Source organism: Diadema setosum, chromosome 15 (assembly GCF_964275005.1).
Source record: "Diadema setosum chromosome 15, eeDiaSeto1, whole genome shotgun sequence".
In the NCBI taxonomy this organism is placed as follows: domain Eukaryota; kingdom Metazoa; phylum Echinodermata; class Echinoidea; order Diadematoida; family Diadematidae; genus Diadema; species Diadema setosum.
Genome location: NC_092699.1, coordinates 9,205,144 through 9,277,232, shown reverse-complemented (window position 1 = coordinate 9,277,232; position 72,089 = coordinate 9,205,144). Strand labels below are relative to the sequence as shown.

Genomic DNA, 72,089 nt, shown 5'->3' with positions numbered 1-72,089 from the left:
GCGAAGATATCTCACAAACAAATAAATGTGATCAATTTCTAAAATATCCTGATAAAGTTACAGGTTGTCAGGCCTAGAAAAAAAAAAAAAAAACATCACGATAAAACCTCTTAGAATTGCTATAAATCTGATAAAAACAAATTCCATACCAACTCGAAAAAAAGTGATTATATTAAATTTCTAAGAACGTGTAGGATTTCAAAAACTTTCGCAATTACTGTCTATCGGCGTGGTGTTATGATGTGAGCAATGGTTAGGATTTGATCTCTTGCCATTGAATGCTAGATCGGCTGCATTATAGGCTTCATCTCAACTTCAGCCAAACTTGATCTAGCGGCCCCGAGTATACTCGGGTAGGTGTGTATGGGAAATGCGTGTTGTAATAAAATCAGTCCGTCCTCAACGGGTTAATGCGGTTTCTGTGGTTGGATATAATTATGAAACGCAATGTTTGGCCTTTTAATTGTTATTCTGAAGCTAAGAAATGGTGACTGCAAAGTTATTAAGCCAGTGCTTTATGATTGTATCTATCAGGTCTAGAGAGGAGGGTATAATATGATACATACATGTCTATATTAACATAATTAAATAAGACAAACATGTGTCAATTGACTCAAGAAAAGAAAATGAGTGCAATATTTTTCGGTGGATGAGTTTGAGAATGAAAATAGAAACACAAGACATGAAATAAGGATCTAAATGTTGACATTAGAAATAGAGACATTGATAATTATAGTCGCTACATCAACTTGTACTTCAATACCTTCATGAATATCACTATCTGTATTTTCATTCCCCACCCTTCTCCCCCTCCCCTCCCCCCCCCCCCAAAAAAAGAAGAAGAATGTGAAGCGCCCTCTTTGTCAGACTCGTCGCGAGTTATCGTGACTCCTAGTCAGAGTAGTTACAACGAATGGACGAGAATAACCTTGTCTTGTCAGGAGGGCTATACGGGCAGCGGGGCTGAATACAGCTACTGTTTCGGCTCATCAGGATGGGATCCGGATCCGGTGGACTTTCAATGTTATGGTAATGATTAATTATGCATGTATTTATTTATGATAATACTAATAATGATGATGATGATGATAATAATAACTGAATAATAATAATAGTAATAATAATAATAACAATAACAATAATAATGATAATGATAATTTGTATTAGTATTAACACTACTAGTATTATTATTAATTTCTGTAATGCCGCGTTGGTTTTGACTATATTTAATTTTATGTGATGAGCCGATTGGGCTTTACGCGACGATGTGTTGATAATAATGATAATGGCCTTGAGAGCAGTTTATTTGACACCCTTTTTTTTTTTTACCTAAACAGTAAATATACACAAGATTGTCAACATTATGGTATGCTTTTTTTTTCTTTAATGGCATGCACGTTGGTTTTGACTAGATTTGATTTTTATGTGATTAGGCGATTTAATAACTCACACTACTCGGTTAATGAATAATAATGGCCTTGTAAGCAGTGTATTTCAAACATTTTGAGCACCCCCCCCCCCCCACAAAAAGGAGAGGAACATTATACGGAGAGAGAGAGAGAGACAGACAGACAGAAAGAATGAGAGAAATTTTGATAACATTATCATAATTTCATTTCATTTTTATTCATTCATTTATATTTCAATTTCCATACGAAACATATAAATATTTTACAGAAATGAAATACATAACTCATCATAATACAAAATAACTGATAAGTTACACAATATTGTAAGTATACGGAAATGTATTTTTTTTTTCGTTAGATAAACTGCAGTTTTATTCTTTGTCTTTTCACCGACAAACTGAAAGTGACGACGCCCAAGTGATGCTCAGTGCAACGTGTATCATTATCAGTTTCACATTATAAGAAAATCGAACGCATTCTAAAGAAAATTATAACGTGACTTCATGCATACTGGCTTTCGAATGAACATCTACACCATTCAGCAAGCTGTGCCGCCCCAAGTCTACCAACGGCTACAATACAATATCCCTATGAGGGCGTGCCAGCGGAATCTTCGAAAACATACATCCATAATGACGTGATTACGTACGCATGCGCCGTTGCGTCGGAAGGAGTCCTAGTCGGGCCCGACGCTGCAACGTGTATTGATGGTACATGGGACCCAGACGAACTCCCGTACTGCTCAGGTATCAATAGCACAAGACATTGAAGTACATAATGTATAATAATACTTGAAAAACAGCAAAGCACATAAATACATTGTATATCTCCAAAAAGGGGACACCAACGGTGTCTTTTTGCCTAAAATATTCAGCATCTTTTATCAGACTTAAACATTCTTATTAGCATGGTCTGTACCTTTGATATGGATGAATATGCATTACGCAATCATGATTGCTGGGAAAGACAAAACGAAGAAAAAAAATAATATGCCGTGAACACCAACGCAGAATAGATATAAAACACGGGAAGATTATTTTTAATGTTTATCATCAGGTGAAGGTGTTTGGTTCACAGTAATGTTACCTGGACTTACTAAGCAAAAAAAAAAAAAAGTAAATGAAATGAAATAAAAAAAGAAATAAAAGAAAAATAAAAGAAAAATGTAAGTATGATATTAGTACAAATCTTTCACAGTTCTAGCTACATCAATATCGGTAAACTACTATGTGTATCTTGTGTATTTCAATACCAAAAGAAAGGTTTGGCATAATAAATGTTATCTCTTTCTCTTTCTTTCAACGAACGTAATCCTCACTTCGTTTTAGGATATGTGACAGAGACACCAAGCAATGAATCATCAACAACGGCCTATACTACTTCAGCTAAAACCACATTGAAATCGACTCAAGAGCCTCTCACCGGGTCTGGAACAACGCAAGGGTCAACAATAATTGGCTCAACACCAGAAGAGTTTGAAACGCCAACATCCGTAAGTACTCAATCTGTAACAACACAGCGTGCTACCACAGAAGTTCAAGTCGCATCCACAGCAATAACAAGTTCGCAGGTTATTTCGTTCACCACCTACGCTACAGTGGAACCAACATTAGGGGAAGATTTACCCGCCACTTCGCCAATGACATGGGTTACCGATTCGTCATTTGAACCATCGACAACTGCGACCTCAGATAGCAATGCTTTGACAGGAGTTCAAACGAGTATTGAATTCACAAACCCCACTACGGACACTGACGTAACCGATTCATTTTCCCACAAATCAACCAATCTCCCTGTATCATTAGAAACGACGGTTTTGCCAACAGGCATTGACGAATCCAATACTCAACCTTTTACAACTTCCCTTCTCCCTGGAGAATCTACTTCAACAAGTGTCATGACTAATTCTGGACAGTTTACTTCACTTCCAACCACACAAGACTCTACATCACTAATGCTTGAAGAATTAGTTACATCCATGGCAGGGACAAGTTTCCTGGCGTCAGTGACTGGCGGAACAGAAGGTGCATTGGTTAGTGATCAGTCGACCTTAGCAACGGAGTCGCCACTTACAGATTCCCATCTTACGTCAGTGTCATCAGGCGTAGAGCTGTCTACGCCCGAAGTGACTACGTATGTGACAGAGCTACCCATGATTGACGCAACTGATGTAACCACTGAAATTATCGAAACAACCTCCGGAACAGTGGCGGCTACCACAGAAGTCATTCAATCGGGGACTGGTCATACTTCTGAGTTAGCGTCAACTACCGAGGACGTTCCAAGCGTGCCATCAACATCGGAGATGCACACAACTTCTGGAGTCTCTCCACGTGGTAGTACGCCTAATACGACACCAGTTCTTGGCACAGACACAAGTGATGAAATCATAGCGACAACATTGTCTACGACGATATCATCAAGAGCTAATAGCAGTCCAGTGTTCTTCATCAGCACCATCGTCACCAGTGAGACCGGATATCCGCAGACATCTGGAACCGATGGACTGTTTATCACAGACAGGACCAGAAGCCATTCTACTCGTGGTGAGCAAATGGATACTGAAATACCCTCAACCACGGTCATGGAAAATAGTTCAGTAGTAAAGAGCACAGAAGAACCAAGCCCGGCCTCGTCAGGGTTGACTACTCTGTCCTCGACATCATGGCAATCTACTACTTCAATAAGGGAAGGGAAAGTTACCACTCAATACACCGAACCATCAGCCACGGAAACTGACCAAACAATGCCTTCGCCAACTAGTCGTAACACGACGACCACTCGTAGCAGCACGACTGAATATCCGAAGCGGACGACAAACTTACCATCGCCTTCACCCACTAGGCACGATGGAACCACTCAAAGCGGTACCAGTGCCGCGGTAACGACAATTATGAGCGAGACAAAGAGGCACACGCAAACCTCGCCACCAGACGAATCCACAAATCACGACACCACTAGATCAGCGCCATCAACGACCGAGTCCTCGTCGTCAAGTAGGACGACCATGGCGACAACGCCGTCTAAAACAACTTCACCTGTATCCATCACGATCAGCACGGCGTCGAAGCCTTCGACGAAGATGACGACAACTAAACCGACGGTTCCCGGAAAGACAGATGCTGCAAAAACGACGAAATCGAAGTCTACATCTCCTGCCGTATCTCAGACGGGCACAACCTCGTCAAGTAAGTAATATGAGCAAACTATTTGCAGTTTGTTAAATCTGTGGTGAATGAGACATTAGCATCCAAATTTCATGGAAAATTGCCCGACCGGTGCATTACATAAAGCCAGGCAGCAGCAGCAGCCGGTGTACGCAGGCACAGAGTATGCCTCAATTGATCATGTGGCAGATTGTATTTCACGCTCTTTTGATTACATTCTTCAATTATATTCCACTGCTCTTTGCATCTTGCGAAGGCAACTTACTCCTCCATGTCTCTTACCCACTTATTTTCAAATTCAACCATGATATGTTTCAGTATACGTTACACATTTCTTTTCTTTTCTTTTGCTTATTATTTCTGAAAAAATGAGAACAAAACAGTAAAGCAAACAGCCATAGAATACAACAACAAATGTGGGATCTGTTTCTTTATACACTCTCTGTACCACGAATTCATTTGTAGGTGTGTTGTTGCATTTTATGACTACCGAATACTTTCCGCACTCAAAGTAGATGCAGGATATTATGATAGAAAATAGTGATAAATTAACAGTTCGTTTCATTCTACTGTACTGTTGTTCTTTGAATCATATACTGAATCATTGTCGTGATTGTTTTTTAATCTTTCACCACAATTTTACAGGTTCATCGTCATTTTTGGCGGTATACGAAATCACGGAGCTGAACGGAAGTGAGGCAAAATTTACCAGCGACCTGACAGATCCCAAGAGTATACAATATCAAGAACTGGAAGACGAGCTGTGCACTGTTGTGAGTAAGATTTTCAGTAGTTTCTTTATCTCATGAACTTAACGCAAGGTTGTGCGTGCGGTGTCACGTCAAAAGAGGACGCTCTACCGCATGATGGCGCATTTTGGCAGATTCGATACTCCGTTGCATTTTCGCAATTTGATTAAATTTGTTCCTCATTCAAACAACACAATCAATAATATTAATAAAGATAAAGCCTCGTGAAATGATGATATCATCTGTAGCTTTGATCTGTCAAACAATTATTGCTGTCGACGCTTATTGCTGCACATATTTTCAAAGTCTCAAAAGAGATGCAAAAATGACCTAGTTCGCGTCCTTTCTTGTCAGTGATACTATTCTAGTAATTCTTCTTCATTTCAGTGAACAGAGATTACCTTTTCATTTCAGCTTATAAAAGGTCCGTTACCGCTTTTACACTCTTATCATAGGTTATCTCTCGACAATGCAAAATATCATAGCAACTAATTAGAGTTCCAAATGTATAATTGTTGAATTAGAACAAAATAGAAGATACATACACACACACACACGACACACACTTTGCTGAAACGGTCGTTTAAATGTTTGTCCATACAGGCAAACGGAGCTGCTTTCCTCCCCTAGCTTATTCAAGATACTCTGACATATCTTGACTTTTGATTACAAAGATTTGCCTATTTTTTCCCTTTTTTGCCATGTACAACTATAGTATCTAGTCCTGGATTCCACTCCAGTGCACACTATTAAGTGTTTTCATATGACATAGGTCGGCCACTTAACGACAATTCAGTTATTAAATTTAGGGGCTTACAAATTCTCACTGGTATTTTTTTTTTTCACAACGAAAAAAAAAAAAAAAACCCACACACACGCGCATGGTTAGGTCTACTATCATGAGCTCGACGCCTCTGAATAATTTATTTGATGGGCTTATTCTTTATTTTACACCTTCCTTTTGATAATCATGTTGAAATCGCATTGCAATTTACGTGCAAATCGTTTTGCTGAAAAGGTTGCTTTGTCAAAGCGTATGATATTATCAAAAGGTCTGATTGCAATGAGCAGCAACTGAAGTAGCTATTCGGTGTTCGACTCTTAGAATAATTTGAAATAAACGAGATCCATCATGAGTGTAAATAGATAGCGAAATACTTTGTCTTGTCACGGTAGGTGGACGGTTTGTACGGGGACCTGGCCGGCTACGCCAGCTGCTCAGTCTACAACTTTTCAGCAGGCAGCATCGTAGCAAGAATAACACTGTCGTTTGGCAGCGGGTCACAGGCCGACGAGTCGACGGTCCTGAACTACACGATTGCGCAACTGGAGACTAATAACGGGACCTTGTCAACCAACGGAACAGTGTTCACTATCGACACAGGAAGCGTTACTGTCGCAGGTAAATGTCAACTACGAATACTCTCATGGCCGGCGGAACCGTGGGGGCAGTGGAGGCAAAGGAATACATAAGGTGTCTTCACTTTGCCCCCCCCCCACCAACTTTTTTTAAACTCGGAAGTACGTAAGTGGCACTAAAAAAGAAATAGATAGAGATCTTGAAGTGTGAGCACGGTAAGATTATGTTTTTCCACTGAAGACCTCCCCGCCTTTTTTTTTTTTTTTTTTTTTGCTTGCCAGCTGAAGAAACGCGAAATGGAGAGATAAGCTGAGGACCTTTTTCTTTCTTTTTTTTTTTTGCTTGTTAGCTGAAGAAACCCGGAAGCGGAAGGGGAGAGACTTTTTTTTTTTGCTTGTTAGCTCATGAAACCCGGAAGTGGCACCCCCCCCCCCCCCACACTTTTGAAAACGCTCCGCCGGCCCTGACTTTTCATTGTCTCAGGAAAAAATGACAAATTTTCTCAACGCTCCCTCCACTCATAATTAGGAAGAGAAATGAATCATATCACAAGGAGAAGTAAAACGGTAACGATGGGATATTTTTGTTCTTTAAAGGGGAAGGCTAGTAACTGAACAGTGGGAATCAGTGGGAATGCTGGAAAATGATTGTTCCAGTCCCTGTGGGATTCATTTAAGAGTACATTATATATCTATTGTTGTGTGAAAATTATTTGCTTCAGACTGGTCTCATATTCAAGTAATGTGCAGTTTAATGTTTCCAGGTTAGCGTGCCTGGTCAGTGACGGGGCATTAATCTGCACATTACTTGAATATGCGACCGTTCTGATGTAAATAATTTTCACACAACAGTAGGTATATAATGTACTCTTAAATTAATCCCACAAGGATTTGAACAATCATCCCTCAGCATTCCTACTGATTCCCACTGATCGGTTACTAGCCATCCCCTTGAAGTCAATTCATTTCACTTTATTGATATTATCATATCATGATTATTATCCTAAAAACGGGAATATGATAATAAGAGGAATATGATAATGAGAGTGTCGGGGAGTTCACAGAAATTGTGAACTCCCTCCCACAATCTTTGTGAACTTTCACAAAGACCGTGAAATTCTTGTATTGATTTGTATGTTAAACTCTCCTTTTTGCATACTCTGTATCACTTTGCTTTGATTTGTTATTGTATTTGGAAAAAGAAAGTGCAGAAATAAACCAAACCAAGAAAACCAAAGGATTGAGACATAAGGGGATTACATATTATGTAATCCCCTTAGTGTAGAGTTGATTACGAAAAAAAATATACAAATACAGATAATATTTGAAGTGTTGATTCATGCGAAACGTTGTAAGCGTTGTGATTATCAAAACGGTCCTGATATTGGGACAAACGTTGGCAAGGACGGTAATCATTGAGATAATGTGAATGGACTAGACATTAAGTTTATCTGTATCCATCTTAAACATCTACACTATTTTTATTGTTATCTCTCTTTCTCTCTCTTTATTATAACTAGTCTTATTCTCTTTTATTTTTGTCATTTACACAACAGCAATCACTGACACAGCAACTACAATTTCAGTTATCACAACAGCGACGGATTCCAAAGTAACAACTGGAAAACCAACTGAGAAGGGTGATCGTCAATTCAAAGTCTTGTCAAATTATTTTGTTCTTGATATTCCTTCTTGATAAACGGCATTGTAGGCCTACTTTCTTTCTTCTCTTATCTCTTATAATCAAATTTTACTTTTCCACTTCATAACCAATTTTCAAAATCCATGCTATAAATTTGCATAGAGTCTTACCTCAATTAGACATGCTCGCGCAGACACAATGTCTGTAATAAGAATATATGTTTGTATCCTTTTCTTTTGTAAGGATATATGATTACATTTAAATATATTATCCATGCACTTGTATATTAAAAATAATGCGTCTATTGAGGTAATAGAGACTGAAATTATATGCCCTGCATAAATGTCAAAGCATTTTGGTTACTGCTATGATTATTATTGAGATAGTTAGTACTATCATTGTTGTCTTTATCGTGCAACAATCAATCAAGGAACAAACGCATTATGAACGCATCTGAATGCGTAATCATGAGTTCTAGAGTTTAACCAAGTTTTTTTCTTCTTTTAATTTGTCTGCGCAGACGACAAGTGGAAGATCGTTGCATACAGCATGATTGGCGCGGTGGCTGTCCTCTTGATTGTGGTTATCGTCCTGGTTGCATGTGGTGATTGCATCACCTCTTCCTGCCGCCATGGCAACGACAAGATGCTTGTCACCATCAACGGCAATCCGGTCAGAATCAGTGACGGAGTTGTGGCCGAGGAAGTAAGAAAACCGTGCTCTCTCAATCTTTCTTCTTCTTTTTTTTTCTCTCTCCTATCCTTCTTTTTTTTAAATCTATCTCTTTCACACACATACTCCCCCTCTCTCTGTCTTTCCATCTATCATTCTGTCTATCTATCTATCAATCTGTCTGTCTATCTATCTATCTATCTATCTTTCCTTTTACCAACGAATTATTGCTTATAAGCAGCAAACAATTTGGCCAGTCAAATCTACGCTGGGAATTTATTGGCTCTTGCTGCCTTCTTTTCCTCATTTCTTCTAGGGCATTTCACCCTGGCAGACTTACAACTCGCACGATTTCACTTTCTACCCCGGCTACTGGGCGAGCTCGGACGACGGCCAGAACAATCCTGGGGAAATGGAGATGAATCCTGCGGCGAGCCGTGCCCCGGTCGGGAGCACCGATCACGACGGCGAATTCATCGACGATTACACGGACGACGAAGAGGAGGCGAACGATTCAGTCTTCGACGAGGCGAGGTTTCCCCCTCCACCACCAACTATGATGTCATCATTTCCCGGCGAGTCGCCACTTCGAGTCAATAATCATGGCACTGCTGATGATGACGTCAACAATGTGACATATAATGTCATGGCCCATTGATGACGTCATAACACTCATGATCATTAAAGCTCACTCTGTCTCAAATTCTTGGTCAGCCGGCTGTTATATAAGAAACTTTTGGCCTTAACGTCAGCGTAGCAGAGAATGCTACAGTGCAGGTGCTGTCAACTTCAATGTGTGGTTTGTAAATTTCAACTGTTTATATCGATAGAATCTGGAGTGTTTTTTCCCTCATGACGTGCACACGTGGCTATTCTTACCCGCATTCCTTTTCATGTCCAGCACACATTCACACACACACACACACACACATCCAAACGCTTACACACAATTTAGATAGTGTGACTTTTATTAACACTCTTCGTTAGCGAGGTACCATTCCAATAATCATGGAAACTTAGCAAAATAAAACGAAATGTTGTCAAGATTATTATACTGTTGAAGGCACCTACTTATCCATCTTTCATACTAGACTGAAATATACTTCAATACCCCGATGAGAGCAACAGACTCTTTTAAGGGTGTGTACAGTTCTGGTCGAGGTGAGGATTTAGCTTTTAACGTTTAGCGAGATATTCAGAAACCACTCTATGAGATGTCAAAGAGAATGCAATTCTAAGAGGTATCAAAAGTTTATTTGATGAAAATCAGTTTTGAAATGGCTGAGCTATCCAAAAACAAGATGAAACAAAGAGATCCTAATAAAAGACGTGGCCTGTTGCCTTTTATTATTATCACCTTTTTTTTTTTGGATATCTCAGCCATTTGAAAACCAACTTTCATCAAATAAACGTTGAATCCTTCTTAAAATTACGTGCTTTTTCATATTTCATGAGAGGTTTCTCATTATCTCACTTAGGAATATTCAAAACATAAATCCCCACCTCAACCAGTACTGTACAGTCCCTTTAAAATTAGAGAACAGCTACGGCCAGATATCATGGTAGCAGGCTAGGAATGAGAATAAGGCGTACATTTTCTGTCTATTTTGTATAATTATTATAACATATATCTACACAGTATTCCGTTTTGATGCCACTTATATCTGAAAAAAAATATAGTCATACATGTGATACGACGAGCTTATTACCTGTTTAAAAAATGAAAAAAGAAAAAAAAAGAGAGATTGATACCTTTCTGAGATTACTATATACGATCCATGTATAACTAACATTTTGTATGCTACGATATGACCAGTATTATAAATGAGATTTTGCGATTTTTCTTAACACTGGTATTACGATTTATTTGAGTTCATCACGAAAAAGAAAATGAATATTATAAAGTATATAAAATACCTTAATTTTGAACGATTAAAAAAAATATTTAACGATTTTGTATTATATTATTGATAGAATCATTCAAATAAGATATTGTTCAAAATATTAGTGTCGTTACCAGTTTAGCGTTGATGATATGGGTGAGACTTAGAGATGAATACGACACGTGATGTTCTTATAAAAATATATAAAGTATGATATCATGTTTTATGTATATATTATTTATACGGTATAAGGTTATAGCTATCAGTAACATATTGAAACAACGAAAGCGTAACATCAGCCATTTACATGTACCATGTGAGTTCCGCCCAACCACGAGATGTATTCCTATACCACTGTATTCATTATTCATTGATAGTGCTACATAATTATGTAGAGTAAAAAAAATAAAAATCTTCCATTCGAGACCTTCGTTGATTTAAATAAAGAAATGTACATAGGAGATGATTTATATACATATGTGTACACTGCTATATAGCCTAATATATAATAGATTTTGCTTGTACACATTTTAAAAGAAAAAAAAAAAAAACCCAGAGTCTGAAACACACTGCACCGAATTAAATGTAGGTCTCATCATCATCAAACAAAAGTACCAGATATTCGTGTGCAAGATATTGTGTCCACGCTGATTCCATACATGCCTATCCAGCATGTATTTTATTAGTCAAAGAGTACTTTTCTATCAAAATATTGTTGAAAGAACAATAGCTTTGTCATGGTACAGTTTGTGTAGTTTAAGATAAAATTATTTGTATAATATGTTCATCTACCAGCAAACTAGTCTGAGAAATCTATTTGTGATATGAATATATATCCCCTCTCTCTCTGTACATGTAATGTATCCACATTATAGATGTATAGATACTGTAGATAGGAAGAAAGAACCTGAGAGAAAAAGAGGGAGAGAGAGAGAGAGAGAGAGCCCGGTGTCCGTTTAGACTAATGTTGCTCATATTGCACAGGATATCTTATTTCAGTTGCAATTTTAAATGGATGATATATTTTTGGTTGAGACAGGGGATTAAAATTTCAACTTTTTTGCGAGATAATTAGGAACCTCTTATAAAATATAAAAGAGAACACAATTTCTAAGAGGTATTCAAAGTTTATTTGATGAAAATCATTTTTTTTTAAAATTGCTGAGATAATCATTGCTGAGATAAAGTGGTCCTAATGAAAGATGGATCCAACCTTTTATTAGGACCTCTTTGCTTTTTGGGTATCTCAGTTATTTAACAACCAATTTTCATTGAATAATTTTTCATTGAATAATCTTTGAATTCGTCTTAGAATTGTGTGCTCTTTAATATTTGATAGGAAGTTGGTTTTTTTTTTTCATATCTCACAAAAAGGTTGGAAACGAAACCTGGGTCCCGTTTTATAAAACTTGTTATCAGTAACAACTGCCACATATGACAAATTTGCGCTTAGCCAATCAGATGCAAGGATTTCAATACCTTTATAACAACTATCGTGACTTGTTTCTGATAACAAGTTTTATGAAACAGGGCCCTGAAGTTCCTCTCAACTAAAACTATTCCATCCCTTTGAAAAGCTAGCCATCAGACTAAGAACAGGAAAAGGGAGAGGAAGAGAGGTTAATTGTTTTTGATCAAAATTTGTTATACACGATCTGTACATTTACACATCTTTTTAAGGAATTTGCTCCCTCAAGCATCAGATCTATAACCTGGTGAGTGTTTACACATGCACTCGTCATCGTGTACTTTTGTAGGGTGACCTAAGATGCTGATTTGGAAACTGTATTCTTCATGAGATTTCGTTCATGCACAGCCACCTGCCAATGTTCGGTCTCAAAGTGTTCCGCTCTGCAAACAACGATAACTGCAATGTAACCAGCTCTCTAAAATAATTTACAGTCAGCTAGGCGACTTCATACATACACATAGACATGGGTGTGGCTTGTTAACATGATTTTATGACACTATTCCAAATTGCTTCCTCTCCTACGTTTGCTAGTTTCATTAATACATTTTCTCATTGAAATATATAAACACATACATGTATATAACAATAAACTGACATGTAAATCGTCGTTCCTGAGAATACTCATATAGTTATGAAGCTACAATCATTTGAATGTATGATTCGTCGATTAATTTTATGTAGAAGACATGCAATACAACAAATTCAATGTATCTTTTGAAACAAAGAGAAAAAAAGGCAGATGACCTCTGTTACGTAGCCATTACGTTACAAGGACGGTATCATCTTTAAATTCAAAAGAAATGTCGAAACCGTCTATTAAAAAAAAAGAAAGAAGCAAATAAAGACATGGTGTATTTTATTAGTATGTGGGAGTTTTGTGTGTTTTGCAGTGAGTGTGTGTCTGTGTGTGTTTGCGTCTCTCTATGTATCTGTGTGGTTGGGCTTATGTATATTATTATTATTATTATCTTTTGTCTATTATTTATTTATTTATTTATTCATTTATCTCTATATTTACTTATTTATTCGGTTTAAATCACAAATATCAACATTATTGATACATGTGCACCAGGGGGGCATTTCAAAGTTGTCGGACAAATTTGCTCTCACCCAATCAGCAATCAGGTGCAAGGATTTCAGTGGCTTGTAACAGTTTGTCAGAAAAGTATACGACCAAAACGCTTGATGAAATGCCCCTCAGGTTGGGCAGCCCGCGTCTGGAAAGAACCTACTAAATGACGTGGGCCCCCATACATACTCACTATCCCACCTGATGCTCCCAAAACAGTACCGATACATATGTGTGTGAATTTCAGAGAAAAGAAGGAACAGTAAGTATCGCAAGTAGGAATTACGTATGAAGAAAAAAAAGAAGAAATGCTTATGTGATGATTATAATTTATACAAAAATACGACAGACACAGCAACAACTACCATGTAGGCCTACTGTGGATACCATCCGCTGACCAAATTTATACAGTATTATCTCCAGTGTCTATGTTTGTCTTTATCTTCGGTCCCTATACATGTATTGACTTTGTTAGTTGAAAGCTGATTGCTGTTATGGTTGACTGTCTATACTGACATGTTAATCATTTCTTTCGATCTTGTTTTCAGGACTGTTATTCAAAATCAAAAAGATGATTTGAAAACGGTACAGTCATAGCAATATGCTGTGGTCACATTGTGGCGCTGGTTTGCGCCACAAAAGATTTTTTTATTTTTTCTTATTTTTTAGACCGCAATGTGGTCAATAGTTAGAAATGTTATTTGAAATAAGACTTTAATGACTTTAGACCAATCTCGATCTCATTTGAGCGACCTTTTTGTTCTTGTTTTAAAGACACTGCCTACGTATTTGTCACATTGCCGACATATTTTCTGTGGCCATTTCCCCGCGTATTCTAAGTTTCGAGAATATTTGCCATATTGGTCTCTCTCAAACACGCCTTTACCCCCAAAGTACACAAAAGGCCTTTCCCAAATTTTTGATAGTCAAACACCGCTCTCATTTTCATATCCTTTGCAAGGAGATACGCTCAACAGTGTTTGCTGTATGGGCGTATAGTATGCACCCATATTCGTTGAGAGCAAGGGGGAAAACGGAGATGGATGGCGCGTTCTGCTATGCACACAATGGCTGAAGGGTAATCAGTCATCCAGACGAGAACCTAGTAGCTAAAACATTTCCAAAGTGTGAGCACATTGATATCTTAATTACAAATTCAGCGATAGAGCCGCGACGAATGTGTCTCTCTACCAGCGTTTCTCTTTGCTGTTTGAGACAGTGAAGTTTTAATTTTTACCTCAGTGGACTGTTGGAGTATCTGCTTAACATTAGTATTCTAAGTACCTTCAGAGTTGAAGTGGATCTATGAGGTAAGCCTTTCAAGTCATATGAGTTTGTTTCGCTTTGCTTTGTTTCCTCTTGTCTTATGTTCAACGATCTATAATAAATAATGTCAAATTTAAATCTCTTAATAATGGTTACATATTCTAAATGTCTTTCAATCATCATTACAACAATTGTATAGATTTGCCTAGTTTGGATATGACCTTGGTGTCCATTCTGCAAAGCCATTTGCCAAATTATATAATCATCGTGTGGGTTGAGAAAGAGGAAAAAAATGAGTGGTTTCTTCAAAGGTTAAATCATGTTTGTTTTCGTTAAAAAGAGGAAAGGTAATTATGATAAAGATTTGTATGTTTTTTTTTGGGGGGGGGGGATGGTGGAATAAATTTTCTTATTACCATCAGCTTTACATTATTGTTGAATGGCATACTTTCGAAAGGCGTGATCGCTTGCTATACCTCTGGCAACTCACCGGTGAGCACGAAGTAACAGAATATGAAGTGTTGACAGATGAATATAAATGAAGAAAAGGATATTGCATTGGCATGTTCATTTGCCCCTTCTTTATAAACACACACATGAATATATCATTCTTATTTTGACAATAGGTATTTATTCATTGAAATGACATATTCGTATTCAAGCCAGCTCCTCATAACAGGAAGCGGAAAGAATCTTATTATTCAGATTCATGGACTTGATTTCACTTAACTTTTTCAATCCACGGAAAACCATGTCCGTAATAAGCGGTTCATCGTAAGTGACAACTCTGATAAAAACATATTGAAGAACTTAGATTAAACAACAACAACAACAACAACATTTATCAATTTTCAGAAACCTGAGATTACTATTTTAGATGGAAGCTCCTGAAAAACCTAGAAAATAATCGGAATATACATGATGACTTTAATGATATCTTCAGAAATATTTCTCATATTGTGACGAATCCAGTATTGTTGGAAAGATCAAATTTTCCTGTAATTACATGTAACCTTACCTTTATATGTTTTTGCATTCAAATGTATACTATACAATTATAGTGCATACATAATATGTGTATGTATGTCTGTATATATTTATGTATGTATGTATGTATATAATTTTATTTCATGCATGTATTTATATAGATATAGATATGTGCGCAAAAAGCCAGTTGATATTTGTGACATCACAGCAAACTATGACTTCAAAATGTAACTAGATACCAATACTCTGACTCAGCTGGAGAAACCACCTCGGAAGACTTATTTCAGAAATGGCATGGAACTTTCAACGAATTCACATTCATCTCCCCACGTTGTTGATAATTACGGTGGCCATGAAAGTAAGCGCGGGTGAGTATAATAATCACTACATAGTAAATCTATGTTACATTATCATTTACATCTTGTTGGTGTTTTCTCTCTTTTTTGTCTGTCTTGTGTGATTGTGTGTTTGTGTGTGTGTTTGTGTGCACGCATGTTTTTTTTTTGCAGCTGCACTTGCGAGCGTCCAGTGTGAGTATTAGGTGTGTGAATGTCACTCTGTTTGACTTCTTGTGTGGGGACCTACCCTGACAAGCATTTGCTTTTCTGTAATCTTAAATATCATTTTTGGGTGTGGCGTATTCTAGAGTGATTTCAATCCATTCTGTAGCATGAAAAAATATTTGATCCGTATGTACTGACTTTTCAAATATTTGCTCCTATTCATTGATCTCTAGATGTATGTTACAAATGTAATTTTTATGAAAACTTAATAGATGAAAATGAAATGAAATATCTTCTTGTGCAAATTTACAATTTCTTCAAGAAAACTAAACTTAACGTCGATATGTTCCTTTTGCGACCAGTCACCACTCAATCCTACGAAAGTCGCAATAGAAAGACTTATTCTTTTTCAAAGATTTATTTTCTTAGTGCATGTTTGAATGAGTCTTTCGGAAGGAGCTTATCATACCATTGTCAATGCCAAAGATGACATAATGGAATCTAACCAGAGCTTTCATATTAGCACCTTTACCAATAATGCTTAAATAGAGTAGAAGCAGTCTACTAATATTTGCAGGAGCTAAACATTAGGAAACTGCTGAATAGAAAGATTGAAAGGTTATTGACACGCCCATATTGACCGATCCGTATTACAGCTGAAAACACCCAGTATCATTCCGCTGGCGTAAATACCTAAGAAACTATGAATGCAAAAAGAGAAGTGGGTATAATATCGTATCCGATTTATCAAAATTCACGTGAACAAAAAGAACAAATCCCACAAAGTAAAGATACTGACAATTATGGACACAACCACCAATATTAAACTTTTTAAAAGTAAATCAATACACAGTACAGCAAAAAAAAAAAAAAAAAATGAAAAGAGGCGCTTAGGTCATGATTCACCACTTGCATATTCGAATCAAAACAAACAGAACCAAAAGTTCAAAGATCCCGTGCCAACATTGACTGGACTAGTCAAAAAAAGGGGGAAAAAGAGGAAGAATAATAGTAATGCGTACCATTTGGTGCCCCCATAGACTTTGAAATGGTGCTGTCATCGCCCCATATTTAGCATGACACTCTCCTTTTCATTTACATCTCTCTCTATCATTGAACATGTATACAGTGGATTCCTGTTATAACGAGGTCCTTGGGACTGCAAGTTTTCTTTCGTTGTATCGAAATTTCGTTATAACCGAACAAATAAACAATAAAACACCTAAAACAGATCATGTTGCAGCCTGAGTTTTCACGTTGTTGTTACCGAAATTTCGTTATAACCGTGTTCGTATACGCTGTGCAGTGTCCAGTACACTGTAATAGGGACCTTTAGATTTTCGCGACGCGGACTTTTCGGATGAAAAAAATAAATCTTTTGAGCATGTGCAAATTTGTTTATCAAAAAAAAAAAAAATTGTCCTCGTCGTCTGAGCTTGTGTGGTCGGTTCTGGGCCAAATACATATTCACACCGATGCAATGATTCTATAGGGGCGCCATTTTACCTTGTATATCAGCTGCGTCTTCGGGTAATCTAAAGTTACTTTGCAACACGACGCAGAGAGAGAGAGAGAGAGAAGAGAGAGAGAGAGAGAGACGAGAACGTCCAACGCAATCGTCGTCTAAAACGTCGGCGTTGCAAATCTAGAGCTCCCTATATGGATATACGAATAAAGAGGGATAGTGTCCATACTGTTATCGTGATTATGATCTTTGATGTCATCATCCACTAAACCCTTTCGTTGCCTTTGTGAGCTATGAGCGCATCGGCACAGACATTTTCACAGCTTTGAACACCCCTGTCACATAACACTTGAAAGAGTTAAACCTCCATGCTCACAATGGATTTTTAGGCAGTGCAAAATAATGTGCTTTTAAGTATTCTATGCAAGGGCGCCGGAAGCGGGGGGGGGGGGGGGTGGCAGGGGTGGCACTTGCCCCCCCCCAAACAAATTGTTGGGGGGACAAAAAGAGTTTTTGCCCCCCCCCCCAAGTGCCCCGTGTAACAAATAATTAATCACTGATTTAAAGACCAAAATGAACAATAAAGGCATATTTCTTGTCTAAATGTTGTAATTTCATAACTGAAAATTGTAATACACTAACAACATACGGATTCATTATTGTATCTATACACTAATAGTAACTTATGAGTAAATTTAGTGTATAGATGGTAGCCTCGTGTCCTCGAGTGTGCCCGCTGAAACATACCTTTAGTAAACCTTACATTTTCTTCTTTGCTTTCTAGCAGTATAAGAATATTTTTTATTGTTCGAACGATGCGATCACGTTTAAGCTTTTAATGAGTACATTTCAGATAAATTGCAAAGTGAAAGTGGCTCGCTCGTTCTGGCCGTACTTATAGTAAAATGCAAAGTTTTCATAAGTTATTATCATAGTCCTTCGCAGTGATTTCTTTTACTATGTTTAATTCCTCAGAAATTGAACTTAAAATGCTCTATAAAATCCCTCCCCCGCTCGGTCGCTACGCTCCCTCGACGAGGATCTCACACCATCACATAATATACCCCGTATGTTAGGATCATAGTCCTTCCAACTGATTTTTTTCAATATGTTAATTCCCTAGAAATTTGCTTTTAAATGTTCTATAAACGCGACTTTTTACAAAAAGTCCCTACCGTGGGAGGGGGTGTCCCCCTCCCACACCCTCCCCCCGCTCGGTCGCTTCGCTCCCTCGCCGAGGATCTCGCACCATCACATTATTAATGTACTCCCGTATGTTATGATCATAGGCCCTCCAACTGATTTTTTTTTTCAATATGTTAATTCCCTAGAAATTTGCTTTAAATTCTCTATAAACGCGACTTTTATACTCTGTTTTTACAAAAAGTCCCTACCGTGGGAGGGGGTGTCCCCCCTCCCACACCCTCCCCCGCTCGGTCGCTTCGCTCCCTCGCCGAGGATCTCACACCATCACATTATTATGTACTCCCGTATGTAATAATCATATCCCTTCGCACTGATTATTTTTCACTATTTTTAATTCCTTAGAAATTTGCTTTTAAATGGTCTATAAACGCGACTTTTGTACCCTGTTTTACAATTTCTCCCTACAGTGGGGTGGGGGGCTTCCCCTTTCCACCCCCCCCCCCTCGCTCGCTTCGCTCCAGCGCCGAGGATCTCACATCATCACATAAATGTGCCCCGGTTGAGATTTTGCCCCCCCCCCCCCCCCAAAAAAAAAAAAAAAAAAAAGTGTTCCGGCGCGCTTGATTCTATGTAATGGGACACTGTTTAACTTCAGCGTCTTACCACGCCTTTGGTGAGGAGCTGTCATTTTCTTAACAATTAATTTGTGAGATAATTTTTTTTTAATTAAATTCAAACTTTATTTTCACTTTGTTTTTCAACAAAATGTACAAAGAAATGTGTGAAATTTGACATGGGTGTCGTTGAATATAATATACAAAGCCAGCCGGGGATAACAACAGGTCTATCATGTCTATGTTCATGTCTATCATGTCTATATAACGGAACAGACCCAGATGTGGTCTTTGCTGATTATTACTTTCCGGTTATTCAGACCTAAGTTAAAAAAGGCGAGGGAAAATACCACTATTCCAATTTGGTGGTTGGAAGCTATTCAAATAATACCTAAAAAGGAAACGAATCATGGCATTTGATGTGTTTGTACAGTATGCATTATAATGTTGTTTTAATTCATGTTATCAGGGACGGTATTGCTGCAAAATTGACAATTCTTGTATTGATGTGTGTGGTTCTTCTTCTTTTTTTTTTTTTTTTTTTTGAGCAAACGTGTAGGCCTGTTCTCTATCAGATGACATTGATTTTCCTTTGTACTTGGAGAAAAAAAAAACTGCAGACATGATACCAAACCGTACCATATAACCTTACAGGAAGCAATAATAAAAAAATAAAATAGGATAAACCCTCCGAAATGTCATTGTAGACAGAGCATGATCAAAACACTAAGTGTCAACTATTTGTTTTTCCATGTCCTTTACGTGTCATCCGCCTACCCCGAAGATTGCACGTTGCCAACAGGTGATGAGTATGCGGGCACCGCCTTTTCCCCAGAACAGGAGACGTACGCATCAGGCTCTTTTCTGACAATGAGCTGTCCACAGGGTACGCCTCGCGACGGATCACCGGTCAGTTTTTGCGTTGGAGATGCGTGGGACAGGCAACTCCTCACTTGCTACGGTGAGCCAAGTCAAGGCATTATGATACATCACTTAGTTTTCCACTTCACCACCCCATCGTTCAGAAACAAATCTCTGCTGTTTGATAATGGTCTCCCTTGCACACCGAGATATTCTTATAGAATAATATAGAATATACATTTATATTACTGTATAAGAAGAAATCGTGAAAACGGATAACTCCATCTTCTTCAAATTGTCATGCTTGAGGTACTAAATATTGAATCTGCTGAAAACAAGAAAATAATGTAAGTAATGTGTTGATTCTAACGAAATATTCAGATCTTCTTGTTATTTAGTGAGTGCCGTATCATTGAAAAGAGTTTATTTTTCTCTATTTAATGATGACCATACTTTAAAATCAGTGAAGTCCATTTTATCTATTTTTTTTTGGCGTTAAAACTTTTCATATGAATAAATGAACCAACGAATGAAAGAATATATATGTATATATATATATATATATATATATATATATATATATATATATATATGTTATATTATATTAGAAAGGCACTTTAACCTGAAACACAAACTAAGACAAGGCTAACTCAGGGAAACTCTGTAAAGGTACCTAATTATATATTTGGGCGCTGTGGCATAATGGGTAAGACTCCTGACTCCAATCGGAGGACCCGAGTTCGATTCCCGTCCAGTGCTTACGTCATTGAACAAGATGTTTTTACCCACCATGCCCTTCTCAACCAATGCAGGTGCATAGATAGGTACTTGGCAACGCTATAGTACTAATAACGGCAGGTTCCTTTGTAGAGCAATGGCAATGCTGAAGAGGCTACCCTGGATAAAGAATACCTTATCATTGTTATTGTTATAGATAAGATTGTCATAAGACCTTAAGATAAGATCTTATTATATAAGACATTATTATCATTATTACCATAATAGTAATAATAATAATAATAATAATGATGATGATAATGATAATAATAATAATAATAATGATAATAATAATTATTATTATTATTTATTATTATTACTACTACTACTACTACTTCTACTATACATTATGATATATTAACACACATATTATATGCTATATGCATGCACACACATGCACATATTTTGTGTGTATATTTAATATATAATCACTGAAACATTAAAACATTAAAGTAATGAAGATTATAAAACTATACAATTTGCATTCACTTCACTTATTCAGCAAACTGCGACCCTCCCGATTCTAGAAATGGGGCAGCATTTGAGCCATCCAGGACTTCTTATACCGAAGGGGCAACCATCACCTATTCCTGTAATAATGGAAACGACTTAATCGGAATTGACCAGGCTACCTGTAGAGATGGTGTCTGGGATCCAGCCCCAGTCATTGGAAACCCATCTTGTTCAGGTGATACCTTACCCCTCCTTAAATCAACGTCAATGTCTTTGTATTCCCATTTATACACTATATTGTTATCATGTCGCTCTTTTCATTTGCATAATGCCTACAATATCTACGTTTGAACGGATCAAGCTTCTATCATTGGTCTCCTGAGGTACATAACAAATTTTTCTTTTTTGTTGTTGTTGGATGATTTGATAGGAAAATATAAGGGTGTCCCCCCTCCCACACCCTCCCCCGCTCGGTCGCTTCGCTCCCTCGCCGAGGATCTCACACCATCACATTATTATGTACTCCCGTATGTAATAATCATATCCCTTCGCACTGATTATTTTTCACTATTTTTACTTCCTTAGAAATTTGCTTTTAAATGGTCTATAAACGCGACTTTTGTACCCTGTTTTACAATTTCTCCCTACAGTGGGGTGGGGGGCTTCCCCTTTCCACCCCCCCCCCCCTCGCTCGCTTCGCTCCAGCGCCGAGGATCTCACATCATCACATAAATGTGCCCCGGTTGAGATTTTGCCCCCCCCCCCCCCCCAAAAAAAAAAAAAAAAAAAAAGTGTTCCGGCGCGCTTGATTCTATGTAATGGGACACTGTTTAACTTCAGCGTCTTACCACGCCTTTGGTGAGGAGCTGTCATTTTCTTAACAATTAATTTGTGAGATAATTTTTTTTTAATTAAATTCAAACTTTATTTTCACTTTGTTTTTCAACAAAATGTACAAAGAAATGTGTGAAATTTGACATGGGTGTCGTTGAATATAATATACAAAGCCAGCCGGGGATAACAACAGGTCTATCATGTCTATGTTCATGTCTATCATGTCTATATAACGGAACAGACCCAGATGTGGTCTTTGCTGATTATTACTTTCCGGTTATTCAGACCTAAGTTAAAAAAGGCGAGGGAAAATACCACTATTCCAATTTGGTGGTTGGAAGCTATTCAAATAATACCTAAAAAGGAAACGAATCATGGCATTTGATGTGTTTGTACAGTATGCATTATAATGTTGTTTTAATTCATGTTATCAGGGACGGTATTGCTGCAAAATTGACAATTCTTGTATTGATGTGTGTGGTTCTTCTTCTTTTTTTTTTTTTTTTTTTTTTTGAGCAAACGTGTAGGCCTGTTCTCTATCAGATGACATTGATTTTCCTTTGTACTTGGAGAAAAAAAAAACTGCAGACATGATACCAAACCGTACCATATAACCTTACAGGAAGCAATAATAAAAAAATAAAATAGGATAAACCCTCCGAAATGTCATTGTAGACAGAGCATGATCAAAACACTAAGTGTCAACTATTTGTTTTTCCATGTCCTTTACGTGTCATCCGCCTACCCCGAAGATTGCACGTTGCCAACAGGTGATGAGTATGCGGGCACCGCCTTTTCCCCAGAACAGGAGACGTACGCATCAGGCTCTTTTCTGACAATGAGCTGTCCACAGGGTACGCCTCGCGACGGATCACCGGTCAGTTTTTGCGTTGGAGATGCGTGGGACAGGCAACTCCTCACTTGCTACGGTGAGCCAAGTCAAGGCATTATGATACATCACTTAGTTTTCCACTTCACCACCCCATCGTTCAGAAACAAATCTCTGCTGTTTGATAATGGTCTCCCTTGCACACCGAGATATTCTTATAGAATAATATAGAATATACATTTATATTACTGTATAAGAAGAAATCGTGAAAACGGATAACTCCATCTTCTTCAAATTGTCATGCTTGAGGTACTAAATATTGAATCTGCTGAAAACAAGAAAATAATGTAAGTAATGTGTTGATTCTAACGAAATATTCAGATCTTCTTGTTATTTAGTGAGTGCCGTATCATTGAAAAGAGTTTATTTTTCTCTATTTAATGATGACCATACTTTAAAATCAGTGAAGTCCATTTTATCTATTTTTTTTTGGCGTTAAAACTTTTCATATGAATAAATGAACCAACGAATGAAAGAATATATATGTATATATATATATATATATATATATATATATATATATATATATATATATGTTATATTATATTAGAAAGGCACTTTAACCTGAAACACAAACTAAGACAAGGCTAACTCAGGGAAACTCTGTAAAGGTACCTAATTATATATTTGGGCGCTGTGGCATAATGGGTAAGACTCCTGACTCCAATCGGAGGACCCGAGTTCGATTCCCGTCCAGTGCTTACGTCATTGAACAAGATGTTTTTACCCACCATGCCCTTCTCAACCAATGCAGGTGCATAGATAGGTACTTGGCAACGCTATAGTACTAATAACGGCAGGTTCCTTTGTAGAGCAATGGCAATGCTGAAGAGGCTACCCTGGATAAAGAATACCTTATCATTGTTATTGTTATAGATAAGATTGTCATAAGACCTTAAGATAAGATCTTATTATATAAGACATTATTATCATTATTACCATAATAGTAATAATAATAATAATAATAATGATGATGATAATGATAATAATAATAATAATAATGATAATAATAATTATTATTATTATTTATTATTATTACTACTACTACTACTACTTCTACTATACATTATGATATATTAACACACATATTATATGCTATATGCATGCACACACATGCACATATTTTGTGTGTATATTTAATATATAATCACTGAAACATTAAAACATTAAAGTAATGAAGATTATAAAACTATACAATTTGCATTCACTTCACTTATTCAGCAAACTGCGACCCTCCCGATTCTAGAAATGGGGCAGCATTTGAGCCATCCAGGACTTCTTATACCGAAGGGGCAACCATCACCTATTCCTGTAATAATGGAAACGACTTAATCGGAATTGACCAGGCTACCTGTAGAGATGGTGTCTGGGATCCAGCCCCAGTCATTGGAAACCCATCTTGTTCAGGTGATACCTTACCCCTCCTTAAATCAACGTCAATGTCTTTGTATTCCCATTTATACACTATATTGTTATCATGTCGCTCTTTTCATTTGCATAATGCCTACAATATCTACGTTTGAACGGATCAAGCTTCTATCATTGGTCTCCTGAGGTACATAACAAATTTTTCTTTTTTGTTGTTGTTGGATGATTTGATAGGAAAATATAAATGTCTAGTGCAGGTAGGACGTATAATGCGCATAGGTTATTACATACTTTTGTATTTTGTGTTCATCTTCTTGTTTGATAAAACAATATGATTTGTGTAATCAAGGAGGTGAGTTCGTCTCACCTCCCTGTTTGTATCTTGTTTCATCCTTCTGTGGGATGGAAGTAGATGACCCTTCTTTTGATATGAACCGAAAAATTTAAAATGATCATTTTTAGCCGACTCAAATATATACGGTGATTATATTCTTTTCCTGTCTCCGTTTTTTTTTCTTCCTAAAATTCCTTTAGAAACTTATTCTCAATATGAGTTAGCAGCTTCCAAAGAGTTTTCATCATAAAAAGTCCTTGCTTTGAGTGTAAGTAAATTACGTTGGTACTTTGAACCAGGTGCTCCCCTTCATTGTTCATCGTCTCGTTCTGCATGAAGTCACACCATGTAAACCAGATGTAAACTTTACTAGATATGCCGTAGTACGCACTTCTGTATATTCCTACTTTACTTTACATTCTGCTTTAAATGTGCTTTTGATAAGGTGTTACTACAGATCTACTATGACAAAAAGCTGCTTTTGTTTAATAAATTTTGTGCAAAAGGGTAATAAATAATGCGAACGGTGGACAACTGTTTTAAACTATTGGTCTCCAAAGTATGCACGGTTCCGAGCGGCGGCGATGACAACACACTCTTCATGCCCGTGCAGTCCGAGTATGAACCGGGCGAGGCCGTTGAGATGAGCTGCAGAGATGGAGCCACGGGCGAGGGAGCCTCAAACAGTGTATGCGACGGAGAGTCGTGGGAACCCGAACTTCTAATCTGCTACGGTGAGAATCAAAATTGAATAAAGTAGGCCTACTACAGGGCAGAATAGGATGAAACAAAATCAATGGATTAAGTGAACTAAAAAAGAATTATATGAAGTTAATGTCATTGCACCAAATGATTATTGGTTGTAAAGTGTTAACAAGCAATCAGTTAAAATAAAGTAAAGTATAACAGTATAATAACAATGAATTAAAATGGAATAAAATGAAATGGAATTGAATGAACTACAGCAAATAAACATTATTGCACCTTCATCAATGATCACATCTTTTGTTCTGAAGTTAGATTTCGACCACCTGTCGTCCATATAATTCAGTTGAAGTGCCAAAGGTGCTTCTGAATAAAATGATGTGTGTAAAAAAAAAAGAAGTCGAAAGAAAATAACATTACCATAAACCAACAATAGTAAATTCAGTTCAATTCAATTCAGTTTTATTTTCAAGAAAAGAATGAAAAAAGTATGATTTAAAGCATGCGTAAAACAATCACATTTGTTTGATTGATTTAATCAACAGTCAAACAAATGACCAAAGAATGAAACAGGCAAACTGCGTCATAGTAGTGATATTATTTAGGCCCGTATGAACAGCATGTTGGATTTTATATGTCTTCATAGATCATGTCACGTTGAAATTTTGATACCATGCTCGCCGCGTCACAATGTTGTCCTCTTTCCTCTCTGTGAAGCCAACTGCGAAGCCCCCGACGTCAACGTTGACGTCACATACGAACCGAACCAAACTGCGTACACTCATGGGGATGTTTTGACCTTTTCGTGTCTAAATGACAATGACTTGAGAGGAGACAATCAGACGGTATGCATCAACGGCGTTTGGGAGCCTGCCACAACCATCGAATCTCCGTCCTGCGCTGGTAAATGTTGACACTTTCTTTTCTCCTTGACTCATCATCATAAATTATTTTTTTTTCTTGATTCATCTGTTAAAAGTTCATGTGCTTTCATCCACACATAATGTGTGAATAACGGAAATAGAAATAAGAGAGAAGCGGACAAGACACAGAAACCTACGCAGTAGATCGGCAACGACATCACTGATACGAAAAAAAAAAAGATAGTGGAAAATCAACATCAAATGCTTCGAAGATATGAAGTAGGCCCATATAGGACTATCAGTGAGGTGCCGCATTCAAAATACTAACTATTCACATAGAGCGTGTAGAGAATAGTTTTAGAATGAATTATGTGGTAACCAGTTTATTAGCATGGTGATTTGTTCATGGATTTCTTCATTGTGATAAAGGATTTTTTTTTTCTCACACAAAGATAATGACGACGACGACAGCAACAAAAGCAACAACCATTACAGCATGAGCTAAATCGCTCTACCTTTTATCTTCCTCCCTCCCCAAGGAATTACAACCATATTGCCAACAACGGCGCCACCAACCGAGGACGCAGTGACCACACTGACGACGTCGGAAACCGACAGTGTGACGAGTGCAGCAACTGAGGCAGGCGTGTCAACATCGGTGACCGCGAATCCAGAAACTGAAACAAACGCTGGATTTTCCCGAGGCACTGCATCCGTTTTCACGACCGAACCTCAAGACGGCACGGAGATGGGTTCGACCACCGACACACCAGATGCAACAGAGGCCGAATTGACAACTCAAGTTACGGATGAGCCGGATATCGGATCAACAACAGAAATCCCAGTTGAGACAATGACACCCAGTTTAACCACAGAATTACCTGATAGTACTGGATTAACGAGCGAACCTGTATCGGGAACTGACATCGATTTGACTTCTGCATTAAATAGCGTGACTGAGTCTAGTGATAGAACCGATAGTACCACGGAAACCGAATTAACGTCCCAGCCAGATGGCGAAACCGATGCTACATTCTCTACTGACACAGCAGGAGAGACTGTTTCTGGAATGACAACTGCGATACCAAAAACAACTGAGCTCGGACTATCAACAGACTCCTCTTCCGCAAGTGGACCAGGAATAACCACTGGACCTGCTGGTGGAACTGATGCTATATTCACCAGCGAAACACCAAGCGGGACCGGGTTGGGGTTAACGACTGAAGTCCCAAGGGAGACTGATAGTATTTTTACCGCGACTCCTGTTCGGACAGAATCCGGTTTGTCGTCCACGGATTCTATGGCAGTTTCCGAAGAAAATACCGCTTCTGCCATTACCACAGCGTTGACGGATGGGATTGATTTTGGAGACACGACGGAGCCACCTGCTGAAACAGAAGCAAGAGTGACAAGTGGTATTTCAGGCGAGACACCCCGTGGCACATCGACAGGCAATGCCATGGAGACCGAGTCCACACCGACGACTGATGGTGAAAGTGACACAGCATCAACAAGTGAAAGTTCGAGTGGTACGGAGTCAGGTGTAACAACTGAAATGTCCATGGATACGGACGGCGTGTCCAGTACACGGACTTCTCGAGAAACGGAGTCCGGCTTGACCAGTGAAGTCACCCAAGGAACTCAGGCTGCAATGACGACCCAGTCTTCAAGCCTGACTCAGCGGATATCGACAGCCCAAGTTACTGGCGATACCTCCCAGGCAGTTACGGATTCGGGGCTAACTTCCGAAACTGCAGGTGAGACTGAGGTTGGATTAACCAGTATTGCGTTTGGAACTAGCATTACTGAATCGAGGGCCACATCAACAATTCCCGGTGGGACTCAGTCCCGGACAACGACAGACGTTTCTATTGCCACTCTTCTGATATCAGTCACTGACGAAACTTCTGACACAAGGACGTCCTCTGCGACAACAACATCGTCCACCGCTAACCCGACATCTTTTGAGTCCACACAATCGACGAATGCCGCTGCTACCGAGCTGTCACAGACAAGCAGTACTGCGGAGCCCACAACAACCGAAGCTATTGCAACAACAGCTGGTATCATGACAGAACGTAAGTTATTTGACGTTTGAAATCCTTGTGTTACGACACAGTTATTTGATTTTGTGCCTCTCAAAACGTCCAATATAGTACAGCCGTAAGGATTATTGCTGCCTCTCATCTGAGTTTACGCTTGAAAATCTATTGAAGATGACATGCCCTACATTTTGATGTCAAAATTAACGATTGCATTGTGTCCTGTTTGTAGTATCGTCAATTCTTTGATCTGTGAACGTACTTTAGATAGACCAAATGATTCAATTATTTCAGAGAAATTGATTTTCAGTACGAAAATGTCAGCACATCTTCAAAGTGGTGATCATCAAACATTGTTTATTGTCATCTGCACAGATGATAAGTGTCCAATTTCCGTACAATTAGGAAAGGGTGAGAGATAAAAAGACAAGGCTCATAAAAAGACAATTATGATACTAGGTGTTTCAAAAAACATTTCCAACTTTTGATTCTTAATAATTCATAAACTATATATCAGATAACACTGTCATTGATATGAGTAATAGCTGAATAGCGTACGATTTGGTTGAAGGTAGTTTGAAAATGAAAACATAAATCAGTTTCATGAAATCCATGATTAATTTTACAGTTAGGTTCCAGATTTTGCTCTATTTTCAACCCTCTGTACAAAATGTCACTTTGCACAGGGGTCAATGGGTGTGTATGGGAGTGTGTGGTTAACACCCTGACAATGGTCCTAAACAATGGTTAGGGTTTGAATGCTTCATTATTTATTCACAGTCAGTCCGCAGCACCCGATAATTCGCTCGTATTTTTTCAACTCGTATGCAAGCCCGCTCTAGGCTTGCATACGTAATGAGCTGCGTAAGGGGGTTTTGTCCTTGGGCTTTCGGCAACAAAAATACACCTTATGTTCACAAATTTGGTATCAAATTCAAGGAAAATATGTAAACTATCGTCACATGTTACTCAAATTATTGTAAATGAAAAATATCATCGCGTAATTTGAGCTTGAAAAATGATGAAAAAAGTAATTCGTGCAGTACACGTTCAAGACGTCAAAAAATACCCAATTCACCATGCGTCTCAATGAAAATGCTTTATTTGGTAGTCCATCTCGTAATCTCTGTATCCATGTAAATATCTTGAAAATTTGTTGCTTAATCCGGTCAGGAACCAGTAAAATATACATCGTTGTCAGTGCTGATCAGCTTGAAACCGTGTAATCTCAAGAGTAAGCTCTCTCATTGGGCAGCGCTTACATTCAGCGCTTGCATTACGTCATTACGCTGCTACATAACGGTTTCATGCCACTTGCGGTTTCTTGGCACGCGTGTAGTTCAAGCGCTGAATGCAAGCAAGATAATAAACGGAAAGATGTTAACTCCGCAAATGCCATGGGTCGTCAGCAGCACACCAGGGATCACCAGTGTTTCGGCCATTTAAGTGCTGTACACCTCCCCCTGGCTGGCCAGTGCTGCTTTGGGATCCCCTTGACAGCACCCCCATGGCATTTCAAAGAAAAAACAAAACAAAACAAAACACAACATCACAAAACAAGACAGAAAAGAAAAAGCTTGGCATCAATCACCTCTCCTCACTCCCGAAACACTCTCTCTACACCCCCCTATTCCCACCATCCCTCCAAGCCTTCCCTACTATCCATGCAGATCCTGTCTCCGCTGCCCCACAAATTCTCCTGATCCACCTTTCCCCGTCCCTACCACCTATTCCCATCCCTCTGACCCACCTCCTTACCGATCGACCAGCATATCCCTTGCACCCCACCTCCACAGTATGCCCCTCCGCTCTCCACCCCCTTTCTCACACTCCTCCCTCAACTCAGCATACCTATCCAGCTTTCTTTCCCTTGCCTCATCCATCCTTGTCTCCCATGGCACAGTCAGCTCCACCATTGCTAACCTGTGCACAGACCTAGCCACCAGCACCATGTCCGGCCGAAGGGCAGTTACTACCACCTCCTCTGGCACTGTACGGTTTCCCGCATCCACCCGCACCTCCCAATCATCCCCCGCTGCTAAGATTCCCCCACCATCATCCCTCTGACCCTTCCTTCTCACACTGCATCTCACACCCTCCTTCACAAACCTGATTCCCCTCACCCTAGGAGGCCCATTCTTCTTCCTAGCCTCCACTGCCACCCTCGCCACCTCCGCCATCTCCTTCAACACCTGGTTATGCCTCCATGTATAGGCCTGTAATAGACCTCCACATGCTGACAAAGTGTGCTCTAGTGAGCCCTTCGCCTTGTTGCAAACCCTGCATCCACCATCCTCCACAATGCCCCATCTCTGGAGATTTACTGGAGACGGCAAAACATCAAAGGTTGAACTGATCATGAAGCGCACAGCTCCAGAGGACATTGACCAAAGGTCATTCCATGACACCTTCCTCTGCTCCACCCCTTCCCATCGGGTCCATGCTCCCTGCACTCCCTGCTGTACAGCCTTGGCAAAGCGGTACTCCTCCTCCTTCTCCTTAACCGCCTCCACCACCAACTCCCTCCTACCCTTCCTGCCTTGCTTGCTGTACCATCTGACACCCCGATGAAACCCGACCCCTTTCCGACCCACCTGAACCGCACCCTGCATCTCCTTCCACTTTGCCATTGCCACTGCCTCGTCCGCAGCCTCCTCCGCCCTCCACTTCCTCCCTGTGCGGATCGGTGGCCTAACTCCTGCTATTACCTGGTCCTTTGACTCCCTCATCATCATCACTAGCCTAACCTTGCCAGCTTTAAACTCCTCCACCACTGACGTCATAGGCAATTGCAACCTGCCTGATCTGCAAAAGAATGCCAGATCTGTAAGCATTCTTGGAACGCCTAACCACTTCCGGTAGTACGAGTTCATCTTCTGCTGCATCCTCTCAACCCTGGACACTGCCACCTCGTACACCTGCAGTTGCCACATGATCCGTGGCAGCAAGCCAAACTGGCAGCACCACACCTTCGTATTCCCAGGGATGAGTGTCCTGTCCACCCTCTTCAACCACTCCACCACTTTCTCATAGATCTGAACTCCTCGGTGCCTGTCATTCAACTTGCCCTCATACCACCGCCCAAGGCTCTTTACTCCCTGCTCAGTGACCTGAGGGATATCTTCTCCCCCAATCTGAAATCTCCTTGCGACCACCTTCCCCTTCCGCACTGACACTGAGCGGCTCTTCTTGGCCTTGAACTTCATCCGTGTCCAGGCCACCAACTCCTCTAACCTATGGAGGCCATCTTTGACCTGGGTCTCGTTGCCAGACACGATTGTGAGATCATCCATGAAAGCCCTAATCGACGGCACAACCACATCTGCAGCCAGCATCAACACTTCAATTCTCGGGGCCACACACCGGGTTAATACTTCCATCCCAAGGACAAACAGCAGCGGCGAGACTGGACACCCCATGGGGATGCCAATTTCTAGCGCTTGCCATTCTGTTGTGTAAGTCTGGGTCATGAATCTCATCCTGAACTGGCTGTAGTAGCTCTGCACCATCTCCCGGATCACCCTAGGGACCCAGAAAAACTCAAGAGCAAAGCTGAGATACCTGTGAGGAACTGAACCATATGCATTTGCAAGATCCAACCAGATGACATCCACATCCTCCTTCTCACGTTTGCACCTCTGGATTGACTCCCAAATCATCTGGACATCCTCCGTGCACCCAGGGAAACCTGGTATCCCTGCCTTCTGTATAGAGGTGTCCACAAACTTGTTCTTCATGACAAATCCTGACAACCGCCTTGCTAAGACACTAAAGAGGATCTTACCATCCAAGTTGAGAAGCGAAATCGGTCTAAACTGGCCAATGCCTTTGGCATCCCTCTCCTTTGGGATATATACCCCTTCTGCCACACACCAGCTGACTGGAACAATCCGCTCCCGCCATAGCACCCTTAGGATCCGCCACAGCACCCTTCGGACACGAGGACAGTACTTGAACAGCTTGTAGGACAAGCCATTCTGCCCAGCTGCACTGCCAGCTCGGGCCTTTTTAACCACGGCTTCAACCTCCCACAACTTCAACTCACTCAAGTCAAAACTGACCTCTGGCTCCTGTGGCCTCAATAGCCCTGCCACCCCAGTAAAAGGCTCCTCTCTCCTCCCATCACAGTATGTGGCCTTCAGATGCCTCTCGAGCTCTTCCTTCGACACCTCCAAACTTCCTGAAACCCCTTCCTCAAACAACCTCTTTGTGAACCTGTGCGGATTCTTATAGAACTCCCTCCTCTCCCTCCTCCTCCTCCGCTTCCTACACTGATATTCGGCTCTCCTAACATCCGCATACCTCTTCTTCAGGTCCTCATACAAACCCTTCAGACTAGCCCTTTCTCCGTCTGCCTGCCTCCACCTACGCCGCAAGCTCTTCTTCTCCGCCCTCAATTGGGCCATCAACCGCTGTCTCCTCGACCCTGACTTTCCAAAATCCCCCTCCACATTCCCCCCACCTCCACTACCCACAGGCTTTATCCCAAACTCTTCTGCACAAGCCCCATAACACAACCCCTCAAACATACGCATCTTCTTTTCAACACTCCCAGCCAATTCCACTTTCAAAACTCCCGCAAGCTTGATGTCAAAAAGCTCCCACTTATCACTTCTCGCCGGTGGCCATGCAATCGGCTCCTTCCGCTCAAACACAGCATGTAGAGCATGCTGAGGGTCTCCGGCTCTGTGGTCTGAAACCTGACTGGGACCTCCCACTGTCTCACCCAGCTCATTGCTGGTGCAGTCATGCCCTACTGCCACTCTTCCACAGCTCGTTCTTGCTCTGTGAACTGCCACACCTCTCTTCCCCTTGAACCTCCTCCCGCATCCCGCACACACCCTCTTGATCTTTGTTCATTGTCATGAGTCAAAGTACCCGCCCTTTCAGAATCCAGTATGGATTCTTATTCAGCACGACTCAATGCGAAAAAGCACTTATTCAGCACGACTCAATGCGAAAAAGCACTGTCCAATGAGAGAGCGCTTTCGCGCCACATTACACTTTGCGTGGAGCATACTTCCGGCTTAGGAGTGAATTTTACAGACATTTCAAAACGGAAAAACTAGTATAAATCATGCTTGCGTCTCCTTGACTCCAATATATGATGAGCATCTAAGTTTACTCTCTACGAAAAAGCCAAAATCAGAAACAACAGTTTCTTAATCCGGTCAGGAACCAAAAAAAAACTTTAGATGACAAAATCTTCCGTGAAAAGCAGGTAAAATTTACGCAAATTCAACTGATAATATAGTCATGATAAGATCCGATGTTATACGCACATTTAGTATCAAAATAAAGATCAAAGTCTGGAGAACAATTTACCGTGACTTGTAGCCATGACAAATGTATGTACAAGTCGCTACACTGTGAAAACCATAGCCCTATCAAAGTCTCGCAAAATCTCGCACGACGAGACACCTTTCGAACGCAAAGATCGTCAACGAGAGTGCTGAATAAATCTTGCCGGATCGGCTCATTAGCATACGTGCTGCGGACTGACTGTTTATGAGAAATTCCACTCTCCCAACTATTCTTTATTCAGCAGTGTAAAGTCAGACGCCTGCCGATACTGTCGTTGCGTCTCGACAGTGCTCTCCCTACTTCTGAAAAACGAAATTACAATGAATACCTTCTGTTCTATCGTAAACATGGTGACAGGAAGCAAAGAAAATCAATTAGAGTATACACTTGTGTAAATGGAGCCTTAAATAAATCCACTGTGAAACATATCGCCCCAATGATAAATGCTGCTGAACTCTTAACCAAAAATTATCTCTTTTTATCAAAAAGCGAAAAATTTGTCAGACTATTTAATTAGTAGACAGTTGTATTAAAATGAGGAACTTTAGATCATTTATGCTTATTTATATCCCAAGTGTAGTGATATGTGAAGCAAAAATTGAAAATGATTGCCAGCTGGAATGGAATGTGGTGTTTGCAAGCACATGGAAACGTGTGCTTCCTTTTTCCATGTGCATGCAGTTTACCCTTTACCGTGCATGGATCCAGACTAGCAATGCCCAGGGCAATCCACATGAATTATTGATTAAGCACTCATGTGCCTGGGAGCACGAGACTGACGCCTAGTCAACAGGTGGTTCAGGCATGTCCATTGTTAAGGGCCATTGTCAGCACACACTCACATACACATCATTGGTTCCTGTGCAAGGCTCAATTTTTGTACAGAGGGTTAAAAATTGACCAAAATCTGAAACCTTACTTCAAAATCAATCTTAGATTTAATGAAACTGATTTATGCTTTAACAATCAAATTACCTTCAACCAGATTGTACACTATTCAGATATTATTTATATAAATGACAGTTTTATCGGATGAATAGTTTTTGAGCTATTAATGATCAAAAGTGGGAAATGTTTTTTGAAACACCTAGTACTTTCCGTAGGATGTTCCATCCTCACGAATTTAGGAAAAACGAACGCCCCCCCCCCCCAAAAAAGAAATACTTAATAATTTACAGATTTTGTGACTATTATACTTTGAATTCATTATTCTTAATAGTTTTGTTCTAAATGCACTGCACCTGCGCATATTGAATGAATTATAAAATTGATTTTTTTATGGAATAAACCAGAATAAAATTAAACTGAAACTGAAATTGAAACACCAGTCGCTAATGATCAATCTTGTGAAACCTGAGTAAATTGCCTCAGATGACCAAAAGTTATCAGAATATCATTTGCATTTCTCTTTTTATGAGTTATGAAACGAACATCGTCTGCCATTTTTTTTATTGCTTCATCCTGTCAAATATTTTGTTTATTTGTTTGATTATATTCTAAACTTCATTTCCTTCTGAAAGTACCTGCATTGGAATAACCTGCTACTAAGTTGAATGAGTGGAATTACTTCAGTGGAGGCTATATTGCAACCTCCCTGTTGCTTATTGACTGATTCAGAGGTGATAACGGCGAATAAGAATGACTGACCTTTATGGTGACTATTGGTCCCCAAGCTCAATCTATTTCAAGTTGCTAGTGTTGAGGTACTCCAGTCTCTAGATAGTATTAGCGCCCTCTTTTGAAGAGTTACTGGCAATGACAAAGAAGGTGAACGCATTCATCTACTCGTCCTATTCAGACAACGAAAATATTCAACTTGTTAAGCGTAATTATGCTTAGTACTTACCACGTATGCCACTAAACGATATTGTACATAACGCTTTATTCAAAACATGTACGTGATCGGTGCTTCGAATATGAAGATCATTACTGTTCAAGCAGAATCTTCTTGGAGATTATGATAAAAGACTGATGTTCATCTTAAAGCAAGTACGCAACAAAAAAAAAATCAATGTTAACAACAAGAAATTTAATGCTCGCGGACTCTGTGGTAACCCCAGACGGTCCGACGATGATATGAAAGTTATCACGTGGTCATGACTTCCATTTCACTTGATTAATGACTTCAACAGAGAATCTCTGCAACGGGCAATGTGATGAGGAACGACAAGACTGCGTCAATGGAGAATGCGTCTGTAAAGAGGGTTTCGAAATCCCGTACGAAGAGTCCGTGTGTGAACGTAAGTGACAGCTGCACTTTTTAATTAGCGCTCGCAATTTCGTCGTAAGTGCGTTGCATGGTTATGGTACGCCGTAAGTTCGTCGCATGGTCATTGCGAAACACACACGTGCCTATTCCTGGAGCAACTTGGGTCCAACTTTGCATCGGTGTATAATACGTCCTTGCCTTACGCATGTGTGTCAATTATTACCTTCCTCTTATGTCTTTGTCTCTGCCATTATTTCTATCTGTGTCTCAATTGATCCGTGTTGTTATCCTAACCGTTCTCCCCATGTAAACTCTCATGTCACATTTTTTTTTTAAATATATTTCCATCCACCTTTTCTCTTTTATGTCGGAGACCCGACACATTTTCATATTCCACACTGAATTATTTATGGAAGAGAAATGTAACAGAATATAATTTAGATAGATTAATAGCGTATTTTCTTCTCGTCATTTTCATCAACGAATGTGTTTCCTTGCCCAGAAAATCACATGAGTAAACAATAAGAAGCAGAATTGGAAAAAGAAAATGGTCAAGCAAGATAACTCTTTACTTCAATAGGTCACCAAAGTAGTCGAACACCTATGAATATCGTGAATACTGTACTACACTGTACGTTGTTGGCACAAAGTGTACAATTTTTTAGAGCAAAGTAGCAATTCAATCAATGCTGATTTGTTGAAATAGTTGTTGCCCTTTTTTCCGCAGCCATTACGTTTTACAGCATTGTGCTGGCAATCACGGAGTTGAATGGTGGCAGTGCCGTCTTCACAAGCGAGCTCAGTAACGTCGCCAGTGCAGCATTCATATCACTGCAGTTGACCGTTTGCACCGGAGTGAGTATTCAGGGACTTTCGTTTCTTTTTATTTCATTTCCAACGCATATGATTAGAATATTTGAATACACATAATTATACTAACATGGGCGTCACGGGGGGGGGGGGGGGGGTGCGTTGTATGCACACACAATTTATTTCACATCCCCCCCCCCCAAAAAAAAGCTTTTTTTTTCTTTGCTTGTTAGTTGAAGAAACCCGGAAGTGGAATCAGAAAGTTGCGCTGAAGGCCCCCCTTTTTTTTTAAGAAATATAAACGCACCCCCTTGGAAAAAAGCTGGTAACGGCCTTCACTAATGATACAGCAATGTAATGAAAAACAAACAATGAACAGTAATACAATTTTGTAATTTCAAGACAACTACAAAAAAAAAAGAAAAAAAAAAGAAGATGGCTGGAAATGGAGGCGACTGCTACAAAGCAGTCCCAAGACTTGAAGAGTAGCGTTGGAATACCATGCGGCAAATGGGAAGGCTGACCTGATTCGGTTATTATTCGGGAATCCCCTTAACGGATTATGTAGAGCTTTATCCCTCGTTTTATACCACCATTCCACAAAGATTTTTCTCTTCACGTCTATTCTATTCTTTTTTAATTACGTCGATGTAGGGCAAATTGTCAATCAGTTGCAAAGATTTTTCTCATTGGTCACTCGTCTGACGCAAAGTTTGTTACTTCCGGTCACCTGCCGAAATGTATCTGATCACAATCTAATGAATCCGACTTGTGTTGGTCGTATCATACAATTCATTCTGGTCACCATGCCCGACAGACAAGGAATATTGAATGACGCTTTTATCTAAATTCGGGTCGAGTATTTTGTCATGTACTAGGCCCTACTTGTTATTCTACTGAAGAGTTCATGACACCATTTTGGTTGTTAAAGGATGTTGTTGTATCAGCAAAGTATCATCAGTCTCTTGGAATTGGTCTAAGCATCTATGTTTATTCATTATTATTTTTCAGTAAAAAAAAAGAAGTTATTAATTAAGTCAGTATAATGTGATAATTGGAGTCTAAGGGCGCGTTTACACCGAACACGGTAACGGCAACGATCCGGGTTTTGTTTTTGTTTTTGTTTTTGTTTTTGTTTTAGTTTTTTGCTACGGTGCGCCAAAAGGAATCTTGTCTGGTTCTGTTAAAAGCAAAATCAATAATTCGGTACAAATCACCCAAAATGTTATTCTTACGTCAAATTCAAGAGCAACAAAATCACCAGTTGAAGATTAATTTTGTAACAAAATTATTAGCTGGGAAGTGATATGGTAACACAACCAGGCATGGTTCCTATTTGCGCACCATGGCAAACAAACAACCGGACCTTTGCCTTTACCGTGCTCGGTGTAAACAGGCCTAAGAGATCTAGAATATAAGGTAGGGCAACCAATGATTATTTCAAACATTCTGTACGAAATTGTTTGTGTAGCTTTCCCGAGCGCTGGATACCGTCTTTCTGGGCTTCAAATCCTGCTCGGTTATCAGCTTCGTCGACGGCTCCATCATCGCCACGGTAAGGGTGGGATTCGCCAACACTACCGGGCTGGACCGGGACGGAATTGATGCTGCACTCGATCTGGTGGAGAACGGTTTCTTCGGATTTACCGAGGCCAACTTTACCATCGATCCAAGCTTGACGGAAGTGAATCGTGAGTTGATTTCGATCAGTATATTTCAGTGGACTTTCATATCACTTGTATGTTACAGAGAGTATCAAGTTTGTATTTGCTACTAAAACTCCTAAAGATGCAAAGGAACATCAGAAACAAGATCAAACACTGCTAAGCAATCGAAGTTTGAATAATAGAAACCGGATGTTCTGAAACCTTCACACAATCAAATAGATACATAGATTATAAAATTTTTCAACAAACATTAATCTTTACCATGGGGTTTTCAAGGGGCATCTCATAAGGAGGTCCCTTGGCTATGGAGTGTCTGTTCGAGAAAAAAAAAAAAAAATGTACGCCCCTATATACACAGTCACGGTCATGATATATAGGTTTTTTGTCTCTTCTGTTTCCAATTGCAGCAATATTAGGATGTTGTTGTTTTTTTTATCGTTTGGTATACACTGCTCCCAGTATATATGAAAATTGTCTGTACCTGATACCGAAAACAGAACTTGTCATGTGTTTAATTTAGATATGATTGATATACCGATGTTGAAAAAAAAGGGTGGCACACCCGTCTTCACCTGTTTTTCCCCAAGTTCTGTTTATTTGAGGTTAGCTGACTACGTTTTTCATACGTTGAAATTGTATTGCTTCCTTTCCTTCTGACAGATATGATGGAATGTTAACCACATAGAAAACAAAAACGATCAACTCCCTTCTACTCTTATAACTACAATTTGTACTTTGTTGTTATTAATATTTCTCCTTTCATTCAGCTTTGTCACATTTTTCGTTTTATTTATTGTTGTTCATTTTTACTACTGCCATAACGATAATTATTATCACTTTTTTATGCTACTACCCTTAAGTTAACACGAACCTTTAAACAACAGCCCTTACTAAACTGATTGTGGTTATTATAGATTTTGAAAGTCAAAGTGTTTAATAACCTGTCCATTCAGCTACCGATGAGTGCGCCCTTGAACTTGACAACTGCTCCCCGAGGGCAAATTGCATGGACCGGGCCGAGAACGGTTTCACCTGCCAGTGCTGGGACGGCTACATCGACCGGTCTGAAGCGCAGTACCCCGGCAGAGACTGCTCAACCTGTAAGTCCCTCGGGTGTTAACCCTTTGCGTGCTTTGAGTGCCGATTGGGACAGCAAATGCTTAATCCTATAGCTTTCTACACACCGAAAGACTGTCCACAGTAATCCTGACACAGAAAGTGTAAATCAAAAGTAGGAACTATTTGCTGCTATCAAACGATTATCACCGATGCATATCTCGGCCGCGTTATAGCACCTGTGTCAACACACACAACACACACAAACACATGCAGATGTATCACTGCATGCAAACACTCACGCACACACTTATATACGTATAGACCTATGTGCAAGTGTGTGCGTGTGTGTGTGTGTGGTGGAGGTACGCCATGATTAAAACCAAAACAGATCTCAAAAGAGTTTCAAAGTCATTTTCCACCATTTGCTTTAGAAAAGAAATATCAAAAGGGCCTACGAAGAAACTTTTCTAATTGAAGTGATTTGCCAGGATAATAAGTTGTTTTGGAGTGTTTTGAGATCAATAACGTGTAAGATAATTTCGGTGGTATGAAAACGACGATTATTTCTAAAGGGGTATAGGTAGGACGTTGCATGATGATAGATCGTGCTCTAGAACAGCATTTCCTAGGGAGTTGCATGTATTTTACTTTCTAACGCGGTATTGGGTGGATACTGGTTGGCCCAATTTGTCCATTATCGATAATTACAGCAGTAGTTCCGGCGATTTTTTGATTAATTTTTTGAAGTGAAATCATGTTATTGTTATATTCTATCACTAATCTTTTAATGCATATAGTCTACATTTTAGAGAACAAATTCACAGTTCTGCAGGCATATGATATCTTTGTTCATCCTTTAAACAATCACATCCCTTATAGTTATGAATTGTTGCGTGAGCAAAGGGCATCCCGTAATCAATTTAATCAGTAATGTATTGGGTAATTTCAATCATAAATCATGAAGCACATTTTTTTTTTTTTTTGGTATGGGCAACTGGGTGCAACAGCTTTCTACTGGCAATGACATTTGCACGTACAGTGTACATTGTATGCACATGTGACGAGCTTAAATGCAAAAACAGATATATCCATTGGCATCAATTTCAGATATCTTTGCTTCAATACGCTGGAAACAAAGAAAATAATTAAGATATAATTACTATGTGGCAATCTTGATAATATCTTTGAAACATTACTTACGTAACTAATGTATAGTATATTTGAGAAGACTTCATTTCGTATGACATCCTCACTATGAAACTATTGAAAATGGCTTTAAACTCGTCATATATGCGTTTATATAAACTATACTTACATACATACATTATATATATATATATATATATATATATATATATATATATATATAACCATTATGACTGCAAGTGCATTAGTCGGGGTGAGAGCATGATGCCTTTTTGTGTGTGTGTGTACAAGATTAGATAAGCACAAATTACCCTCTCTCTACACCGATTTAAACCACATAGATACATTAGGTAGCCCAACCATGGTCGAATATTAATACAAACATGTGTCCTAATATTAAAAACATTGGTGGTGTTGCTTTCACCGTCTCGTGTCTCTAAGAATGTATCCTCTTACCGCAGTGATATTAGTCTCAGCTTCTCGTATTTGACACTACTTCACTAGATACGATGTTTGTTCGTAATTTCTTTCCAGTTGCTTTCTGACACTTAGAATGCATTCATTCTTCGAATAATCACTATAGAATCATCGTGTTAAGAGCAGTCCTAGAACCTTATGCCTTATGATGTCGATTGTGCCTACGAGCAGTATTATGTGGTAAATAAGTCAGGAACGATCTGTCATAGACGGGTAGTCATAATCATCGTCGAGATGATCAATGACGTCATCAGTGTCTTACATTCCATAAAACTGGAATTTGACTTCTTGCCATTCTATTCCCCCCTCCCCCCCCCCCTGATGTTTTCTCACACCGGACGAAAACTGATAACTAGGCTCGAAGTTTTGAATAGATGCACAATGACTGAAAATAGTCGAGGTAGACATGATCATTTCGTCATTTGCCATCAAATTGAACTATATGTTCTGTTATAGAAAACTGTAGCGCATTTTATCATATGGATTTTCCTCCTATACACCATTTGACTGACGGGTATGAAATATACAAATAATATGTGATAATATTTCAGCCTAGATTTAGCAAAGGGCGATTGCCTTCTATCATGTCTGTGAAAAGAAATCTGAAAACAGTGACCAGGTTCATTCGTGGAACCCGCTTTTCTACTTGAGTATAATAATGTTCTTTATGTGAAGTACATGTATGGTGAAATTGAATAAATAAAGATAAACTTTTTCATGGGTCGCGACTCCTGAAATTGCAGCATATCGTTTCACACTGAATAAAGTAGGTCGTTCAAGGTCGACATCATAAAAAGCTCAAAGGGAAACAAAGATTTAAAAAATACTGAATGAATTTATAGATTCATAAAACAGTCTAAGTTCCCTACTACACAGAGTAAAAGAAAGAAGAAAACTTGGGATGAATGGAACGCTACATGTATATGTATATATACATGTATGTATATGTATATATATATATATATTATATGTTATATATATATATATATATATATATATATATATATATATATATATATATATATATATATATATATATAAAAAACTGTCACAGTTCAGACTTCTATTTCCTGGTATAATGATGATTGATTTTCAAGTTCTATAATTATGATTTCATAGGACAGTGCTAATGATCAAAATATACAGCCTATGCTGGAATGAACTTATAAATCTCCAATGTCATGAATGTGAATACAGTGTACATGATTTTATTTTTCTTTATTTGTTGGTTTGTATGTTTGTTACCTTGATTTCATTTGACAACTATAATCGTCTTTCCCACATTGTCTTAGTTGCCAAGCCACTACATCGTAAAAAGAAAAAAAAAATACCAAACAAAACAAAAACAAAAACCTATATTGAATGGTCATATCAAATCATAATAATATGCGGATGTGTTCATCTCCTTTCTTTTTCATAGTGGTACGCAGAAATGTATAATTTAATTTCAGAATTGTGACCGATATTGCTCTTTCTATGCAGACATCATTAACATCATTTTTATTCCAACAACTGATTGATATCTTTTTAAGCACTAGCCATTACAAAAGTCATGGGCATACATTTACTTGGGTGGGATTCGAACCAGCGACCTCCTGACTGCTAGACAGGCATCACACCCAAACACACTACCGAGCGTCCGTCCAATAGCCAGTGATGTTTCTGATTCTTTAATGGCAGCTTGCACAGCTTTTTTTTTTTTTTTTCAAATTAATAATGCTTGCGTCAAGTTCTTATTTTTCATTGCAACTGAATGCAATGTTTGCATGTAAAGCCGAAAAGAGCAACATGATGCAAACATCATCAATCTAGATATCACCACTCTGCATGTTTGATGACACTCAGTCGAAGTGAACTTGAATATGGAATTGTCTCTTACCTATCTCTCCGAGGTGGTAATCTGATTACTTAGGACTCTATGTAATAAACAAATACACAATAGAGTGCCGGGGAAAGAAATTTAATGTCGTGCCATATGGTGACCTTATATATTTCATCTACAATCCGGGAAGTTTGTTTACAATGCGTAGATTGTCCCCGCCTGTCCACATTCCTCTGGTGTACACACCGTATGACGGGTATAAAGAAAGGGACATGTTTGTTAAAAGCACACACACTTACCCATAATTATTTTGTAGTGGTACAATTATTAACTTTTGCGATATGAAATGAGGACAAAGTACGATGATACGCCCCAGGACTAGAGGAGCGTGGAAAAGAAGAGGTGCGAGGTATTCAGTTCACCACATTTGTGAAAAGGGATTCCGTGCGTATTATCAGGTGGATGGTAAATGGTGATCCCATGGCATGAGGATGGCACTGGCAGCGCAATAATTCAGATAACATATTTCCAATGATAAAAGTATTTGTCTCTTAATAGTATCGTCCAATATGAGAATGTTATCTGTATTATCATAGTTTATCAGTGGTTAAGGGGATGGTATATAGTTTTGATTGAGATAGAGCTTCAGGTTTTCATTTTGTGTGTGTGTGAGTGTGTGTGTGTGTGTGTGTGTGTGTGTGAGAAGAAACCAAAAAGAAACCACTTATGATATTAAATGAATGAGCAAAAAGTTTATTTGATTAAAAAAAATGGCTTTGAAATGGCTGAGATATACAAAACCGAAGAGATCCTTTGTTTTACTTTTTGTTTTTGGATATCTCAGCAAGTTTAAAAACAATTCTCATCACATAAACTTTGAATTCCTTTTAGAATTGTATACTCTTTAATAATATTTCAGAAGTAGTTTCTAATTTTCTCTCAAAAAGTTACAATCTGAATCCCCCATCTCAACCAAAACGATATCGTCCCTTTAATAAGGTTTTGGTTTTGTAGTTGTTTTTGCTGTTATGATATTTTAGCGTGTACTACAGACCACGTCATTGTAGACAGTGTTAATCTTTGGTCTATGCCTCTACTGCTGTTGTGTATCCAAACAAGAATCTCCTGATATTAATGCCCTGTATATCTCATTAAAATCAGTTATTGGCCATTTCCTATCGCCTCAAATTTGTCGCCCATTCATTTACTAGATGTTACCAAAGCATTTCCCACTTTTGATCCTGAATAATTCAAAAACTATAGGGTCTACATAAGATAACACTGACATTGATATGAGCAATTATAGCTGAGTAGGTATGTACAATTTTGTTGGAGGTAATTAGAAAATGGAAGGATTTTAAGTTATGGTTCGGATTTTAAGTTATGGTTCGGATTTTGCTCTATTTTCAACCCTCTGTACAAAACTTCAACTTTGCACACGGGTCAATTGGTGTACTAGTATACCGGAGTGTGTGGTTAACACCAGACAATAAACAAGGTTTGAATGCTTTGTTATTGAATGTCTTATTATTTACTATTCATGAGGGATGCCGCAATCACAGCTACTCTTCATTCATCCTGAAATGTAGTGTATGCAAGTGCATTTTACCCTTTACGATGAATTCAAACTAGCAGTGCCTATAGGGCAATCCATCTTCCATTATCAATAAAGCATTCATGTGCCTTGGAGCAAGAAACAAGAAGCCATGTCAGCAGAGGGCCTCTGAAAAGGTGGTATTCATGTCCTCTGTTAAGGATCATTAAAGTACACACTCACATGCACATCGCTGGATTCTGTGTAAAGTTCAAGTGTTAAACAGAGGGTGAGAATGTGACCAAAAATCGAACCTAACTTTAGAATCAATCATGCATGGATTTAGTGAAACGATATGATTTACGCTTTCATATTCAAATCACCTCCAACGAAATGGTACACCATTCAGCTATTCCTCATAAGGTAGCATAGCAATTATGCTTTGATGGCTCGATGACTGAATCTTCACTGATTCGTGACCCACTCAGAGCACCTGTTTCTGTTCATTTCTATTGTGTATCTTGAATAGGTGCTAGGTGTTCCAAGAAATGTTTCTAAATGTTGGTCGTTGATAGTTCGAAAACCATATAATTAATTATATCATAGTAATGAAAAAGTACAGAATCAGGCTAACGCTACTTGAATTCAAGATTGCACGAAGATGACACATAAGCCAGCTCGTAGTTGAAATTTGCTCATGACCAGAAAAAAGGGGTAATTGAATTGTGCTTTAATACAGACACGTTTAATTTCAATTTCACTGAGATTAGCATTTGTGATGCAATGATTATTCATATAATCCTTGTAAAGTTGTAACTGATTTGTCAGCACATCGCACATCCGCCAGACAGCATGGATGGTTTGTATCTGAAATTACGTGTATAAACAGAAAACAATAAAATGGATGCTTCCTCGATTAGTAGCTATACGTTCACGCGGTGATCCCTATAGTGGAGGTCATATTTCTCATTTGACTTTTAAACATCATAAATATGTTTTGATGATATTTGCCCCTACATCATATGGGAAATTACACATTCAAGGGTTAGAAAGCTTTTCAAAGGGACACTTTTGAAACCCATGCCCTTTGAGTTTTTTTTTTTTTTTTTATAAAATGTAGTGCTGATCAGTTCTTCATAAGATGAATACATAGATGGAGGCAGTAATCCTTGATTATGGGGGTGTCATCATCACATTATTGCCTACAAAGTACTTTAAAAGACTTTGTTTTGTCAAACAGACTAACTTTAAGAATTTTGACCTGTTTCAGTGGTAGCCAAAACAAAGAAATACATTAAAATAACACAGTCATTCAAAGTTGTGTGATACTGATGATTGCTATGTACAAAGATCTAGTACCACAACAACATAATAAGAAAACAAATTGTAGCCAAACAGAGTGGGTAGAGGAGAGGGGTGGGGGGGGGGGGGGTAGGAAGGAGAAGGGGGGGGGGGGGGGGGGAGGAAGAGATCTGACACAATAGATCAACATAAACCAGCAGAGCTTGTATGGGATGAATACTTCCCATAGACTTGTGTGCACTGCATGCATCCTCTATAGGGCTCACACCCATAAATATTTCCCCATAGGGACGTGTATTAAAAATCAAATTTCAAAAAAATCTGTAAAATAGCTGGGAGAAATGAGGTGTTTCAGCTTCACTAACCTGGATAAGTGAGATATACCCTTTCATCCATCAAATTTTCAGGGTGGATTCTTCAGTCCAAATTCTGTCCAGGGGTCCGCAAAGCCAGACTACGAGTTCTTGTCACTAAAAGATCACCTATTTTCCGTACACGTACCCAATGAAATATAGTCCCCTCAAATTCCATCAGAAAAGCTTTCATCTTCCAACCGAAATGCAGTTTGTAGAGGAATTCATACTCAATATCTACAGCCATTCAGTTTTTTGCCAAAGCACATCATTGATTTTTAATCAATTTTTTTTTCTTCATTTATTTTGGTATCTTTGGTACGAATTTGTGAAGGGGTCTGGGACATTTCATTGTATTTACGGGTGTGAGCCCTATAACTTTGGGGTTAAAGGTAGGGAATCCCATTTGCATTCCTTAAATGAAGAGTTGTATAAACACAGTGGTATGTTGAAGAGATTATCAATTTAGAAACTCCCATAAAGTATTGAAAGTGGAAGGTAACATTTAGTACATTTTTATTGACCGTTAGATTTTGAATTGAATTTTTTCGGGGCTCACCGTAAATTCCAGTACATTACTAGGCTACCTTTGCAGACCCATGCACTGCATGTGTGTCCATCATGTATATTTTGTGAAGAAAGTTCATCATAACTTACAAACTTTTCTATATACATTCTTGCCACACACTCTATATGTTATTACATCAGCTCTTATACTTTTAGATTTGTGTTTATAGTCTATAATTTTATAGATAAAAAGATACAGAAGACTGCAATAAAAAGGCTTAAGTGTGGCTGACACACAGAACTACTGAGTAGTTGAGTTTTGTGCATTATTCAAATTGTAGATAACTGACTTCCAAATTTCTAAGCAGTGGCCTAAACAAGTCCCCTGAGGTTCATATTTAATGTTTTGCTGCATTTTGGGAGTTCTGTAAAAGGTATCCCCCTACCTTTAAGTTGGTAGTGAAGTATGGGGCGCGAAGTGTCGCATGATCTCTTTCGTTACGAAATTCACAATTTCGTGACGGGAGTGACAACGTAAAGTTCGTCAACGAAATGACTTTTTGTAAACAGAAATCTGAATCTTATTTACACTGGTAAATTCATGTGATCATCAGTTTAAATTGCAAAGTGCATGTCATTTTATTATCTTTCTTCGAGTACGCAAATCCTACCTCTTCTTCCATAACAATACAAGTTAAGGGTATTACATGGTATGATATCTCTCTCAGTGCACAGCCACTATACCTTATCGGGAAGTATAAGAATAAAGATTATAATGCCAGCCGTAATGCATGTTTACCTTTCGTTGATTTGTAATACCCTCAACATCATTCATGTTGCGAAATAGATATCTAAATACGTGCTAAATTCTATATTTTTCTTTTCAAATTATTGTCCCCGCCGAACGAGTTCGAGCAGGGGACTATGAAACGGGCTCCGTACGTGTGTGTGTGTCCGTCCGTGTGTCCGTGTGTCCGTCCGTGTGTGCGTCCGTGTGTGATCAAAATGTTCAAAATGCTAGTCCTTCGCCATTTCTAACCCGATTTTGATTCTGTTTGCTTTATATGATAGCACTACATGGGAGCTTTGAAACTTCTATACAGAATTTCAATTGTGACCTTTGACCTTTGACCTATATTGTACATTTTGCTTCAAAATGCTACTCCTTCGCCATTTCTAACCCGATTTTGATTCCGTTCGCTTTATATGATGGCACTAGGTGAGGGCTTCAAAACTTCTACACAGAATTTTGACCTTTGACTTCTTTGACCTTTGACCTTGATTTTTGACCTATATTGTACATTTTGCTACAAAATGCTACTCCTCCGCCATTTGTAACCCGATTTCAATTCCGTTTGCTTTAAGTGATGGCACTAGGTGAGGGCTTCAAAACTTCTACACAGAATTTTGACCTTTGACTTCTTTGACCTTTGACCTTGATTTTTGACCTGTATTGTACATTGGCTACAAAATGCTACTCCTTCGCCATTTCTAACCCGATTTTGATTCCGTTTGCTTTATGTGATGGCACTAGGTGAGGGCTTCAAAACTTTTACACAGAATTTTGACCTTTGACTTCTTTGATCTTTGACCTTGATTTTTGACCTATATTGTACATTTTGCTACAAAATGCTACTCCTTTGCCATTTGTAACCCGATTTCAATTCCGTTTGCTTTAAGTGATGGCACTAGGTGAGGGCTTCAAAACTTCTACACAGAATTTTGACCTTTGACTTCTTTGACCTTTGACCTTGATTTTTTTACCTATATTGTACATTGGCTACAAAATGCTACTCCTTCGCCATTTCTAACCCGATTTCGATTCCGTTTGCTTTATGTGATGGCACTAGGTGAGGGCTTCAAAACTTCTACATAGAATTTTGACCTTTGACTTCTTTGACCTTTGACCTTCATCTTTTTACCTATATTGTACATTTTGCTACTAAATGCTACTTCCGGCGGGGACATATATTACGCACCGCGTAATTTCTACTTTTCCTTGTTTTTTCTTTAGACTACTTGGATACTCCCAAAAGAGAAACAAGGCCGGTATCTATGGTCATTTTTTCATACGTTTTATACACCTTGACAGAAAAGGAAACGTGGATGAAGTGATGTAGCGTAGTCTAATCACGACTGCTACAATGTCCTCCTTTTCCCCTTTGATTCTATACAGACAGCTGGAAGGTGGTGACAATCATCGTATCTGTCTGTGTAGGCACGCTGCTGCTAGCCGCCATAATCCTCATTGCCTGCGGACAGAGAATAGCCCTGGCGTGTGCGAAGTCTCGGGACAGGGCCGCGGTTAAGCCCAACGGCAAGCAGGACAAGAGCGTGTCGACAGTAGAAGTGAGTTGTTGTTGTTGTTGTTTTTTTTTTTGGTCCATACATTATTATTTTTTGTCCCCTCCAGCTCTGTTCTCCCGACCTTAGGAGTACATGCAAATTACGTGGGGACAGCATCATTATCATTCACATCTTGTTTAACCTCATCTTCACACTTTTCAGATTTGTATTAGCACAGCAAAGAAATAAACAGAAACACAAAAAATGAAGGTGAACTGAGGCTTGTATATAGACTGCTATTTTACGAGTTTATAAAATGCTCCTCGTTTTATCACTGGCTTGTTTTCCTGTTTTTCGTCTTGCTCCGTCAGATTGTCTGTCACTGAAGACATGACACAAACACAATATTTTAATTCAGATTAGTATTGTTGGTTGAATTGAATGCTATTGTGCGCAGGGATTTAAATGCCTGCCGCCCGCTGAAAAACTCATCTCCTTTTCGATTTTCTTTTCATGCAGATATGGTGCAGTCCCACCCCCCCCCCAAAAAAAAACACACACACAAAAAAAAAAACCAAACAAACAAACACTTGGGGGGGGGGGGGGGGCTGTTATTGGTTATTCTCTCATCCCACAGGATAAAGTTCACTTCATGTATTTTGTTCAAGGTGTATGCAAATTAATACCAATTTAATAAAAAGCACTTGACTGTTCCGGAGACCAGCGCGCAGAAACAGATAGGCCATGCCAAAAGGCGTTTTTGTTTGTTTTTTTGTTTTTTTTTCCTGTCCATTCTATTATATAACTGAGAAAACACGTCGGGAAGGAATGTAGTTTTGATTGTGGTCCGTTGTCACACGCTCCATTTTAGGCAGTCAAGAGGTAAAGCCCTTGTAACACGAAGCAATTGATATCTATAATTAACAATGTCTCGGCTGCCAATCGTGGAATTATAATGTCACATTCAGAGCGTCTGAAATTGTCATTTTGTGTTCCTACAAAACCTGTACGTAAGTTGCTGAAATTAGAGATTGATTGATACATGGGCATAGCCAAAAGAAATTAGAAGCGGGAATCTAGTCAAGTCAAAGTGATCTCCGACGAATTACATTCGGGAGCTGTTGTACGGCCGGATTCCGCCCTACTGGAATGCAAGTTCATTGACACCTATAGACCTCTAAATCATTTATTATTGTAATGCTTATTTTGGGAGTGTTGAAACAACGGAAAAACAGATTACTAAAAAAAAAATAAACCTAACGGAAGACAAAAAGACACAGTGAAAATATGGCAGACATCAATATTGTTCGAGTGGTAAAAATAAAAACAATACACGTGTCATAATAAATTCCAAATCAGTCTACTGCCACATGCACTCCAAACTATCACACAAGTACGTTCTTTCAAATAAGATAAACCTTTATCATTTCAATTGAAGCGTTTGTTTGGAAAAACCGATAAATCCATATTTGTCAAATGGAGATATTTGCAATTAAAGGTCAAGAAAAATAAGCAGAATAATAAGAAAATTTTTGCTTCTTTTGACCATAACTTCAAAAATATACCTTTATATGTAGTGACCAATATATCATTTAAAAGGTATTGTTTTGTACTTTATGACAGAGACCGTACTTCAAAATCTTCAAAAATGGACTTATCGGTTTTTGCAAACAAACTCTTCAATTGTTGATTTCGCAGTATATATAAAATGTGGCATCTATTCCTCAGATATATACCTCTACCATCATTCAGGTATTATTCCCTCTGACCTTTTTACCTCTGACAATTTACCTCTGATTTTGTTGTCTTACCTCTGACATTTTACCTCCGCTAATTTTAGATTCGACATCTTAACCTAGCACCAGTTCAACACCAACAATTCATTTCCTAAGCACAATTTTTGCGGGCACTATGTCCTTTGTCAAATATTTCAGAATTCAAGATCCCTTGCCAAAGAGCAAGGTTACCGAAAATTTTGCTTTGAAAATTGTTTGTTGGTGTTGAAATGCAGCATGATAAATTCCAGAGGATTTTTTTTTATTACTGTTCTCCGACCATTATTGATATCTTTATACCAACTCGTGGGGTAACACAAAGACTTATGAATATGAACTTTATACATGTATGGATAAAGAATATTTTCATTTCATTTCATTCATTTATTTGTGCACGGCAACATACTTCAGTCTGAAGACTGTTCTTTCGCAGGTCCGTGAATGATAACATTTTTTTTTTTTTTTTTTTTTTTTTTAGTTACGATTCAATTACTGTTAGACTACTCTGTAAATGACACACGACATAAAGCACCAGATTTGTAATGGTTTTACGTAAATGTGATAAATGACTGCGACCAAAATAATTCATCGTTAACGGAACTGTGAACATGGCATCCAATTCCGTTTTCATGCACCATGGCCATTTCCGTTTATGTAAATACATTGTAGATCTTTGCAAGACTAATCAAGGATTTTTGTTTTCAGTTGAATCATAAACAAAATAATCGTTTCAATTGTATTTTCTTTGGTCTCCCATAGAACTCCGTTCCTTCTATATTATTTCTTGCATTTTGTTATGTCGTAAACGTAAAGTAGACTGAAAGAGCAATGACGACACAACGTGTACCTTGTTATAACCGGTTGCACAAGCTCAATACGGGGAGTCAGATTTAATACATTATACAAATATTGACTGCTCATGAGGATGATGGTGGAAATTATCATTCCCAAGGGGCTTTTCATGCCGACCCTTCTATCACCCCGAGGCGTAAGCCGAGGGGTGATAGAAGGGTCGGTATGAAAAGCACCGAGGGAGTGATAATTTCCACCACCATCCGAATACAGAGCAGTTAATATTTGTTTTATATACCTCATCGTTTAAGACTAGGTCTAGCACAACTAATAACTAGCTTTGTCAAGATCTAGGGCTAGTCAAATGCGAAGTAAATTCTAGGCCATTTTGGCAGCGATCGCTTGCGTGGTTTTCGTACATTTCGTACAGACCCTACCCAGTACTCACGCGGCCTTCTGCGAGCTCCTGCATAAATCTTGGCAGATTACAGCAATACAGTATGTTATTAGCCAGCTTCCCGTCGCTCGTGTTTTAATTCGATATTTCCAACATGTTGAGATCTGTCTCTGCTTCGGGATCCTAAGAAATCCTAAAGACAAAGTGTACGATCTTTAATTTAACTCGCTTCAAATCACGGAGGAGCACTCGATCGCCATGCCATGTTGAAACATGCCTGCTGTGCGCTAGTGTGATGATTGTGCATGTGTTGTATACGATGCGCGTAGTGAACGTCCTTGGAGGGGTTGCCTACACCGCGCGCAAAGTCTAGTGTATGGTTGGGGCACCACCTATCGACAGGGCACCTTCCCATCGACACCCTGCGTACGCATGGCTGTTTGCGTACAGAACGAAAAGGTACGCGTGGGACTAAGCGTAATACGCTATGAAAATGCACTGGCCTGACCAACCGATCCAAAATGAGGCGAAAGCAGGTAAGAATCTGCATTTAATCGTTATTTATTCCGGTAATAACCTAGTTGTTGCTATAAATTGTTCATACTTACGATTGAAATGCGTCAAAGAATTGATTTATGCTGTTATTTCGCCGAATTCTGAAGCATGTCGTCGCTGTCGATCGAATTCTGATAGTGACGTAATAATTCTAGTGTATGTCGCTAGCGCCAGCTACGCTGGCTGGTGGTTCAAGTCCATTTTCCGAGTTATTTTAGAAGACGGGGAAAGGAGTCAGTTACGGAAAAAAAAAAGAATGCAAATCTGATTTTGATTTTAAAGGAGTTTATGTATGCCTAATAGGTAAAGACTGAGTGATAGATACAATCATATTTATTTGGTTAAAAATCACATATGACATTCAGAATCCCGGAATTTTTTCCGTGACCTACTCAACAATACTGGTGACAGAATATTGGTTGACGAAAGGGTGACGAAAGGGTGACGAAAGGGCGATGAGAGTGTGGCGAGAGGGTATAATGTGATGAGAGGTTGAGATGATGTCATTCTGGGGTGACTAGCATTTGTTAGAAAGAGCTTGAACATTGATGAAAAATTGTTTTACGACAGGATATTTGCAAACACACACACACACACACACACAAGGCAAGAATAATTATTGTTGAAATTTAATGTGATTAACATGAACGTCTGATTTTTCTAATTTTCTAGCCAAATCCCCGACGTCGTCGTCGAAGGAACTACTCTCCTCAAAGCTTTGAGAGAGCCCTCGCATTGGTAAAAAAGGGCGTATCAGTGATGAAAGCTGCCTTCAAATGTGGAGTCCCGAGAACCACTCTCCTGGATAGAGTAAATGGGCGCACGCAGAGCAGCAATTTATCCACGAAGCATACAATTTTGACACATGCAGATGAAGCTGCATTGGTTGACCATCTAAAGAAACTAGCATCATATGGATACGGCCTCACCAGAACACAGGTAAATATAATTTCAAACCTAAACTGACAGTCAGTATTTTTATACCAAAATAAACAAACATAAAACATTATTTAATTTAAGAACTAAACCAAAATTTAATTCCATGTTATTTCTTTCTCTCACTTTCTACAGGTGATTCATCTTGCTACTGACATGGCAGACTCACTAGGAAGACGGCCAATAGAGATGAAAGGCAGACTTCTCTCAAAGAAGTGGTTCCAGCTCTTCATGCGTCGATGGCCTTCTTTGAATCTCACCTCTCCTCGCCGTCTTGAGATGAACCGTGCAAAGGCCACAACAAAGGAAGTGCTCAAAAACTACTTCGGTGAGCTGCAGAGAACCATGCAGAAATATGATCTCCTGGACAAGCCCCAAAACATCTACAACATAGATGAGACAAACTTTAATGCCGATCATAAACCCCCCCAAGTGGTGAGTGACAGAGGTGAAAAAAGATCAAACTCGATAACATCGCATCGGATTGGCACGACAACCATTCTGGCATGTGGGAGTGCTATCGGCAGAGCACTCCCCCCCTTCTACATATTCAAGGGGAAACGTAAGATATCTGATCTGATGAATGGTGCACTCCCGGGGTCGCAAATGTGCATGACAGAGAGTGGATGGAGCAACGGTGACGTCTTCAGAAACTACCTAGAACAACATTTTCTGCCATCACTCCCCCCACGACGGGTCAATGAGCACGTCATGATCTTATACGACGGGCATACATCACATATCTCCATTCCAGTCCTTGAATTTGCCAGAGCTCATCGAATCGTGCTGTTTGTGCTGCCGGCACACACGAGCCACGTTCTGCAACCACTAGATGTCGCGTGCTTCGCACCTTTGAAAAGAGCATATAGCACTGAATGTGCTAAGTTCATGCAAACACATCCCGGAGAAATGGTGACCAGATACGACATCGCCCGTCTGTCCTCCCCAGCCTACCTAAGAGCCATGGGACCAGAAAACTTGAAATCGGCATTCAGGAAATCAGGGGTCTGGCCATTGGATCCCAAAGCCGTAGGAATGGAGGAAGCCACAAGACCAAGCTTGTTAGTGACTCCAACAAGAAAGGAAGCAAGCGCCCCACAACATCAGGTCGGACCCATGGGTGACGCCAGACAGACAACACAACAAACGTCTGCAGAAAGCTTTCTGTCGTCAAAAACACCAAGCCCACCCCAGCAGCCGGCAGAAAAGGGGACTCAGAGGAGGGTCACTGTCCACTTCCGGCCATCGGGTGTGTGTGTCTCAGAGGATAGGATCTTCCTCAAGATCTGCAAGGCAAAAAACAAGGGAAAGGAAAGACCCACACAAAAGAAGACATGCCCGACAGATCAACCTGGACCATCAGGAATTTCAACAAAGTCAACAAGGAGGCTCTTTTCCGATCCCTCAGTTACAGACAGCGAGGACATGGAGGAAGATGACAACCCATGCTGTGTTTGCGGGAGGAATACGCCACCACATCCATCGCGGGACCATCTAGAATTCTACTCATGGGTTGCCTGTGACGAGAGTGGATGTTCTCATTGGGTACACCAGAAATACTGCACAGGATCTAACAAAATGTATGGCAAAAATGACACCTACAAATGCCCATGCCATTGAAAAAAAAAGAAAAAAAGATTATCTTGGCATGATAATACATCAGGAAAAAAATTGAAAACAAATGTGTTTTGTCTTTTATTTGCACTATGACTCTAATCATCAGTGATCATGACTGTAATTGGTTTTTATGTGTTCAAAGTGCGCTTGTTGATGGTTATGTTTGTTGGCTGTGATCTTACCATGTCAAAGAAATTAATGTATCAAAATAACAAGAGATATAAACAAATTAATGTTTATATCGATCGGCCACACATAATATCAAAATTGCTCAATGAAACATACAAACATATCTTCAAAGTGAATAAAGGACAAAAGATATATAACAGCAAATAATGACATTAACAACTTCACTACATTCCATCAGTTAAAAGGAAGCACTTTATTTTCAAAGGTTAATGGCAGAGGTTTTATTCTCTTTTTTTTTTGTATAGGTTGAAAAAAAAAAGAAATATACTAAATGTATTATCAGATCATAGACCTGATGCAGAAATTTAGATTTCACATCTTATAATAATTTAAACGTCTACAATACAAATAAATAATAAATAACTTCTTAAAAATAAAAATGTAATTGTATTTAAACGAAGAGACAAAGACAAAAATCATAAACAAGAAAGCAAACTAAACTAAACACAAGTTTACAAACACGGTTCTGTGTGTATGACAGCGAAATGCAATGCACGTGTATTACCTATAGAGGGCGGGGTGTCGATGGCAAGGTTCCCTTTTCAGCCGCGCAAAGAAACCAGACATCGCGTACTGAAACGGCGATATTTCACTACGGAGACTCACAATCATCGGGGCGGTCACGGGATTCGAAACTGCAGTATTTACGGCATATCTGAGGCACGGCTCAGGTAAACTGGTTTTATACTTTTGGAGTAAACGAGCTACAGATCCTTAGGGTGTCGATAGGTGGTACCCCCAACCCTACTTGTTATGTGTACAAAAGTCGCGGAGGGTTTACGAATTCTATCACGAGGGTTTTGACTATCACGAGGGTTTTGCCTTTCTATCACTTACATGAAAACCCTAAGGCAAGATAGACGGGACTACACCTTGTCACAAGATATACTTTTGACCAATCAGTGAAAAGACTCTTACTTATGAGGTATATAATACAAATTAACACCTGTGCAGTACTTGCTATACTTGAACAGTATTTTTGTGTATTGCTGTGTGGGGGCACAGTGGCATAGTGGATAAGACTCCGTCTTTAAGTCGGAGGTCCCGAGTCCTTATCCCGTGAAGTACCCATGTCCTCGGACAAGATGTTCTTTACGCACCATTATGTCCCTTTCGAGCCAGGTGTATTTAATGTGGACCTGGCGATGCGAGGGTATTTTATAGTGGCAGGGGCATCTAGAAGAACAGTTTGTTTGTTTGTTTGTTTGTTCATTTCCATCTGAGAAGAAGACTGAATAGCCCATATTCAGCTGTACTAAGCTGGTCTTCCATGGGGTCCAGTTGAATGTGAGGTGGGACCACTTCACCGGGTTAACTCTTCATGTGCCATGGTGGAAACCTCCTTTGTGCCACATTATTCTGAGAAAATAATGGTTTCATACTTCGAGAAAACATTTTCTTTTTCAAGTCCATGCAAATTCATTAAATTTCTGTTGAGCTTGGGCAAATAGTGAGTAAATTTGTAAAGAAAATGCCAAGCTTTGCTTTGATGTGTTATTGTATGACATATCTATGATTGTTTTTCTTTCACATGACCAGCAGATATCTTACTGCAAAGGCAGGACTTTTGTACACAAAACAGTGACAGAAACTTAGAAATTACTCTCAAATCCAGTAGAAAACACCTCTTGAGAGTCAATCACTATATGAAAATGCCAGCTATATGTGAGAGGAACGGAAGCGCGAGAAACGCTTTCATTGTACCGCGGCATTTGGCGATTTATCGATCGGATTAGGCGGATTAGTGTGTTTGAGTAGAATATGCGAAGTTGGCCGGGCGCGCCGTCGACTGAGTCGGACGTGCGAACGTGGCACATAAAGAGTTAAACACCCTGCTCTTTGCGATGAATGAATGAAGCGGGATCTTTTACGTGCATGAGTTGTTACTCCCTCATACACGGGACCGCCATTTTTATACCCCCGCCAAACGAAGTTTGAAGGGGGTATATAGGAATCAGTGGACGGTCGGGCGGTCGGGCGGTCGGGCGGTCGGGCGGTCGGTCGGGCGGTTGGTCCGTTGCAAATCTTGCGTCGCGAACTACTTCCTCAGTTTTCAAACGATTCCCATAAAACTTGGCACAGATGTGTGCCTTGGGTTGTAGATGTGCAAGACGTATTTTTTGACAGTACCCAAAAGTACGTTGCCATGGTAACGGCATATTATGGGCAAAAATGGGTACAAATCTTGCGTCGCGAACTCCTCCCACAGTTTTTGATCAATTTTTATGAAATTAGGTACAGATGTTCATTTGAATATGTTAATGTGCAAGACACAATAAATTGCGTTGCCATGGTAACGGCATGTTATTGGTAAAATATAGGGCAAACTGCTTCATGGCAAAACTGCTTCATCAGTGTTCTTCCAATTCTCATGGAATTCATATTGAATGTTTGTCTTAGGATATAGGTCAGCATGACACATTTCTTGACAGTGACAAAAAGTGTGTTGCCATGGTAACAGCTCGCACATTATGAGCCAAAATGATGGAAAATTTTGTGTTGCAAACTACTTCCTCAGTTTTTGCCCAATTTCCATGAAACTTGGTACAGATGTGTGCCTTTGGTTGTAGATGTGCAAGATGCATTTTTTTGACAGTACCCGAAAGTACGTTGCCATGGTAACGGCATTTTAATAGCAGAAGATCAAGGAAAGATCTTGCGGATTTAACTACTTCCTCTGTTTTTGACCAAAGCTTATGAAATGTGGCACACACCTTGATCTTGGTGGGAAGATGTGGAAGACATATTTTTCGGACGTGTCGGAAGCTGCGTTGCCATGGTAACGGCATATAAATGGCAGAAGATCAAGGAAAGATCTTGCGGATTGAACTACTTCCTCTGTATTCGACTGAAGCTCATGAAATGTGGCACACACATTGGTCTTGGTGGGAAGATGTGCAAGACACATTTTTTGGACGTGTCGGAAGCTGCGTTGCCATGGTAACGGCATATTAATGGCGGAAGATCAAGGAAAGACCTTGTGGATTGAACTACCTCAGTTTTTGACAAAAGCTTATGAAATGTGGCACACACAATAGTCTTGGTGGGAAGATGTGCAAGACATATTTTTCGGACGTGTCGGAAGCTGCATTGCCATGGTAACGGCATATTAATGGCGGAAGATCAAGGAAAGATCTTGTGGATTGAACTACTTCCTCAGTTTTTGACAAAAGCTTATGAAATGTGGCACACACAATAGTCTTGGTGGGAAGATGTGCAAGACATATTTTTCGGACGTGTCGGAAGCTGCGTTGCCATGGTAACGGCATTCAAATGGCAGAAGATCAAGGAAAGATCATTCCTTGGGTAAGACTGTCGTCACGGGGCGGGGGTATTAATCACCTTAAGTGATATTTCTAGTTATGTCCTATCTGAGGGACAGAGTGTTTTGCCTCTTTCTAGAGGGGATGGTATAATTACACACAACATTGCTCAGTCCAGACTAGGGTTCGAACCCGGGCCCTTATAGGATCGTGAGGCAGACGCGCTACCGATTGAGCCAACTCACCGCCACCGCCCACCACAATCGTAAAACCGAAGAGCTTACCTTGGATGAAGACGGTCATGTGATGACTTCATGAAAAACAAGAAAGTTCTTGTAGGGTTTGTTTGTTTGTATTTGAAGAGTTTGTTCGCAAAAACCAATAAGTCCATATTTGTCAAATGGAGATATTTGCGATTAAATGTCAAGAAAAATAAAGAGAATAATAAGAAAATGTATGCTTCTTTTGACCATAACTTCAAAAATGTACCTTTATATGTAGTGACCAATATATCATTTAAAAGGTATTATTTTGTACTTTATGACAGAGACCGTACTTCAAAATCTTCAAAAATGGACTTATCGGTTTTTGCAAACAAACCCTTTATTTATTTCCGAATCACATAAAAATAATGTAAAATATCAATCTCATATACATCAAAGCAAGATACAAAGGATGACCCAATTTCAGTGATATTGTTAGAATACCACTGTTCTTCCGTGGGGTCTTTCGATTGGCACAGTTTAACAACAAAAAACGCATACTTCTGTCTTAGCAGAAAACAGAAAAAAAAAAACCACAAATAAAAACCCTAATAACGCTAAACGATATTCCAAGGATATTTCCATGGTTTAAAAACAATGATATGTATAGTGAATGGCAAGAAAATTTATTCATGGGTACATTCGTTCAAAATAATCGTTATGTCAATTTCAAAGGGATTTCAAAGTTGTAGCATTTCGTATTCAATAAGTAAATTTGGAGAAGACCTTCTACAATGTTCTATGGAGTGGAATTAAGAGGGTCAGAATGAAAAAAAAAATGCAAAAATAAAACGAACAAAGCAACAGAAAATATCCACAACAGCAAAAACAATAAGGAAACGAAATTAAGGTGAAAATATGACAAAAATAGACTGCTTAGAAAACAGTGGCGTAAAGTAATAACTTACAGAACGGAAGTGATTTGTATAGGATTATTCACATCAGCAGAACTACCATGAATTGTATGTCAGGTTGGCGTCAAGATGGAAACAGACAGTTGCAATGGACAACGTCATGTTGCGATGCAGACTGTTTGGTTGTTCAATTAATCAGTTTCATGAGGATGATTCTGTTAAAAGTGGCAATCCATCACTGCAACATATTCCATTACGATTCAAACAGGGAAGTTTCGCAAATATGAAATGATTATAATCACTCGCAAAGCCTCTTGCCCCAGCCCATCAAAATAAAATAATGATGGAATACCAAAAAAATTCATGGGTAACTACCCTGTATAAAAGGCGCTCTGGAGTTATTGGTCTATTCAAGGGACTTGTGTTGCCCTACATTTTGTTGTAGTCAAGGGGGGGGGGTACTCTTTGACAACAATATTGTTAATGATATTTTTTGTGAAATTGCAGTAATGATGGAATATTTCCTAGAGAAGGTTACCTTACCTACTCCATTCACAATACATAAGAGGACAATCATTGACTTTGTTCCTGTGTGTAAAGACCCGGTAGAGTGGGGATTCAGGCGTGATCTTTATTCATTCAGTGCCCTCCGGGTACGCTCGAAAATTCAAAACAGCGACGGTCATATGAATACACCCATCGAGGCGTGCCCTCGTCGGCAACGGTCTACCGAAGTCGATATAATAGATTATTTCGGTTGTGTGTGCACTTACAGAGAGACCTATGGCAAAGATGCACACAATTCGCTTCTGGGATCCCCGATTATATCTGACCCGGATCAGCCTTCCCACTGAGTGGTGCCCACGCGCTTGATTGTGTGTGTGTGTGTGTGTGTGTGTGTGTGTGTGTGCCTGTGTGTGTTTTCGGAGGTTCCTTATTCCGAAACACACGAATTCCGACAGCCTAGATGTTCGTTAGTAATTCAAATATGGCGGTATTTCGAAGGTTCGTTTTAAAAGTCCGATGTTCTCAAGGTTTGTTAATCCTAAAATGAAAGACTATATGTAATAACGAATCTTTGGAATTACGAAAGTATAAAGTATTTCGTTTCCGGATCAACGAATCTTCGGAGTGATGAACTTTATTCTATTTCCGAATCAACGTACCTTTAAAATAGCAAGCTTTCGGAATAATGTACCTTGTTTATTTATTTATTTATTTTTTTATTAACAAACCTCAGGAATTACTAACTTTCGGAAAAGATCTGTAACTCCCGACGCTGCCGAGTCTCTAATACTATATAATGTATTATATATATATATATATTCCTGACCCGGCCGTAATCAACAGTTATAAGGGATAGTGATTTATCTATTTATGGCCATTTTCTTTAACAGTGTTTAAAATTAGTGCACACATTTTTCTTGGACTTAATAGATTGCCATCTATTAAACTGGAACGAGCACATATTTGATACAAAGCATGCCTGTATCCAGAAAAACAGATTTCTCTAACATCAAAGTGAATCCTGTGACTAAGAATTATTTCAGAATTTATTTTTTTTTTTCCCATGGGGCATTATAAGTCGTAGGATTAACACTACCAAAGGTAAAATTGATGTAATCAGTGTCATTCAGATTATGGACAATAAGCAATATATTACTAAAAAGCAATACAAAAGTACAGTTTTTACTACATTCATAGCAAAATCATTGTAAAACATTTATGAATGCATATAAATAGCAAAAAGGCAGTGCATTCGATGGAACAAGGAAATAGGAGACCGTCAGCGTATCAAAACATGGATTGAATGGGCTAATGGTGTCATTGTGCAGCTGTGAAGTTATCACGTAGGCCCGTTGTTCAAGTATCCTTGACCAAGTAAATGAATTTGTGATTTTCATGGGAAACTACACTTACAAAAAAAAAAATGAAACGGTGGACCCATGCTGTGCGAATCACACAACGGCTTCTGAAGCAAAAGACTTAGGCTTATTTACAAAGCACTAAAGCATTAGAAAAGAACAAGACAGTGTAAACACGCACGTAGTTAACCTCAGCGGGAAGACAATCCCTGAAAATGTTATTCCCTTAGATGTTGGTGGTCATCAGATCAACCGCAGTCAACATGTGCATTTCCTTGCGGTTACAGTTGATGAATTTTTATCTTGGAAAGAACAACTTAATAACGTATGTACTAAAGTGTCTCGCAGTGTTGGTGTAATATCCAAACTTCGTTTCTTCCTTCCCCAGTATACCCTAGTTACTTTATGCAATGCAATTATTGTTATGCCTCGTTTGATGTATTGCAATATTGCTTGGGGACACACATTTAGGACTCATGTACATAACTTGTATGTTCTTCAAAAGAAAGTTGTCAGGTACAAATTCAAACTATAGATCAGCTAGTACTCCTTTGTTTTGTTTTTGTTTTGTTTTTGTTTTTGTTTTTGTTTTTGTTTTTTGTTTTTTTTTTTGTTTTTTTTTTTTTGGGGGGGGGGTTCTCTGTTCCGTATTTTATACCATCACCCAAAATTAGTGCTTCCCTTTTCCAAATACGAATGTGTATTTATGTATCCCTTATTAGTAGTCCGGCGGGATCCTAACCATGAACACTATTTTTGATCAGTCTGTCTGTTGTGCTCTTCATGCACCTATTGTTCCACTCGATTATCGAAATTCTCGCGCGTGGCAGCTGTCGGTTACCATGGTCACACGGACTGCTTGGTTTTAGGACCCATTATGGAATGTTACTCCTGAGCTTTATTGCCCTAGTACACGGTATTATTTACATTCACGACAAATCTCATCATTATTCCAACTTTTACTTATGTATCTATGCCATATTGTTACGCCATTTTCTTCACACCCCTTGAATCTCTGCAATCCCAGTTGTTGTTCTACCAATGTCCTTACTTGTAGTAGGTTATATTGCTACAACATGTGACCTTTCTGTATTTTATTTAGTGACGTGGGTCTATTTAATTGGATTTTTTGTTTTGTTTGTCTTAATCGGTTCCCCCAGTTACAGTTGGTCTTAAAAAACATCTGCATTTTAAACTTCCCCTAATATGATTTATCACGGGACCTGCGACTGTACAAGCTAATGCTTTTACGCAGGCCCCATCATATTTTTTTTGTTCTTTTCGCATCATGACCACAGTCCAATTCGCATGTATACGGACCTTGTGTTCATACCAAATCAAACTTTTGTACATTCCGATGAAGTCTCATCTAAATTGTGTTTTGTATAATTTTCGTATGTATATACTTTATTGTGATATATGTGAGAAATATGAAAATAAATTGAAATGAAATGAAATGTATCACGGCTCCTCACTTTTTTTTTTTTTTTGTATCGAGGCCCGTTCGTACCACTGAAATATTTTTGAAATGTAGGTAGCCCGATATGTAGCCTAGTGGCCCGAAATGGAGACATAAGTAACAATACATATTGAATCTTAAAGTTGCCCGATCGGGCCACAAAAATATAAATTTGGTGGCTGATGTGGATCCCTGTATAGATAGGCATATACCGACAAATTAAAATCAGCATGAAATATGTTTCTTTTCACACATCTACTTTCCAGGACACCATTCCATGGCACGATCAAGGAGATGATCACCAAATGTTTTATGGAAAGACAGCTGACGGGCAGGAAGCCGGCAAAGAATTCGAAAGCTACGACCTGGAAGTTTACCGATCAATCCCAAACGCGGAAGAGCGGTACACCCAAGTGCCATAACGGCCATGGACAGGGCTTGCTGCGGCCATAATTTGGGTGCATGTCACGAGACTGAAACCCACGAGTCACACAGCCCACGAGTCATACAGCTCACAAGTTATACAACCCATGAGTTATTTAGCTCATGAGTCATACAGCCCATTAGTTCGACACTATAAAGCTAACAAGGCCCACGAGACCGACACATTAATTAAGCCCCGTGATGTATCTGCCGAACTAGTGGGCTGTTTTTATCTAGTGTCGAACTCATGGGTTTTATTTGCCTATAGTATCGAACTCATGGGCTGTATGACTCGTGAGCTGTATGACTCATGTACCTATTCTCTATATCGAACTCGTGGGCTGTATGACTCATGGGTGTCGGTCTAGTGGGATGACCCCTATAATCTCGCGAGAGCATAATCATGCAATCTATATTATATTTTGTAAATCCACTCTGCTGAACTTGTATTATGCAATAACAAGTAAGTTTTCCTACTTCCTAATGTTAGCTGCAGCTGAAGAATGACAGCGATCAGAAAAAAAAAAATATCCCGCATGTACATTTTTGCTAATATCAAATACATTTTATGATAATTATGTTTGATTTTTCATTCTGATGTGAAGTCAGAATGAAACATCCCTGGGACGAAAACAAATATCCCTTGTCAGTTATGCAGCTGTATGGAATCTGTAACACACTTGACGATTCTCACATGTGTTACTGTTTCTAAGAGGCTATGAATGTACGTATATCTCTATGAAGTTCGCCAACTGATTACATACTTGATATACAAAAACCCACTTTTTTGACTAATTTCTTTATTTTGACGAAAGGATTCATGTAAAGGTGGTTATAGCAATCTTGACAAAGGTATCAAACAGGGGCGTTTTCACGAATTCCATAAAAGTGGGCGGCTTTACAAAATTAAAGGGGGCGCAAGCCCTCCCCCATATTTCTTTTTATTTCTTTTGTTAAAAAAAATACAGGGGAACGTGCCCCATACGCTCCCCCCCCCCCCTGGATCCGCCACTGTCAAAATTGTTGTCTGAAAATATTAAGTAAATCCGGGCCCCATTTCATAAGAAGTTGATATGATAGCAACTCTTACTTTTTCGCAATTGTCATTGTAACGACAATAGTCCAGCTTCCTGATTGGCTGTTGTTAGTGGAAGTTGCCAGTCCAGGAAGAATTACTATCCTAACATCTTTCTTTTTTTCCCTTTTTTTAATGAGTACCAGCTGTAAGTATTTTTTGTTTTGCCTCAAGGTATAGATTGATGCTATATAACCTGGAATTAAAGTGCTTACAAGTCGCTACATATTCACAGTTTTAGGAGATTATTATTATTATTATTATCATTATTATTATTATTATTATTATTATTATTATTATTATTATTTATTCGGCATTTGCAAAACAATACAAGTGATAACAGAGAAACAGAATAAACAGACCAAACACATGAAAACAAAGTGTCAGGCTTTCCCTGCTGAGCTTCCCGAAGGAGCCGGGTTGGAAAAAAGCAATCAAAATCACTATGACCCTTGGGCCTCTCCAACCAACTTAAGGAAGCACATCAGGGAGTTGTTGAACATAAAAGAAAGGAAATAATACAAGTTGAATTAAGCGTTTACACCAGATGGATTCAAAGGAGACTGTTACAATATTATGTGCATACATTTAGATAACATATTACGAGATTTTTTTTTCTATATTTCCGGGTGCGTGTATATTCGTGGTAAAATCTATTTCTCTGTATATGTTTTGCTTTGTTTTCATCTTTGGTATGTTTTTACGATTCTTATTTTGTCAAAAGCCTGCATATTCCAATATTAATCCTTGCTGACTATCTGTTACATTTTAAAACCAGGCATCCCTCCCCCGTCGTGTTATGTACACAAGAATCAATGAGAATAAGGAATAGAATAATATTAGTTGTTTAAGTATTGTTCCACTGCATAGTGAAGCTCGCATTCCTAAACAAAAAAAAGGCAAATTTTGTGCTTCATACTTTTTCTTTTTTAAGTACGCAGTAAGAATCACAATTTTCGAGAAGTTATATCACTGACCGAAAATTTACCTCCGTATTAATGTGCTCTTTTTCAACCTGCGTGACTTCCTACATGTCCTATACGGGTTCTTGGATGCATTCTTAAAAAGTTATGCCATGTGCCATTATTTTTTCTTCTTTTATTTTAATATGTGGTTGTTATCAATATTATGCGGAAAATAGAACAGGTATGATAATTGTCGACTGTCGAGCAGGTCGACATGCATTTGCAGTAGATTCCTGCTCATGCATCTTGAATCATTCGAAGAATGGAATTGTGCTTGATTTACTTAAAATAAAGAAAATCCCGATGACCATTTAATGCGTATCCAAACTTGTCATTTATTAGATTTCGATAAGACTACTTCGTATCATTAAGAATCACTCTTTCTAAAGTTCTATATGATTTGGTAAGATAATCGAGAATTGCATGCGACGTAACTCACTAGAAACCTATAGTGATCTGATGTGTTCAGCGTTCATTGACGTTGCTACCATGCAAGGTGGAGGCTGCATGAAACTGACAAAGCGGACATGACGGAGGAAATAGCGAAAACGTCCTTTCATTATTCACAATGGCTTTTCATTCCATTCTGTGTTTCGACCTAGAGTCCAAGGACCAACTCGTCTCGGTCGAGCGTTCTTATTCAAGCTTCTGTAAAGAAACACAAATTTACACTTGATTAATTAGCCAACTGCTTTAAAGGAAGCGCAAGGGACCAAAGGTTATAGCTTTAAAGGCAAGGGAGCAGCCGGTAAGCGACGCCTTAGTGACATATTTTAGTCTCATTCTAATCGTTTTTAATTGCACCATATTTTACACCGTTTGTCAGCAACTTGCAGGTAATGCAGCGATCACGCTACGTAATCATGTCTCCTTTAAAACTGTGATCTATTTGAGGTTTGGTAAACCCACTTTGCAAAGTAAACGAGCAAGCAAACTAACATACAACAACTAATATCATTTTGTGTTCCTAATTGGATTACAATTTATTTTTGTTTTCGGGAACTTATGTACTTTTTTTGTGAAGAATACATTTTACAAATAAAGATACGACAGTAACACAGTGGTAAAGTAAAGTTATCATTTTCTCAGAAAAAAAAAACAAGTTGCAAAAACATAGTTAATAAAAGATATAGACACCAAAACAGCACATTGTAACATTTTCTCTTCCGTTAGATGTTCAAAGCTAATGCTGCTCTTCCCTGACATTGCGATTATATTCATGTAAATGCCGTGCTGTTTTCTCAATGATGTTTCATATAAACCCTTGCAAACAAGAAAGCTGGGCATGGACTGTGATGAATCAATATAGGTACTTTGTTCGGTTTATAATTCATTACGTTTGAAACGTTCACATTTGTGGCCTTCAATTCGTGAAATACAACTCCCGCACATTATGTGGATGCTCAGAAAAAAACAAACAAACAAACAAGCAAACGACGGAAGGAAGGATGGACGGACGGACAACTCGAAAACAAAATGCCTCGTTGGCGAGGCATTTAAAAAAAAACAGCAGCAACAACAGTAACACTTGCTAAAATTCTTTGAAAAAATGTTATTAGATGTTCATCTATAGTTTAGGGTTAAAATGGAACTGGAAGAAAGAAAGAAAGATAAAACATTCCACACGAGCGATATGGGAATTAAAGGGGGAAAAGAAATGCTATACGATTTAACTAGTTATCATTATCACTATTACCTTTTTTTTTTTTTTTGCGGGGATGGGTTACAAATCATATGCATCAGTATGTGAGGGTATGTGTTTTCCTGGTGGCTATGAATGTTCACAAAACATGAATGAATACAGGAAAAATGTTAACGTTGTCAAACATTTATCTCCTTATTCTGAGGTTTCTGTAAACTTTATAAAAGCAAGTGTGACATGTGTGTTTGAATTTCTTAATGGCATTTTCACGATTACGCTTTCAACAAACATGCATCAGTTGTTGTTGTTTTTTTCACTTAATGGATGGATGAGCTCTATTCTACCTTGGATGTATATACATGACATTCATCCTTCTTTCATCTTTCAAACAATCTTCGGTGATAATTTCAAACAAAGCGCAGTCTGTCATTCTGTTACAATGGCTTCGTTGTAAGCTGACAAAAACATAGAGAAAAACAACAATAATAGCACACAAGGACGAAGGTATTGGGAGCCTGCACACTAATTAATGCGGAGAATACTTTAGTATCAGCTCTCTTGGCAGTGTATTAATCAATGTGTTCAGTGCCATGGCTTGTAGTTCCAGTATTAGTTAATTAAGTGCAGAAGGGGAAATCGATAAACGAGATATCAGTTTTGGAGTCAGCCAAATCTAAGAGAACATCTCTCATTCTTCTGCTGCATTACACGTCACTAAATGGAGAGAGAGAGAGAGGTAGAGAGAGAATAAAAATAAATACAGTGCTCTTTTGCTGATTTAAATTTGATCGTGTCTTACTGAACATGTGAATTGTATCTAATAAGTGTAATCGGAACGTATACGCTCTTGATGAGGATGTGCGTCTGCTTGACTTTCGCAAGGCTTTGTGTGAGTTATCCTTTCATCAGTTCTAAGATTCAAGAACTTGCAGTCGAGTGCAAACAACCCGCTTCAAGGTGAGAAGGCTAAAACAGTCATGTGTATCTATAATGTTCACTGATTTATTGTCATTTATGCAATGATTATCATATAAGCGTAATTATACTATGAACATAGTCCTCGTAGTTTATAGGCCGGTAAGCGTACTATTGCTTAGTATCATCGTACCAACGTTCACCAATATCAATATTAATTGTAACATATGAAGAGTTTGTTCGCAAAAACCGATAAGTCCATTTTTGGAGATTTTGAAGTACGGTCTCTGTCATAAAGTACAAAATAATACCTTTTAAATGATATATTGGTCACTACATATAAAGGTACATTTTTAAAGTTATGGTCAAAAGAAGCAAAATTTTTCTTATTCTCTTTATTTTTCTTGACCTTTAATCGCAAATATCTCCATTTGGCAAATATGGACTTATCGGTTTTTGCGAACAAACTCTTCACATTATATTCATAATATACATATAAAGTTCAGCGGACTGGTAGTAGTAACCAGTACCAGGTAATTTCAGTAACGTTTACTAGTTGCAATACGAGGATTGGAATACTGGAATAACGCTAACATAAACAACTGGTACTAGATGCCTTTCAAATGAGGAAATATTTGAATGATATATACTTGTATTATGATCCTTGCATCTATAGGTACAAACAATTTCTAGCTATACTGTGTATATCACGTCCGTCATATACAGGGTCACTTTTGGTGGTAATCCTTTCAGAAATGATTAGCTTTATTGTAGATTACACCTTATCAAACAATTTTGAAAACGTTTCTCCGTAACGTATTGAAATTGTTAAACCCTGTCTGTACCAACGAGTTTTACACACAAAATTAAGGACAGGTAATGTTCCAACCAGAGAGCTAATAACATAATACTATGTGCATTTTCAAAAACAGTTAAAAGCTTAGTCCCAGCATCAATACTTTGCATATAAAATGTATAATTATGCATTCTATCTGTTTCCACAAATTGAAAAAGTTCAGATTTTCTCTTATGCATCATGATTGACATAAACACACAATAGAAACCAATTTAAACCAAGTTCCAACTGGAATCAATGGTAGCAGATGTTCAACTTGGGCTAATGGGTTTTACACTTGATTGAACTGGTAAACACGTCCTGTTTATATGTCCATGGTTTCAAGCACCAACCAGCTGTTTAAACACTTACACACACTCACGGACACACAAACACACTAGTTGTTTTACTTTAAATCGTCTTTAAAACACTCTATGTTTCCTCCACGCTTTCCATTGCACATGGTCACTTCAGCACCTATCGGCCAAATTCAAACATGGGCTTCATTGAAAAATTGCTTTAAAAACACAATGTCGAGATCCTGCTTGCCTTGGACTCACATTAGGAAGGTATCCTCCTCCTTCATGAGTATACCACCGCAAACGACACAGGAGATCATTCCCTCGATCATCCGAAGGGTGGACGAGAGGTATGGCGTCCAGGGAATCACTCGTGGCCGGCCAACATCATATCTGAAGGACAGAACACACACTATATGCATCAAGGATGCTACGCCTGATATCAAGCATGACAGCTGTGGTGTCCCTCAACAGGCGGTTATGGAATCACTGATGACAGTTCTCCAATCATCGACATTATCAATTATCGTGCTTTACAGGCGATGACTAGTGTAGATGGCAGATAGATTCTAGTGCCTTTCAAACCTACTGATTGAAATGCGTCTGTCCCTATTATGCTGTACAAGCTTAGTGTCGGGCCGACATGAAGGGCTGGTCTGTTAACAATCGTCTTACCTTGGATAAGTCTAAAACATACATCATACACTTCTCCATATGTTTTACATATACAGTTCTTGTTGTACTACATACCGGTGACGTTATTGCAGCATTAAGCCATGGCCCTCTGTCCGAAGTCTTAGGAGGCGTTAGAAGAAAGTCGAGTTGCAATCGGTTTCAAATATCAATTGCAAATCTTGCACTTGATGGGTCAATTGCATGTTTCCGCTGCAAGAAGCGAGCTTGTGATCATTGGTAACACTTGTAATTGCAAGAGAATGAATTATAACTTTCAATGGATTGCAAAACTTGCAATTGATTTGGGGTGATTTGCAATTGACTGCAACTTTCATGCGACGCCCCCTTAGTGTCCTTGACACTACTCACGATCGAGGGAACTAATTCAGGAGCACATCATAGAAGTCTGTTAGTCTGCTACAGCTACATTTACGATGTCTATGGAAACTCCTACCCTACCTTAATAAAAACGACTACTCACGAATTAGTTCATTCCCTTATGATAGATAGGTGAGTAATAGTCTGTTCAGTCACACCTGATTTTAAACGTAGGCCTATTGTTGTGAGACTGAGAATAAGAGATAACACTATTAGACCTATAGAGCATCAGTTGATCATCAATCCAGAAACAGTTATTAGTTATAGACGAGGTGGGAATCAACCTTCACAGTTTGCTGGTAAATGCAGTTAACAATCTGCATTTGGACGGGGACTTGTTCGGACGACGTACGTGGCACGATCGATACTACTCGGGCATTAAACGAAGTTGCAGTATAGATCAACTTGATCACACATTAAGGTCCGAATTCACGAAGGTGGCACAATTGAAATCATGGTTTAAACCATGGACAATTTGTATGGAGAGCCAAGTGTCGCATGGCCTATTTCGTCACGATATCAGTCATTTCGTAACGAAATAGGCCATGCGACACTTGGCGCTCCATACAAATTGTCCATGGTTTAAACCATGTTTCAATTGTACCACCTTTGTGAATTCGGGCCCTTATGTCTACTACATCACTGACATTCCATGAATGGCGTCAACGCGAAGTGTCTTCGGATGAGCGGCAGCTTCCATCTGTGCTAATAATCACCCCAGTCATCCGCGTTGACACGGGCTATGATCGCGGAATGGCCGTAAGGGTAGTGGTAGGCCAGGAGTCCCCCATTCGTGCTTACGCCAACAGACTCTACGGACACCTATAGAGTCCTATCTGATCACAAGCCACCTCATTTGTTACGTGTATGAACCCAAGCTCCTCTTTATCCAGTCTGACTTCGAATGAAAAGAGTAAAATCAGATATTCATGGTAGCAGTTTTGAAAGCTTCAGAACTGAAATGAGAAAACTATGGATATAGAACTGAAGAAAACATAACACTTATACAAGATTTTACTGTAGAGTTAAATTGATCTTAATTGCATACGCTTAATACCAGAAGACATTGTGATGTCATTACATTACACCACCCATATTGTTTCGTGTACCCAAAAAGTCATAAAATATATATCCGTGGGTGATTATTGAGCAGCTTCAATCCTCTCCTTTAGAAGCACAGATTTCTTTATGTTTTCATAATTTACAAAAAAAGACATGTATTAAAGGAGGACATGTGAGGCAAAGCCGTCAACTTACTCTTATCTACATAGCTGCTGCATTAGTGAAAACATAGTTGCTGCATTAGTGAAAACATGTGAAACTTCAAAATTCAACATTTTTTAACTCTTTAAAAAAAAGAAAAACACAAAGCCAGATTTAAATTTTGTGTTTCTAAATCGTTTAAAACGGCAGAAATGGCGGAAATCAGATTCTGAAAAACAATCTTTCATTACATGTATATTTATTAGGAACAATCCAATATTGCATTGCTTACTTTGAAGAGTATATTTCGAACATATTTGATAAAACTTTTCGTCTTCGTCAGTTTTACAATAAAACCTAGCCTGAATATCATACATTACTGCCCTTCTAGTTTTCAAATACTGGTTATGTGGGAACTTCGTCAATTACATCAAATTATGTTTACCTTTGAATATGAACAATGCATGTAAGTCTGAATCACATATAAGCGTGTGCAGGCAATGAATACGCCTTTGTGTTTACGCTTCCAAATTGTCATTTTACTCATGTGCCCCATGAAGCGCACAAAGAGCAACGGTGAGTTTAAATAAACGGCAAGAACAGATTCTCTTTCACCATAAGTAGCACGCATGACGTCTCTATACAAAATATTCGTAGATGCATCAGGGACTAACGACACAAAACTTGTCCCTCGGATAGGACATAAAATG

At 38.9% G+C, this 72,089-nt stretch overlaps 2 protein-coding genes and 1 pseudogene across 2 annotated transcripts; all 3 read left to right on the top strand.

Annotated features, from left to right (window-relative positions):
- The first annotated feature begins 15,963 nt into the window (after positions 1 to 15,963).
- Positions 15,964 to 27,703, top strand: LOC140239228 (complement component receptor 1-like protein; annotated as a pseudogene).
- A 242-nt stretch (positions 27,704 to 27,945) lies between these two features.
- LOC140238821 (uncharacterized) lies at positions 27,946 to 63,391 on the top strand. The gene is made up of 7 exons (XM_072318719.1): positions 27,946 to 28,564; positions 35,965 to 36,072; positions 36,769 to 36,896; positions 38,323 to 38,542; positions 39,472 to 39,618; positions 48,895 to 49,067; positions 63,236 to 63,391. Exons 1-7 carry the CDS (start codon positions 27,946 to 27,948, stop codon positions 63,389 to 63,391), a joined length of 1,551 nt encoding a protein of 516 aa, XP_072174820.1.
- Positions 52,490 to 55,079, top strand: LOC140239084 (uncharacterized). Its single transcript, XM_072318980.1, has 3 exons — positions 52,490 to 52,504; positions 53,196 to 53,462; positions 53,595 to 55,079. The coding sequence occupies exons 1-3, from the start codon at positions 52,490 to 52,492 to the stop codon at positions 55,077 to 55,079; spliced, it is 1,767 nt and encodes a 588-aa protein (XP_072175081.1).
- Positions 63,392 to 72,089: the final 8,698 nt, after the last annotated feature.

Excerpts from the sequence above, each read along its gene's own strand:
- LOC140238821 (XM_072318719.1), top strand. The coding sequence starts at position 27,946 with ATGGAGACCGAGTCCACACCGACGACTGATGGTGAAAGTGACACAGCA. Across the intron at positions 36,073-36,768 it reads CGAAGAGTCCGTGTGTGAAC|CCATTACGTTTTACAGCATT; the intron begins GTAAGTGACAGC and ends TTTTTTCCGCAG. Across the intron at positions 36,897-38,322 it reads AGTTGACCGTTTGCACCGGA|CTTTCCCGAGCGCTGGATAC; the intron begins GTGAGTATTCAG and ends TTGTTTGTGTAG.
- LOC140239084 (XM_072318980.1), top strand. Across the intron at positions 53,463-53,594 it reads ACGGCCTCACCAGAACACAG|GTGATTCATCTTGCTACTGA; the intron begins GTAAATATAATT and ends CACTTTCTACAG.